The sequence below is a fragment of the Magnolia sinica genome, chromosome 8 (genome assembly GCF_029962835.1).
Source record: "Magnolia sinica isolate HGM2019 chromosome 8, MsV1, whole genome shotgun sequence".
In the NCBI taxonomy this organism is placed as follows: domain Eukaryota; kingdom Viridiplantae; phylum Streptophyta; class Magnoliopsida; order Magnoliales; family Magnoliaceae; genus Magnolia; species Magnolia sinica.
The window spans coordinates 31110126-31180873 of NC_080580.1; the positions used below are offsets into that span (position 1 = coordinate 31110126).

Genomic DNA, 70748 nt, shown 5'->3' on the forward strand with positions numbered 1-70748 from the left:
TAGGATTAGGTGTAGGTTTAGGTTTAGGGATTTGAGAATACATTAGGTTTTAGCTTTAAGCTTAGGTTATATGTTATATAGGTTTAGGTTTAGGTTTAAGTTTAGGTTATATGATATAGGTTTAGGGAATTGAGAATAGGTTAAGGTTTAGGTTCAAGAAATCGGGTTCGGGTTCGGGATTGGGTTTAGGTTATGGTTTTCAAGTTTAGGTTTAGGTTTAGGTTAGGCAGTTGAGATTAGGATTAGGTGTAGGTTTAGGTTTAGGGATTTGAGAATACATTTAGGTTCTAGGTTTAGGTTTATGTTACAAGTTGCAGGTTTAGGTTTAGGTTTAGGTTTAAGCTTAGGTTTAGGTTATAATCTATGGGTTTAGGGAATTGAGAATAGGTTGAGGTTTAGGTTTTGGAAATCGGGTTCGGTTTCGGGATCGGGTTTCGGTTTTGGTTTTCAAGTTTAGGTGTAGGTTTAGGTTAGGGAGTTGAGATTAGGATTAGGTGTAGGTTTAGGTTTAGGGATTTGTGTATGCATTTAGGTTTTAGGTTTAGGTTTATGTTACAGTTTACAGGTTTAGGTTTAGGTTAAGATTTAGGTTTAGGCTTAGGTTTAGGGTATAAGCTATATGTTTAGGGAATTGAGAATAGGTTAAGGTTTAGGTGTAGGAAATCGGGTACGGGTTCGAGATCGGGTTTAGGTTTTGGTTTTCAAGTTAAGGTTTTGGTTAGGTAGTTGAGATTAGGATTAGGTGTAGGTTAAAGTTTAGGGATTTGAGAATACATTTAGGTTCTAGGTTTAGGTTAAGGTTTTGGTTTAGGCTTAGGTTTAGGTTATAAGCTATAGGTTTCGGGAATTGTGAATAGGTTAAGGTTTAGGCTTAGGTTTAGGCTTAGGTTTAGGTTATACGCTATAGGTTTAGGGAATTGAGAATAGGTTAAGGTTTAGGTTTTGGAAATCGGGTTCGGGTTCGGGATCGGGTTTAGGTTTTGGTTTTCAAGTTTAGGTTTAGGTTTAGGTTTAGGTTGGGAGTTGAGATTAGGATTATGTGTAGGTTTAGGTTTAGGGATTTGAGAATACATTTAGGTTTTAGGTTTATGTTTAGGTTATAGGTTATAGGTTTAGGTATAGGTTTAGGTTAAGGTATATGTTTAGGTTTTGATTTGTTATAAGCAATTGGTTTAGGGAATTGAGAATTGGTTAAGGCTTAGGTTTAGGAAATCGGGTTCGGGTTCGGGTTTAGGTTTTGGTTTTCAAGTTTATGTTTAGGTTTAGGTTAGGGAGTTGAGATTAGGATTAGGTGTAGGTTTAGGTTTAGGGATTTGAGAATACATTTAAGTTTGAGGTTTAGGTTTAGGTTATAGGTTATAGGTTTAGGTTTAGGTTTAGGTTAAGGTATTGGTTTAGGTTTTGGATTAGGTTATATGTTATATAGGTTTAGGTGTTGGTTTTGGTTTAGGTTATATGTTATATAGGTTTAGGGAATGGAGAATAGGTTAAGGTTTAGGTTTAGGAAATTGAGTTCAGGTTCGGGATTGGGTTTATGTTTTGATTTTTAAGTTAAGGTTTAGGTTTAGGTTTTGGAGTTGAGATTAGGATTAGGTGTAGGTTTAGGTTTTGGGATTTCTGAATACAATTACGTTTTAGGCTTAGGTTTAGGTTATAGGTTACAGGTTTAGGTTTAGGTTTATGTTTAGGTTTAGGTTAAGGTTTAGGTTTAAGTTATAAGCTATAAGTTTAGGGAATTGAGAATAGGTTATGGTTTAGGTTTAGGAAATCGGGTTCGGGAATTGAGAATAGGCTAAGGTTTAGGTTTAGGAAATCGGGTTCGGGTTCGGGATCGGGTTTAGTTTTGTTTTTCAAGTTTAGGTTTAGGTTTAGGTTTGGGAGTTGAGATTATGATTAGGTGTAGGTTTAGGTTTAGGTTATAGGTTATAAGTTTAGGTTATGGTATAGGTTTAGGTTTCGGTTTAGGTTTAGGTTAAGGTATAGGTTTAGATTTCAGTTTATGTTATAAGCAATAGGTTTAGGGAATTGAGAATAGGTTAAGGTTTAGGTTTAGGTTAGGGAGTTGAGATTAGGATTAGTGTAAGTTTAGGTTTAGGGATTTGAGAATACATTTAGGTTTTGGGTTTAGGTTTAGGTTATAGGTTATAGGTTTAGGTTTAGGTTTAGGTTTAGTTTTTGGTTAAGGTTTAGGTTTAGGTTATAAGCTATAGGTTTAGGGAATTGAGAATAGGTTAAGGTTTGGTTTAGGAAACCGGGTTCGGGTTCAGGATCGGGTTTAGGTTTGGGGTTTCGAGTTTAGGTTAGGTAGTTGAGATTAGGATTAGGTGTAGGTTTAGGTTTAGGGATTTGAGATTATGATTAGGTGTAGGTTTAGGTTTAGGTTATAGGTTATAAGTTTAGGTTATGGTATAGGTTTAGGTTTCGGTTTAGGTTATAAGCAATAAGTTTAGGGAATTGAGAATAGGTTAAGGTTTAGGTTTTTGAAATCATGTTCAGGTTCGGGATCGGGTTTAGGTTTTGGTTTTCAAGTATAGGTTTAGGTTTAGGTTAGGGAGTTGAGGTTAGGATTAGGTGTAGGTTTAGGTTTAGGTATTTAAGAATACGATTAGGTTTTAGGTTTAGGTTTAGGTTATAGGTTACAGGTTTAGGCTTAGGTTTAGGTTATAAGCTATAGGTTTAGGGAATTGAGAATAGGTTAAGGTTTAGGTTTAGGAAATCGAGTTCGAGTTCGGGATCAGGTTTAGGTTTTAGTTTTCAAGTTTAGGTTTAGTTTTAGGTTAGGTAGTTGAGATTAGGATTAGGTGTAGGTTTAGGTTTAGGGATTTGAGAATACATTAAGTTTTAGCTTTAGGCTTATGTTATATGTTATATAGGTTTAGGTTTAGGTTTAGGTTTAGGTTATAAGATATATGTCATGCCCCAAACTCGGAAACCGGGCTCACAAGATTCCCGATCGCCGAATCTGGACCCGACAGCCTCCGTAGAACCCCATTCTCGGCTCTCAGCGCCCATTCGCCAGGTTCCGATCCTGGGATGCTACAAGGAGGATTTTCAACATCAGTTTGATTCGTTATAAGGATAACCAAAAGCGTAACTCACAAACAACAACCAAAAACTCCATCACATTTCCACTATAATAAAAAACTTTACAAGTACAATGAGCATAAGGAAAATACAATGAAGATGAACAAAACTCTAAAAATGATCTGCCACGCGCCTAAGCCTCAGCGCTGCTGCGATCCCACGTCACCTGCACGCAACAGTCATGCATAAGCTTATAGAAAGCTTAGAGGGTGGTGAAAGTGTATGCTCAAGGTGGTAATGCAGTCATGCAGTATCAGAGTAATGCGGGACATGCTGATGAATGCCAAGAATCCCATTAGCCGTACCAAGGCCATGCGGTGCAAAGAATGATGTCGGCCATACCAAGGCCATGCAATGCGAAATGCAGCTCAAGCATACAAATCCTCATCTAAGTCCACATATCAAAACAGCTCAAAATCTGAAATATCACCGGGGTCTAGTACACTCCAAGCCAGATTGCCGCCCCATCGCTCGCAATAAGGTGAGTGAAAAAGACCTCACTATCCGCCTGCTAATATCGGGCTCAGCTCGTCAATAGCAAACCCATTCCTCGAGCTGGTCAGACTCAGCCTAGCATTGCCCCCTACTTTCGGGCGGGTAAGGCTGTACCCCCTTCCAACCGACCATGACACAGTGGAAAGCGCAACCGTCTGGTAATCGGCACTCAGCGCTCATGCATCCACTTGGTCTAGGCGTTGGAGCAACCTCCTGGTACCATAAGGGTTTAGGGACTTTCACCCAGGGATATCTATCGCACCCCATGTAGAACAGTATTTCCGGTATCCAATCCTGCCAACCACGATACGTCTGTGGAGGACACGGCCCTGATGTCGCTAGGGCGTACAAGAACCATATCACGCAATGCGAATGCATGAATCACACTATCCAGTCATACAACAATCCTGTGCGTATCATGCGCTCATGTAGGGTAACACCCCCTGTACGGGAGCCCCTAAACAATCTGCCCAAGGCATATGCTATGATCAGTCATTTCTCATATCAAGCATACGTATGATGCATATGATCATGAATCATGGAATTAAACATGTTATATGGGATGGATGATATTCATAATGAAGACGGGCCTAGACGGCCTACACATTACACATATGGGCCTAACAATGGGCCCTTGAGAAAGGCATAATGCGGACATTAAACCAACACTATACTTACAATGTGGACGTCAAACCAACATTGCTCCTAAGGCATAGCCCTGACGTAAACATCATTACATAAATCATGTCGGGACTGCACATTGCAATGAACCTTAGGTATATCTCATTGGGCCTTCAATACATCAAATGGGCTATATCATATGGGCCTCATGTTCATCAAGTGAGCCACATCAATGGGCCACACCAATGGGCCTTATGTGCATTGCAATGGGCCATAACCCGTGGGCCTTAGAATGCATTAAATGGGCCTAATCTCATGGGCCTTATGAGTATCAAATGGGCCGGGGCCCCATATGTGCATCAAATGGGCCTCAACCCATAGGTCCTAATACATTTTAACGGGCCCTAACCCATGGGCCCCTAACACATCAAATGGACCTCGACCCATGGGCCCATAACATATCAAATGGGCCTCGACCCATGGGCCAAAAATAACTGAGATGGGCCTCCCACTACCATTATATTACATATATAATCTCATATACAATATATATATATAGTATATAAAATATTATATATAATATAATATTATATATATATATCTATATATATAAACACATATAAATACACACACGTGCGCACCCACACACATGTGCACAGATCACACCCACCGTCCCTGGACAGTGGGGATACAACGCATTCAAAGTGGGCTTCACCACAGCCCACCGTCCGTCTGACGATGGCTATAAAACACATTAAATCACTGTGGGCTCCATGTGGGGCCCACCACAATGTTTGTATACCATCCAACCCGTTGATAAGGTCACATGGGCCTAGATGAAGGGTGAAAACAAATTTCACCCTGATCCAAAACTTCTGTGGGCCCAAAAAAAGGTTTCAAAGGTAGAGGTTCAATCCCACTGATTCCTACGGTGTGGGCCGCCTGAGTCTTGGATCAGGCTGAATTTTGGAGGGTGATCCACTGACGTTAGGGCCCCACGGCTACAGCCGTGCTTGGCTATACGTCGGCCAAGCCGTCCGCCCGCTGGAGTGCGCAGGCAGCGCTGCTGCGTTACTGACATAGCAGCAGCGGCTGCTGTGTTGCTGTTTTATTTTATTTTTTGATTTTCTATATTCTCGCAGTTTTCACAGGTGGGGTCCATATTTTGACAATCCACATCGTCCAATGGCATTTCATGGCTCAGCACGAGTAAAACAAGTCCAATATCGGACATATTTTGGCGTATAGGAAATTAGGGAAGGTTTCAATGGTGAAAACCACCATTTGGTAGGGTATGGCCCGCCCGAAGGTCTGATTGATCCCATCTTTCGGCCCAATGCCTAAAAGAGGCTTGGGAAAGGAATGGTTGGTGTGGATTGAAGACATACATCAAGGTGGGGCCTACATGGGAGGGCCACCCCAAAGCTTAGTTAGAAGCTGATATTTGCGTTTCTTCCCAGCAAACGTCCAGCGTCCCTGGACGCTGGACTTGGCACATACGTTAGGGGTGGGCCCTGCTTAGGTGGGCCACCAAGTGATGGATGGCATGGGCACTACACATATAAGGTGGGCCCCACTTATAAATGGTTTGAATAAAATACCTACCTCATGGTGGGGTCCATTCAAGTGGGCCACATGACCTCATTATCATCACAAAAATAAAATAAAATAAAATAAAAGAGAGAGGGATAGAGAGTGGGACCCGCGTGATGGAGGGACCCCGACACTATGGGCCCTCCCTTGCACTAAATCATACATCAAGTGGGTCCCATTTCATGTGGGCCCATTAAAATTAAATCCAACGGTGGAGATCCCTTCTCCACTAAATTAAATGGTCTAGATGACCCTAAATATGCAAGAAAATAAACATCATGATGGGGTCCATGGAGGATGGCCCCATCATGGAATGATCATGATGATCCAAATGGGCCATCGGCCACATCTTAGGGTCCAAAGTGAGATCCAAACCATTGATCGGTTGGCCTCACTTGGCCCACCAAAAAAAAGATTAAAACTACCCTATCAAAGCACCCACCGCTTGATCTTCTTGCTCCCTTGGCTTCCTTAGCTCCTTGTGCTCCTCTTTGATGGAGGAAGATGAAAAATGGATGGTTGAGATGAGAGATCTAAGGATGGAAAGGTGGGCCTCACAAATACATTTTTCTCTCCATGGGAGGGCTTGGAGAGGTTCATACGTAGGGGATTTTTGTTGCTTGGAAAAGTTGAAAATGAGAGAGAGACTTGTAAGGGAGAGAGAGAGGGAGTGATGGGTGATGGAGTGATGGATGGGAGAGAGAGAGGGATGGGTGTAAGAGTTCTTTTTGACATTTTTGGCTAATGGTGTAAGAGAAGTTATGGGTTGTAAGAAACTTTTTGACTTTTGGGGCTTGCTTGGGAAAGGGTGAAAGGTGATGTGTACTTGACATGATGGGATTGATGAGATTGATTGATTGATGTGACACCTTGTAAAGATTCTCTCGGGATTCGCACGCGCGGCGTTTCCTCGCGCCGAATGTTGGCCCACAACTCCCAACCAGGGTATCGCCTCGGCACGCAAGTCGCGGCAACGGAACCGCGGTGACGACGTGGTCGCTAAGGTACAAGCCCTGGGTTGAGTCAACTCGGGTTGACGGCACGAGAATTCAGGTCACGTGCAAATACCGGATAAGGGTCGAAGGTTGCCGAAATTCGACCGGGAAGACCGCTGAAGCTTATGGAACGGTACGGTCTAGGATACGGGGCTTACAATATAGGTTTAGGGAATTGAGAATATGTTAAGGCTTAGGTTCAAGAAATCGGGTTCGGGTTCGGGATTGGGTTTAGGTTTTGGTTTTCAAGTTTAGGTTTAGGTTTAGATTAGGGAGTTGAGATTAGGATTAGGTGTAGGTTTAGGTTTAGGAATTTGAGAATACATTTAGGTTCTAGGTTTAGGTTTATGTTACAAGTTACAGGTTTAGGTTTAGGTTTAGGTTTAGGTTAAGGTTTAGGTTTAGGCTTAGGTTTAGGTTATAAGCTATAGGTTTCAGGAATTGAGAATAGGTTAAGGTTTAGGTTTAGGTTTAGGCTTAGGTTTAGGTTATAAGCTATAGGTTTAGGGAATTGAAAATAGGTTAAGGTTTAGGTTTAAGAAATCGGGTTCGGGTTCGGGATCGGGTTTAGGTTTTGGTTTTCAAGTTTAGGTTTAGGTTTAGGTTAGGGAGTTGAGATTAGGATTAGGTGTAGGTTTAGGTTTAGGGATTTAAGAATACGATTAGGTTTTAGGTTTAGGTTTAGGTTATAGGTTACAGGTTTAGGCTTAGGTTTAGGTTAAGGTTTAGGTTTAGGCTTAGGTTTAGGTTATAAGCTATAGGTTTAGGGAATTGAGAATAGGTTAAGGTTTAGGTTTTGGAAATCGGGTTCGGGTTCGGGATCGGGTTTAGGTTTTGGCTTTCAAGTTTAGGTTTAGTTTTAGGTTAGGTAGTTGAGATTAGGATTAGGTGTATGTTTAGGTTTAGGGATTTGAGAATACATTAGGTTTTAGCTTTAGGCTTAGGTTATATGTTATATAGGTTTAGGTTTAGGTTTAGGTTTAGGTTATAAGATATAGGTTTAGGGAATTGAGAATAGGTTAAGGCTTAGGTTCAAGAAATCGGGTTCGGGTTCGGGATTGGGTTTAGGTTTTGGTTTTCAAGTTTAGTTTTAGGTTTAGGTTAGGGAGTTGAGATTAGGATTAGGTGTAGGTTTAGGTTTAGGAATTTGAGAATACATTTAGGTTCTAGGTTTAGGTTTATGTTACAAGTTACAGTTTAGGTTTAGGTTTAGGTTAAGGTTTAGGTTTAGGCTTAGGTTTAGGTTATAAGCTATAGGTTTCAGGAATTGAGAATAGGTTAAGGTTTAGGTTTACTTTTAGGCTTAGGTTTAAGTTATAAGCTATAGGTTTAGGGAATTGAGAATAGGTTAAGGCTTAGGTTTAGAAAATCGGGTTCGGGTTTGGGATCGGGTTTAGGTTTGGGTTTTCAAGTTTAGGTTTAGGTTTAGGTTAGGGAGTTGAGATTAGGATTAGGTGTAGGTTTTGGTTTAGGGATTTGTGAATACCTTAGGTTTTAGGTTTAGGTTTAGGTTATATGTTATATGGGTTTAGGTTTAGGTTTAGGTTTAGGTTATAAGCTATAGGTTTAGGGAATTGAGAATAGGTTAAGGTTTAGGTTTAGGAAATCGGGTTCGGGTTCGAGATCGGGTTTAGGTTTGGGTTTTCAAGTTTAAGTTTAGGTTTGGGTTAGGGAGTTGAGATTAAGATTAGGTGTAAGTTTATGTTTAGGGAATTGAGAATACATTAAGGTTTAGGTTTAGGAAATCGGGTTCGGGTTCGGGATCAGGTTTAAGCTTCAGTTTTCAAGTTTAGGTTTAGGTTTAGCATAGGGAGTTGAGATTAACTTTAGGTGTAGGTTTAGGTTTAGAAATTCGAGAATACATTTAGGTTTTAGGTTTATGTTTAGGTTATTGGTTATAGGTTTAGGTTAAGGTATATGTTTATGTTTCGGTTTAGGTAATAAGTTATAGGTTTAGGGAATTGAGAATAGGTTAAGGTTTAGGTTTAGGAAATCAGGTTCGAGTTCCGGATCGGGTTTAGGTTTTGGTTTTCAAGTTTAGGTTTAAGTTTAGGTTAGGGAGTTGAGATTAGGATTAGGTGTAGGTTTAGGTTTAGGGATTTGAGAATACATTTATGTTTTAGGTTTAAGTTTATGTTACAGGTTACAGGTTTAGGTTTAGGTTTAGGTTAAGGTTTAGGTTTAGGCTTAGCTTTAGGTTATAAGCTATAGGTTTAGGGAATTGAGAATAGGTTAAGGTTTAGGTTTAGGAAATTGGGTTCGGGTTCGGGATCGGGTTTAGGTTTTGGTTTTCAAGTTTAGGTTTAGGTTTAGGTTAGGGAGTTGAGATTAGGATTAGGTATAGGTTTAGGTTTAGGGATTTTAGAATACATTTAAGTTTTAGGTTTAGGTTTGGGTTATAGGTTATAGGTTTAAGTTTAGGTTTAGGTTAAGGTATAGGTTTAGGTTTCGGTTTAGGTTATGTGTTATATAGGTTTAGGTTTAGGTTATATGTTATATAGGTTTAAGTTTAAGTTTAGGTTTTGGTTATAAGATATAGGTTTTGGGAATTGAGAATAGCTTAAGGTTTAGGTTTAGGAAATCGAGTTCGGGTTTGAGATCGGGTTTAGGTTTGGGTTTTCAAATTTAAGTTTAGGTTTAGGTTAGGGAGTTGAGATTAGGATTAGGTGTAGGTTTAGGTTTAGGGAATTGAGAATACATTAAGGTTTAGGTTTAGGAAATCGGGTTCGGGTTCGGGATCGGGTTTAGGTTTCAGTTTTCAAGTTTAGGTTTAGGTTTAGGTTAGGGAGTTGAGATTAGGATTAGGTGTAGGTTTAGGTTTAAGGATTTGAGAATACATTTAGTTTTTATATTTATGTTTAGGTTATAGGTTAAAGGTTTAGGTTAAGGTATAGGTTTATGTTTCGGTTTAGGTTATAAGCAGTAGGTTTCAGGAATTGAGAATAGGTTAAGATTTAGGTTTAGGAAATCAGGTTTGGGTTCGGGATCGGGTTTCGGTTTTGGTTTTCAAGTTTAGGTTTAGGTTTAAGTTAGGGAGTTGAGATTAGGATTAGGTGTAGGTTTAGGTTTAGGGATTTAAGAATACAATTAGGCTTTAGGTTTAGGTTTAGGTTATAGGTTACAGGTTTAGGTTTAGGTTTAGGTTTAGGTTTAGGTTAAGGTTTAGGTTTAGGTTATAAGCTATAGGTTTACGGAATTGAGAATAGGTTAAGGTTTCATTTTAGGAAATCGGGTTCAGGTTCGGGATCGGGTTTAGGTTTTGGTTTTCAAGTTTATGTTTAGGTTTAGGTTAGGTAGTTGAGATTAGGATTATGTGTAGGTTTAGGTTTAGGGATTTGAGAATACATTAGGTTTTAGGTTTAGGCTTAGGTTATAGGTTATAAGTTTAGGTATAGGTTTAGGTTATGGTATAGGTTTAGGTTTCGGTTTAGGTTATAAGCATTAAGTTTATGTAATTGAGAATAGGTTAAGGTTTAGGTTTATGAAATCGGATTTCGGGTTCGGGATCGGGTTTTGGTTTTGGTTTCCAAGTTTAGGTTTAGGTTTAGGTTAGGGAGTTGAGATTAGGATTAGGTGTAGGTTTAGGTTTAGGGATTTAAGAATACGATTAGGTTTTAGGTTTAGGTTTATGTTACAGGTTATAGGTTTAAGTTTAGGTTAAGGTTTAGGTTTAGGCTTAGGTTTAGGTTATAAGCTATAGGTTTAGGGAATTGAGAATAGGTTAAGGTTTAGGTTTAGGAAATCGGGTTCAAGTTCGGGATCAGGTTTAGGTTTTAGTTTTCAAGTTTAGGTTTAGTTTTAGGTTAGGTAGTTGAGATTAGGATTAGGTGTAGGTTTAGGTTTAGGGATTTGAGAATACATTAGGTTTTAGCTTTAGGCTTATGTTATATGTTATATAGGTTTAGGTTTAGGTTATAAGATATAGGTTTAGGGAATTGAGAATAGGTTAAGGCTTAGGTTCAAGAAATCGGGTTCGGGTTCATGATTGGGTTTAGGTTTTGGTTTTCAAGTTTAGGTTTAGGTTTAGGTTAGGGAGTTGAGATTAGGATTAGGTGTAGGTTTAGGTTTAGGAATTTGAGAATACATTTAGGTTCTAGGTTTAGGTTTATGTTACAAGTTACAGGTTTAGGTTTAGGTTTAGGTTTAGGTTAAGGTTTAGGTTTAGGTTAAGGTTTAGGTTTAGGCTTAGGTTTAGGTTATAAGCTATAGGTTTCAGGTTTAGGAAATCGGGTTCGGGTTCGGGATCGGGTTTAGGTTTGAGTTTTCAAGTTTAGGTTTAAGTTTAGGTTAGGGAGTTAAGATTAGATTAGGTGTAAGTTTAGGTTTTGGCATTTGAGAATACATTTAGGTTTTAGGTTTAGGTTTAGGTTATAGGTTATAGGTTTAGGTTTAGGTTTAGGTTATAAGCTATAGGTTTAGGGAATTGAGAATAGTTTGGTTTAGGTTAGGAAATTGGGTTCGGAGGTTTTCAAGTTTAGGTTTAGGGTTTAGGTTTAGGGTAGGTAGTTGAGATTAGGATTAGGTGTAGGTTTAGGTTTAGGGATTTTAGAATACATTTAAGTTTTAGGTTTGGGTTTGGGTTATAGGTTATAGGTTTAAGTTTAGGTTTAGGTTAAGGTATAGGTTTTGGTTTCGGTTTAGGTTATATGTTATATAGGTTTAGGTTTAGGTTATATGTTATAGCTTTAGGGAATTGAGAATAGGTTAAGGTTTAGGTTTAGGAAATGGGGTTCAGGTTCGAGATCGGGTTTAGGTTTGGGTTTTCGGGTTTAGGTTAGGGAGTTGAGATTAGGATTAGGTGTAGGTATAGGTTTAGGGATTTCGGGATCGGGTTTAGGTTTTGGTTTTCAAGTTTAGGTTTAGGTTTAGGTTAGGTAGTTGAGATTAGGATTAGGTAGGTTTAGGTTTAGGGATTTTAGAATACATTTAAGTTTTAGGTTTAGGTTTAGGTTTTTAGGTTATATTTAGGTTCGGTTTTGGTTTTGAAGTTTAGGTTTAGGTTTAGGTTAGGTTGAGTTATAGGTTTAGGGATAAGGTTTATAGGTTTAGGTTTAGGTTTAGGTTTAGTTTAGTTTAGGTTTCGGTTTTAGGTATAGGTTTACATTTCGGTTTAGGTTATATGTTTAGGTTTAGGTTTAGGTTATAGGTTTAGGTTTAGAGTTTAGGTTTAGGTTTATGTTATAGGTTTTTAGGTTTAATTTAGGTGCGGTTTAGTTAAGGTTTAGGTAGTTTTAGATTATAGGTTTTGGGGGTGAGAATAGGTTAAGCGGGTTTAGGGAAAGGTTCGGTTTAGGTTATAAGCGAGTCGGGTTTAGGTTTGGGTTTTCAAATTTAAGTTTAGGTTTAGGTTAGGGAGTTGAGGTTTAGGAGGTTTAGGTTTAGTAGGTTTAGGTTTACATTTAAGGTTATTTAGGTTACGGTTTAGGTTAAGGTTTAGGTTTAGGTTTAGGTTTAATTGAGAATACATAGGTTTAGGTTAGGGTTCGGGATTAGCTATCGGGTTTAGGTTTAAGTTTTGGTTTTCTTTTTTAGGGAGTTGAGATTAGGATTAGGTGTAGGTTTAGGTTTACAAGTTTAGGTTTAGGTTTAGGTTAGGGAGTTGAGATTAGGATTAGGTGTAGGTTTAGGTTTAAGGATTTGAGAATACATTTAGTTTTTATATTTATGTTTAGGTTATAGGTTAAAGGTTTAGGTTAAGGTATAGGTTTATGTTTCGGTTTAGGTTATAAGCAGTAGGTTTCAGGAATTGAGAATAGGTTAAGATTTAGGTTTAGGAAATCAGGTTTGGGTTCGGGATCGGGTTTCGGTTTTGGTTTTCAAGTTTAGGTTTAGGTTTAAGTTAGGGAGTTGAGATTAGGATTAGGTGTAGGTTTAGGTTTAGGGATTTAAGAATACAATTAGGCTTTAGGTTTAGGTTTAGGTTATAGGTTACAGGTTTAGGTTTAGGTTTAGGTTTAGGTTTAGGTTAAGGTTTAGGTTTAGGTTATAAGCTATAGGTTTACGGAATTGAGAATAGGTTAAGGTTTCATTTTAGGAAATCGGGTTCAGGTTCGGGATCGGGTTTAGGTTTTGGTTTTCAAGTTTATGTTTAGGTTTAGGTTAGGTAGTTGAGATTAGGATTATGTGTAGGTTTAGGTTTAGGGATTTGAGAATACATTAGGTTTTAGGTTTAGGCTTAGGTTATAGGTTATAAGTTTAGGTATAGGTTTAGGTTATGGTATAGGTTTAGGTTTCGGTTTAGGTTATAAGCATTAAGTTTAGGGAATTGAGAATAGGTTAAGGTTTAGGTTTATGAAATCAGGTTCAGGTTCGGGATCAGGTTTAGGTTTTGGTTTTCAAGTATAGGTTTAGTTTTACATTAGGGAGTTGAGATTAAGATTAGGTGTAGGTTTAGGTTTAGGGATTTAAGAATACGATTAGGTTTTAGGTTTTGGTTTAGGTTATAGGTTACAGGATTAGGCTTAGGTTTAGGTTAAGGTTTAGGTTTAGGCTTAGGTTTAGGTTATAAGCTATAGGTTTAGGGAATTGAGAATAGGTTAAGGTTTAGGTTTAGGAAATCGGGTTCAAGTTCGGGATCAGGTTTAGGTTTTAGTTTTCAAGTTTAGGTTTAGTTTTAGGTTAGGTAGTTGAGATTAGAAATAGGTGTAGGTTTAGGTTTAGGGATTTGAGAATACATTAGGTTTTAGCTTTAGGCTTATGTTATATGTTATATAGGTTTAGGTTTAGGTTATAAGATATAGGTTTAGGGAATTGAGAATAGGTTAAGGCTTAGGCTCAAGAAATCGGGTTCGGGTTCGGGATTGGGTTTAGGTTTTGGTTTTCAAGTTTAGGTTTAGGTTTAGGTCAGGGAGTTGAGATTAGGATTAGGTGTAGGTTTAGGTTTAGGAATTTGAGAATACATTTAGGTTCTAGGTTTAGGTTTAGGTTTAGGTTTAGGTTTAGGTTAAGGTTTAGGTTTAGGTTAAGGTTTAGGTTTAGGCTTAGGTTTAGGTTATAAGCTATAGGTTTCAGGAATTGAGAATAGGTTAAGGTTTAGGTTTAGGTTTAGGCTTAAGCTATAGGTTTAGGGAATTGGGTATAGGTTAAGGTTTAGGTTTAGGAAATCGGGTTCGGGTTCGGGATCGGGTTTAGGTTTGGGTTTTCAAGTTTAGGTTTAGGTTTAGGTTAGGGAGTTGAGATTAGGATTAGGTGTTGGTTTTGGTTTAGGGATTTGAGAATACCTTAGGTTTTAGGTTTAGGTTTATGTTATATGTTATATAGGTTTAGGTTTAGGTTTAGGTTTAGGTTATAAGCTATAGGTATAGGGAATTGAGAATAGGTTAAGGTTTAGGTTTAGGAAATCGGCTTCGGGTTCGAGATCGGGTTTAGGTTTGGGTTTTCAAGTTTAAGTTTAGGTTTAGGTTAGGGAATTGTGTATAGTTTAAGGTTTAGGTTTAGGAAATCGGGTTCGGGTTCGGGATCAGGTTTAGGCTTCAGTTTTCAAGTTTAGGTTTAGGTTTAGCATAGGGAGTTGAGATTAAGATTAGGTGTAGGTTTTGGTTTAGGAATTCGAGAACACATTTAGGTTTTAGGTTTATATTTAGGTTATAGGTTATAGGTTTAGGTTAAGGTATATGTTTATGTTTCGGTTTAGGTTATAAGCTATAGGTTTAGGGAATTGAGAATAGGTTAAGGTTTAGGTTTTGGAAATCAGGTTCGGGTTCCGGATCGGGTTTAGGTTTTGGTTTTCAAGTTTAGGTTAGGGAGTTGAGATTAGGATTAGGTGTAGGTTTAGGTTTAGGGATTTGAGAATACATTTAGGTTTTAGGTTTAGGTTTATGTTACAGGTTACAAGTTTAGGTTTAGGTTTAGGTTAAGGTTTAGGTTTAGGCTTAACTTTAGGTTATAAGCTATAGGTTTAGGGAATTGAGAATAGGTTAAGGTTTAGGTTTAGGAAATTGGGTTCGGGTTCGGGATCGGGTTTACGTTTTGGTTTTCAAGTTTAGGTTTAGGTTTAGGTTCGGGAGTTGAGATTAGGATTAGGTGTAGGTTTAGGTTTAGGGATTTTAGAATACATTTAAGTTTTAGGTTTGGGTTTGGGTTATAGGTTATAGGTTTAAGTTTAGGTTTAGGTTAAGGTATAGGTTTTGGTTTCGGTTTAGGTTATATGTTATATAGGTTTAGGTTTTGGTTTACGTTTAGGTTATATGTTATATAGGTTTAGGTTTAGGTGTAGGTTTTGGTTACAAGATATAGGTTTAGGGAATTGAGAATAGCTTAAGGTTTAGGTTTAGGAAATCGAGATCGGGTTTAGGTTTGGGTTTTCAAATTTAAATTTAGGTTTAGGTTAGGGAGTTGAGATTAGGATTAGGTGTAGGTTTAGGTTTAGGGAATTGAGAATACACTAAGGTTTAGGTTTAGGAAATCGGGTTTGGGTTCGGGATCGTGTTTAGGTTTATGTTTTCAAGTTTAGGTTTAGGTTTAGGTTAGGGAGTTGAGATTAGGATTAGGTGTAGGTTTAGGTTTAGGGAATTGAGAATACATTTAGTTTTTAGGTTTATATTTAGGTTATAGGTTAAAGGTTTAGGTTAAGGTATAGGTTTATGTTTTGGTTTTGGTTATAAGCAGTAGGTTTCAAGAATTGAGAATAGGTTAAGATTTAGGTTTAGGAAATCGGGTTCGAGTTTGGGATCGGGTTTAGGTTTTGGTTTTCAAGTTAGGTTTAGGTTTAGGTTCGGGAGTTGAGATTAGGATTAGGTGTAGTTTTAAGTTTATGGATTTGAGAATACATTTAGGTTTTTGGTTCAGGTTTATGTTACAGGTTACAGGTTTAGGTTTAGGTTTAGGTTTAGGTTAAGGTTTAGGTTTAGGCTTAGCTTTAGGTTATAAGCTATAGGTTTAGGGAATTGAGAATAGGTTAAGGTTTAGGTTTAGGTTTAGGTTAAGGTTTAGGTTTAGGCTTAGGTTTAGGTTATAAGCTATAGGTTTAGGGAATTGAGATTAGGTTAAGGTTTAGGTCTAGGAAATCGGGTTCGAGTTCGGGATCGGGTTTAGGTTTTGGTTTTCATGTTTAGGATTAGGTTTAGGTTAGGTAGTTGGGATTAGGATTAGGTGTAGGTTTAGGTTTAGGGATTTGAGAATACATTTAGGCTTTAGGTTTAGGTTTATGTTACAGGTTATAGGTTTAGGTTTAGGTTTAGGTTTAGGTTTAGGTTTAGGCTTAGGTTTAGGTTATAAGCTATAGGTTTAGGGAATTGAGAATAGGTTATGGTTTAAGTTTAGGAAATCGGGTTCGGGTTCGGGATCGGGTTTAGGTTTTGGTTTTCAAGTTTAGGTTGTAAGTGCTATAGTTTATATCTCTGTCTGTTGTCAAATTTGTGGTGCCAAAATCACTGTTATATATAACTTGCATTAGTATAGCTCTCTCCAGGATCAACATTCATAAACAAGCTAAGCTCACAACAAGCAAAGCTCACGAGTACAAGGATCAATCTTGAATACAAGAACTGCTCATAAAACAAGACTCAAGCTGCAAGACTTCAAGAAGAGTACAAGGCAGTTTGTAAAGAACTCAAGACACTTTCAAGATTGAGCTCATCAAGAGTTCAACTACATCAAGACTTCAAGGCTCATACTTCAAGGTCATTAGTTCCTAATGTTTCAATGTCCTTACTTCATGGTTGAGGTTTGACTGACCTTAGGTTGACCTTAGAAGTAGGTCATTTTCGATACATAAATCGAATGTTTATTTTACATAACTTTGGTCTGTTCTTCGACTAGTCTTAGGCCTTCTTCGACTAGTCCTAGAGTTGCTTCGACCAGTCAAAGAAATTCCTCGAACAGTCGTGAGTTTGTTACAAATTTCAGATAAAATCTGTTAGGCTTCGACTAGTCCAGGAATCTGTTCAACCGATCGAAGGAATAGTGTCATTGCATCTTGACGATCGAAAATCTTCGACTTAAAATCCAGCGTTGTTTTTCAGTTCGACCAGTCGATGATGACCTACGACTAGTCGAATGAGACCTTCGACCAGTCGAACGGTCAAAGCTTATCCCGCCGGATCTTTCAAATATCTGTTATTGCTTGACTAGTCGAAGAGCTCCTAGACCAAAAGACGCGATCCGCTCACCTATAAATAGTGCATGAATCTTAGAAGAAATCATCAAATTAATTAATCCATTAAAGCCAATCTTCGTCAAACTTCCGAGAGATAATTCATGCTCCATCTAAGCTATGTGTGCTTTTTTAATATTCTCTTTCCATAGCTTTATTTAATTGATTTTGTTTCTGCTATTCCAATCTAATTTGATAAGAGGAATTGTTATTTCCTTCTTTGGAATCAAAATCAATTAAGGCAAGCTCTATTTGGTTTAATTTAAAATCTATTAGAATTAGAACCATTGTAATTGAGTACTGGACATTGAACTTGGATATTCAATCATCTACTCTGATTTGGTTCTACCGGGCTGCTACAACGAAGGAGATAATCGTATTTTACATTTAATTGTAAATTCCTTTCTGTTTGGTTTCTTTCAAGATTTACGGAAAAATCTTATTGTATTGGTTATCTGAGGAGAGCCAGGAAAACTCAGAAGTGGGGTTTTTTAATTGTGTAAGCCCACAGACAAAGACATAATTGTAAAGGTTTTGGGTGAACCTGGGAAAACCTATTTTGTTAGTGAACGCTAATATCCCCTGTGTGAGGATATTAGGAGTGGAGTAGCATTCTGTGTGGCTGTTGTTTAACAGTTGGTGAACACACAAGTGAACAACTATAATCCCTTGTGTTGTGGTTGAATGATTTATACTTCTGATCTTTAATTATTCTTTTGTGGGATGTATGTATGGTGGTGAATGTTGTAATCATTTAATTCAAGCATTGTAAGAATTTTGTTATAGTTTAGAATTTATTTTTTGCTATTCCTTTATCAGCTTGATATTCAATTTCCTTTAAAAGTTGTTCCAGCAAGGTTGCCCTACCATTTTTATGGTGTATGGCTATCCCTAGAACAATACATTTGTGATTACAATTTATTTCAATTCAGTTTGTATTTATTTCCGTATTCCTCTTCGGTTTGAGATTTGATACAAAGATCTTTCTAGAAATAAGGTTGTCCTACCATAAACTATGGTTTTTGGTGTAAGGTTGTCCTTAGAACAACATTTGTATCAACCTCTCAATATCTGAATTTTGAGGCTATTTTACTTTCTTGCGTTGTGATTTATTTTGGCTATCAACTTCTTTTTAATTCCGCTGTTATAAGTTTTATTTGGCATTGTCCTATTCACCCCCCACCCCCCCTCTCTAGGACATATAGCTAGGCCTTTCATAGGTTTAGGTTTAAGTTTGGGAGTTGAGATTAGAATTAGGTGTAGGTTTAGGTTTAGAGATTTTAGAATACATTTAAGTTTTAGGTTTAGGTTTAGGTTATAGGTTATAGGTTTAGGTTTAGGTTTAGGTTAAGGTATAGGTTTAGGTTATATGTTATATAGGTTTAGGTTTAGGTTTAGGTTTAGGTTATATGTTATATAGGTTTAGGTTTAGGTTATAAGCTATACGTTTTGGGAATTGAGAATAGGTTAAGGTTTATGTTTAGGAAACCAGGTTCGGGTTCAAGATCGGGTTTAAGTTTGGGTTTTCAAGTTTAAGTTTAGGTTTATGTTCGGGAGTTGAGATTAAGATTAGGTGTAGGTTTAGGCTTAGGGAATTGAGAATAAATTAAGGTTTAGGTTTAGGAAATTAGGTTCGGGTTCGGGATCGGGTTTAGGTTTCAGTTTTCAAGTTTAGGTTTAGGTTCAAGTTAGGGAGTTGAGATTATGATTAGGTGTAGGTTTAGGTTTAGGGATTTGATAATACATTTAGGTTTTAGGTTTTTGTTTAGGTTGCAGGTTATAGGTTTAGGTTAAGGTATAGGTTTATGTTTCGATTTAGGTTTTAAGCAGTAGGTTTCGGGAATTGAGAATAGGTTAAGATTTAGGTTTAGGAAATCGGGTTCGGTTCGGGATCGGGTTTAGGTTTTGGTTTTCAAGTTTAGGTTTAGGTTAGGGAGTTGAGATTAGGATTAGGTGTATGTTTAGGTTTAAGGATTTGAGAATACATTTAGGTTTTAGGTTTACGTTTAGGTTATTGGTTTTAGGTTAAGGTATAGGTTTAGGTTAAGGTATAGGTTTAGGTTTCGGTTTAGGTTATAAGAAATAGGTTTAGGGAATTGAGAATAGGTTAAGGTTTAAGTTTGGGAAATTAGGTTCAGGTTCGGGATTGGGTTTAGGTTTTGGTTTTTAAGTTTAGGTTTAGGTTTAGGTTAGGGAGTTGAGATTAGGATTAGGTGTAGGTTTAGGTTTTGGGATTTTAGAATACCATTAGGTTTAGATTTAGGTTTAGGTTTTAGGTTACAGGTTTAGGTTTATGTTTAGGTTTAGGTTAAGGTTTAGGTATAGGTTATAAGCTATAGATTTAGGGAATTGAGAATAGGCTAAGGTTTAGGTTTAGGAATTCGGGTTCGAGAATTGAGAATAGGCTAAGGTTTAGGTTTACGAAATCGGGTTCGGGTTCGGGATCGGGTTTAGGTTTTGGTTTTCAAGTTTAGGTTTAGGTTTCGGTTAGGGAGTTGAGAGTATGATTAGGAGTAGGTTTATGTTTAGGGATTTGAGAATACATTTAGGTTTTAGGTTTAGGTTTATGTTATAGGTTATAAGTTTAGGTATAGGTTTATGTTAAGGTATAGGTTTAGGTTTCGGTTTAGGTTATAAGCAATAAGCTTAGGGAATTGAGAATAGGTTAAGGTTTAAGTTTAGAAAATCGACCTCAGGTTTGGTATCGGGTTTCGGTTTTGGTTTTCAAGTTTAGGTTTAGGTTTAGGTTAGGGAGTTGAGATTAAGATTAGGTGTAGGTTTAGGTTTAGGGATTTAAGAATACAATTAGGTTTTAGGTTTAGGTTTAGGTTATAGGTTACAGGTTTAGGTTTAGGTTTAGGTTTAGGTTTAGGTTAAGGTTTAGGTTTAGGTTATAAGCTATAGGTTTAGGGAATTGAGAAGAGGTTAAGGTTTAGGTTTAGGAAATCGGGTTCAAGTTCGGGATCGGGTTTAGGTTTTGGTTTTCAAGTTTAGGTTTAGGTTTAGGTTAGGTAGTTGAGATTAGGATTAGGTGTAGGTTTAGTTTTAGGGATTTGAGAATACATTAGGTTTTAGGTTTAGGCTTAGGTTATATGTTATATAGGTTTAGGTTTAAGTTTAGGTTTAGGTTTAGGTTATAAGAAATATGTTTAGGAAATTGAGAATAGGTTAAGGTTTAAGTTTAAGAAATCAGGTTCGGGTTCGGGATTGGGTTTAGGTTTGGTTTTCAAGTTTAGGTTTAGGTTTAGGTTAGGGAGTTGAGATTAGGATTAGGTGTATGTTTAGGTTTAGGGATTTGAGAATACATTTAGGTTTTAGGTTTAGGTTTATGTTATAGGTTACAGGTTTAGGTTTAGGTTTAGGTTTAGGTTAAGGTTTAGGTTTAGGCTTAGGTTTAGGTTATAAGCTATAGGTTTAGGGAATTGAGAATAGGTTAAGGTTTAGGTTTAGGCTTAGGTTTAGGTTATAAGCTATAGGTTTAGGGAATTGAGAATTGGTTAAGGTTTAGGTTTAGGAAATCGGGTTCGGGTTTGCGATCGGGTTTAGGTTTTGGTTTTCAAGTTTATGTTTAGGTTTAGGTTAGGGAGTTGAGATTAGGATTAGGTGTAGGTTTAGGTTTAGGGATTTGAGAGTACATTTAGGTTTTAGGTTTAGGTTATAGGTTATATAAGTTTAGGTTTATGTGTAGGATAAGGTTTAGGTTTAGGCTTAGGTTTAGGTTATAAGCTATAGGTTTAGGGAATTGAGAATAGGTTAAGGTTTAGGTTTAAGAAATCGGGTTCGCGTTCGGGGGTTTAGGTTTTGGTTCTCAAGTTTAGGTTTAGGTTTAGGTTAGGTAGTTGAGATTAGGATTAGGTGTAGGTTTAGGTTTAGGGATTTGAGAGTACATTAGGTTTTAGGTTTAGGCTTAGGTTATAGGTTATAAGTTTAGGTATAGGTTTAGGTTAAGGTATAGATTTAGGTTTCGGTTTAGGTTATAAGCAATAAGTTTAGGGAATTGAGAATAGGCTAAGGGTTAGGTTTAGGAAATCGCGTTCAAGTTCGGGATCGAGTTTTGTGTTTTGTTTTCAAGTTTAGGTTTAGGTTTAGGTTAAGGAGTTGAGAATAGGATTAGGTGTAGGTTTAGGTTTAGGGATTTAAGAATACAATTAGGTTTTAGGTTTAGGTTTAAGTTGTAGGTTACAGGTTTAGGTTTAGGCTTAGGTTAAGGTTTAGGTTTAGGTTTTGTTTATAAGCTATAGGTTTAGGGAATTGAGAATAGGTTAAGGTTTAGGTTTAGGAAATTGGGTTCGAGTTCGGGATCGGGTTTAGGTTTTGGTTTTTAAGTTTAGGTTTAGGTTTAGGTTAGGGAGTTGAGATAAGGATTAGGTGTAGGTTTAGGTTGAGGGATTTGAGAATACATTAGGTTTTAGGTTTAGGCTTAGGTTATATGTTATATAGGTTTAGGTTTAGATTTAGGTTTAGGTTTAGGTTATAAGATATAGGTTTAGGAAATTGAGAATAGGTTAAGGTTTAGGTTTAAAAATCGGGTTCGGGTTCGGGATTGGGTTTAGGTTTTGGTTTTCAAGTTTAGGTTTATGTTTAGGTTAGAGAGTTGAGATTAGAATTAGGTGTAGGTTTAGGTTTAGGGATTTGAGAATACATTTAGGTTTTAGGTTTAGGTTTAAGTTATAGGTTATAGGTTACAGGTTTAGGTTTAGGTTTAGGTTTAGGTTAAGGTTTAGATTTAAGCTTAGGTTTAGGTTATAAGCTATAGGTTTCGGGAATTGAGAATAGGTTAAGGTTTACGTTTAGGTTTAGGCTTAGGTTTAGGTTATAAGCTATAGGTTTAGGGAATTGAGAATAGGTTAAGGTTTAGGTTTTGAAAATCGGGTTCAGGTTCGGGATCGGGTTTGGGTTTTGGTTTTCATGTTTAGGTTTAGGTTTAGGTTAGGGAGTTGAGATTAGGAATAGGTGTAGGTTTAGGTTTAGGGATTTGAGTATATATTTAGGTTTTAGGTTTAGGTTTATGTTACAGTTTATAGGTTTTAGTTTAGGTTTAGGTTTAGGTTAAGGCTTCAGTTTAGTTTATAAGCTATAGGTTTAGGGAATTGACAATAGGTTAAGGTTTAGGTTTTGGAAATCGGATTCGGGTTCGAGATCGGGTTTAGGTTTTGGTTTTCGAGTTTTGGTTTAGGTTTAGGTTAGGGAGTTGAGATTAGGATTAGGTGTAGGTTTAGGTTTAGGGATTTGAGAATACAATTAGGTTTTAGGTTTAGGTTTAGGTTATAGGTTATAGGTTATAGGTTTCGGTTTAGGTTATGGTATAGGTTTAGGTTTTGGTTTATTATAAGTAATTGGTTTAGGAATTGAGAATAGGTTACGGCTTAGGTTTAGGGAATTGAGAATAGGTTAAGGCTTAGGTTCAAGAAATCGGGTTTGGGTTCGGGATTGGGTTTAGGTTTTGGTTTTCAAGTTTAGGTTTAGGTTTAGGTTAGGGAGTTGAGATTAGGATTAGGTGTAGGTTTAGGTTTAGGGATTTGAGAATACAATTAGGTTTTAGGTTTAGGTTTAGGTTATAGGTTATAGGTTATAGGTTTCGGTTTAGGTTTAGGTTATGGTATAGGTTTAGGTTTTGATTTATTATAAGTAATTGGTTTAGGGAATTGAGAATAGGTTAAGGCTTAGGTTTAGGGAATTGAGAATAGGTTAAGGCTTAGGTTCAAGAAATCGGGTTCGGGTTCATGATTGGGTTTAGGTTTTGGTTTTCAAGTTTAGGTTTAGGTTTAGGTTAGGGAGTTGAGATTAGGATTAGGTGTAGGTTTAGGTTTAGGAATTTGAGAATACATTTAGGTTCTAAGTTTAGGTTTATGTTACAAGTTACAGGTTTAGGTTTAGGTTTAGGTTTAGGTTAAGGTTTAGGTTTAGGTTTAGGTTTAGGTTATATGCTATAGGTTTCAGGAATTGAGAATAGGTTAAGGTTTAGGTTTAGGTTTAGGCTTAGGTTTAGGTTATAAGCTATAGGTTTAGGGAATTGAGAATAGGTTAAGGTTTAGGTTTAGGAAATTGGGTTCGGGTTCGGGATCGGGTTTTGGTTTTGGTTTCCAAGTTTAGGTTTAGGTTTAGGTTAGGGAGTTGAGATTAGGATTAGGTGTAGGTTTAGGTTTAGGGATTTAAGAATACGATTAGGTTTTAGGTTTAGGTTTATGTTACAGGTTATAGGTTTAAGTTTAGGTTAAGGTTTAGGTTTAGGCTTAGGTTTAGGTTATAAGCTATAGGTTTAGGGAATTGAGAATAGGTTAAGGTTTAGGTTTAGGAAATCGGGTTCGGGTTCAGGATCGGTTTTAGGTTTTGGTTTTCAAGTTTAGGTTTAGTTTTAGGTTAGGTAGTTGAGATTAGGATTAGGTGTATGTTTAGGTTTAGGGATTTGAGAATACATTAGGTTTTAGCTTTAGGCATAGGTTATATGTTATATAGGTTTAGGTTTAGGTTATAAGATATAGGTTTAGGGAATTGAGAATAGGTTAAGGCTTAGGCTCAAGAAATCGGGTTCGGGTTCGGGATTGGGTTTAGGTTTTGGTTTTCAAGTTTAGGTTTAGTTTAGGGAGTTGAGATTATGATTAGGTGTAGGTTTAGGTTTAGGGATTTAAGAATACATTAGGTTTTAGGTTATTGGTTATAGGTTAAGTTTTTAGGTCATAGGTTTTGGTTTAGGTTAAGGTTATAGGTTTAGGTAAAGGTTTAGGTTTAGGTTTAGGTTAAGGTTTAGGCTTAGATTATAAGCTATATAGGTTTATGGAATTGTGTATAGGTTATGGTTTAGGTTTAGGAAATCGGGTTTGGGTTCGGGATTGGGTTTAGGTAGGGGTTTTCAAGTTTAGGTTTCGGTTTAGGTTAGGGAGTTGAGATTAGGATTAGGTGTTGGTTTTGGTTTAGGGATTTGAGAATACCTTAGGTTTTAGGTTTAGGTTTATGTTATATGTTATATAGGTTTAGGTTTAGGTTTAGGTTTAGGTTATAAGCTATAGGTATAGGGAATTGAGAATAGGTTAAGGTTTAGGTTTAGGAAATCGGCTTCGGGTTCGAGATCGGGTTTAGGTTTGGGTTTTCAAGTTTAAGTTTAGGTTTAGGTTAGGGAGTTGAGATTAGGATTTGGTGTAAGTTTAGGTTTAGGGAATTGAGAATACATTAAGGTTTAGGTTTAGGAAATCGGGTTCGGGTTCAGGATCAGGTTTAGGCTTCAGTTTTCAAGTTTAGGTTTAGGTTTAGCATAGGGAGTTGAGATTAAGATTAGGTGTAGGTTTTGGTTTAGGAATTCGAGAACACATTTAGGTTTTAGGTTTATGTTTAGGTTATAGGTTATAGGTTTAGGTTAAGGTACATGTTTATGTTTCGGTTTAGGTTATAAGCTATAGGTTTAGGGAATTGAGAATAGGTTAAGGTTTAGGAAATCAGGTTCGGGTTCCGGATCGGGTTTAGGTTTTGGTTTTCAAGTTTAGGTTTATGTTTAGGTTAGGGAGTTGAGATTAGGATTAGGTGTAGGTTTAGGTTTACGGATTTGAGAATACATTTAGGTTTTAGGTTTAGGTTTATGTTACAGGTTACAAGTTTAGGTTTAGGTTTAGGTTTAGGCTTAGCTTTAGGTTATAAGCTATAGGTTTAGGGAATTGAGAATAGGTTAAGGTTTAGGTTTAGGAAATTGGGTTCGGGTTCGGGATCGGGTTAAGTTTTTGGTTTTCAAGTTTAGGTTTAGGTTTTGGTTCGGGAGTTGAGATTAGGATTAGGTGTAGGTTTAGGTTTATGGATTTTAGAATACATTTAAGTTTTAGGTTTGGGTTTGGGTTATAGGTTATAGGTTTAAGTTTAGGTTTAGGTTAAGGTATGGGTTTAGGTTTTGGTTTAGGTTATATGTTATATAGGTTTAGGTTTTGGTTTAGGTTTAGGTTATATGCTATATAGGTTTAGGTTTAGGTGTAGTTTTTGGTTACAAGATATAGGTTTTGGGAATTGAGAATAGCTTAAGGTTTAGGTTTAGGAAATCGAGTTCGGGTTTAGGTTTGGGTTTTCAAATTTAAATTTAGGTTTAGGTTAGGGAGTTGAGATTAGGATTAGGTGTAGGTTTAGGTTTAGGGAATTGAGAATACACTAAGGTTTAGGTTTAGGAAATCGGGTTTGGGTTCGGGATCGTGTTTAGGTTTATGTTTTCAAGTTTAGGTTTAGGTTTAGGTTAGGGAGTTGAGATTAGGATTAGGTGTAGGTTTAGGTTTAAGGATTTGAGAATACATTTAGTTTTTAGGTTTATGTTTCGGTTATAGGTTAAAGGTTTGGGTTAATGTATAGGTTTATGTTTCGGTTTAGGTTATAAGTAGTAGGTTTCAAGAATTGAGAATAGGTTAAGATTTAGGTTTAGGAAATCGGGTTCGGGTTCGGGATCTGGTTTAGGTTTTGGTTTTCAAGTTTAGGTTTAGGTTTAGGTTCGGGAGTTGAGATTAAGATTAGGTGTAGTTTTACGTTTATGGATTTGAGAATACATTTAGGTTTTAGGTTTAGGTTTATGTTACAGGTTACAGGTTTAGGTTTAGGTTTAGGTTTAGGTTAAGGTTTAGGTTTAGGCTTAGCTTTAGGTTATAAGCTATAGGTTTAGGGAATTGAGAATAGGTTAAGGTTTAGGTTTAGGTTAAGGTTTAGGTTTAGGCTTAGGTTTAGGTTATAAGCTATATGTTTAGGGAATTGAGAATAGGTTAAGATTTAGGTTTAGGAAATCGGGTTCGGGTTCGGGGGTTTAGGTTTTGGTTCTCAAGTTTAGGTTTAGGTTTAGGTTAGGTAGTTGAGATTAGGATTAGGTGTAGGTTTAGGTTTAGGGATTTGAGAGTACATTAGGTTTTAGGTTTAGGCTTAGGTTATAGGTTATAAGTTTAGGTATAGGTTTAGGTTAAGGTATAGATTTAGGTTTCGGTTTAGGTTATAAGCAATAAGTTTAGGGAATTGAGAATAGGCTAAGGGTTAGGTTTAGGAAATCGCGTTCAAGTTCGGGATCGAGTTTTGTGTTTTGTTTTCAAGTTTAGGTTTAGGTTTGGGTTAAGGAGTTGAGAATAGGATTAGGTGTAGGTTTAGGTTTAGGGATTTAAGAATACAATTAGGTTTTAGGTTTAGGTTTAAGTTGTAGGTTACAGGTTTAGGTTTAGGCTTAGGTTAAGGTTTAGGTTTAGGTTTTGTTTATAAGCTATAGGTTTCAGGAATTGAGAATAAGTTATGGTTTAGGTTTAGGAAATCGGGATCGGGTTTAGGTTTTGGTTTTCAAGTTTCGGTTTAGGTTTAGGTTAGTTAGTTGAGATTAGGATTAGGTGTAGGTTTAGGTTTAGGGATTTGAGAATACATTAGGTTTTAGGTTTAGGCTTAGGTTATATGTTATATAGGTTTAGGTTTAGATTTAGGTTTAGGTTTAGGTTATAAGATATAGGTTTAGGAAATTGAGAATAGGTTAAGGTTTAGGTTTAAAAATCGGGTTCGGGTTCGGGATTGGGTTTAGGTTTTGGTTTTCAAGTTTAGGTTTATGTTTAGGTTAGGGAGTTGAGATTAGGATTATGTATAGGTTTAGGTTTAGGGATTTGAGAATATATTTAGGTTCTAAGTTTAGGTTTATGTTACAAGTTACAGGTTTAGGTTTACGTTTAGGTTTAGGTTAAGGTTTAGGTTTAGGCTTAGGTTTAGGTTATAAGCTATAGGTTTCGGGAATTGAGAATAGGTTAAGGTTTACGTTTAGGTTTAGGCTTAGGTTTAGGTTATAAGCTATAGGTTTAGGGAATTGAGAATAGGTTAAGGTTTAGGTTTTGAAAATCGGGTTCAGGTTCGGGATCGGGTTTGGGTTTTGGTTTTCATGTTTAGGTTTAGGTTTAGGTTAGGGAGTTGAGATTAGGAATAGGTGTAGGTTTAGGTTTAGGGATTTGAGTATATATTTAGGTTTTAGGTTTAGGTTTATGTTACAGTTTAGGTTAAGGTTTAGGTTATAAGCTATAGGTTTAGGGAATTGACAATAGGTTAAGGTTTAGGTTTTGGAAATCGGATTCGGGTTCGAGATCGGGTTTAGGTTTTGGTTTTCGAGTTTTGGTTTAGGTTTAGGTTAGGGAGTTGAGATTAGGATTAGGTGTAGGTTTAGGTTTAGGGATTTGAGAATACAATTAGGTTTTAGGTTTAGGTTTAGGTTATAGGTTATAGGTTTAGGTTTAGGTTTAGGTTAAGGTATATGTTTAGGTTTCGGTTTAGGTTATAAGCAATAGGTTTAGGGATTTGAGAATAGGTTGAGGTTTAGGTTTAGGAAATCGGGTTCAGGTTTGGGATCTGGTTTAGGTTTTGGTTTTGAAGTTTATGTTTAGGTTTAGGTTAGGGAGTTGAGATTAGGATTAGGTGTAGGTTTAGGTTTGGGGATTTGAGAATACATTTAGGTTTTAGGTTTAGGTTTAGGGTATAGGTTATAGGTTTAGGTTTAGGTTTAGGTTTAGGTATTGGTTTAGGTTTCGGTTTAGGTTATATGTTATATAGGTTTAGGTTTTGGTTTAGATTTAGGTTATATGTTATATAGGTTTAGGTTTAGGTTTAGGTTATAAGCTATAGGTTTAGGGAATTGAGAATAGGTTAAAGTTTAGGTTTAGGAAATCGGGTTCGGGTTCGAGATCGGGTTTAGGTTTGGGTTTTCAAGTTTAAGTTTAGGTTTAGGTTAGGGAGTTGAGATTAGGAATTGGTGTAGGTTTAGGCTTAGGGAATTGAGAATACATTAAGGTTTAGGTTTAGGGAATTGCGTTTGGGCCGGGTTTAGGTTTTCGTTTTCAAGTTTAGGTTTAGGTTTAGGTCGAGTTGATATTAAGATTATGTGTAGGTTTAGGTTTAGGGATTTGAGAATACATTTAGGATTTAGGTTTATGTTTAGGTTATAGGTTATAGGTTTAGGTTAAGGTATAGGTTTATGTTTCGGTTTAGGTTATAAGCAGTTGGTTTCGGGAATTGAGAATAGGTTAAGATTTAAGTTTAGGAAATTGGGTTCGGGTTCGGGATCGGGTTTAGGTTTTGGTTTTCAAGTATAGGTTTAGGTTTTGGTTAGGGAGTTAAGATTACGATTAGGTATGGGTTTAGGTTTAGAGATTTGAGAATACATTTAGGTTTTAGGTTTATGTTTAAGTTATTGGTTATAAGTTTAGGTGTAGGTTTAGGTTAAGGTATAGGTTTAGGTTTCGGTTTAGGTTATAAGAATTAGGTTTAGGGAATTGAGAAGAGGTTAAGGTTTAGGTTTAGGAAATCGGGTTCAGGTTCGGGATTGGGTTTAGGTATTGGTTTTTTAGTTAAGGTTTAGGTTTAGGTTATGGCGTTGAGATTAGGATTAGGTGTAGGTTTAGGTTTTGGGATTTCTGAATACAATTAGGTTTTAAGTTTAGGTTTAGGTTATAGGTTGCAGGTTTAGGTTTATGTTTAGGTTTAGGTTAAGGTTTAGGTTTAGGTTATAAGCTATAAGTTTAGAGAATTGAGAATAGGTTAAGGTTTAGGTTTAGGAAATCGGGTTCGGGTTTAGGTTTAGGTTTAAGGAATTGAGAATACGTTAAGGTTTAGGTTTAGGTTATGGAGTTGAGATTAGGATTAGGTGTAGGTTTAGGTTTTGGGATTTCGAATACAATTTAGGTTTTAAGTTTAGGTTTGGTTATAGGGTTAATAGGTAATGTTTAGGTTTAGGTTAAGGTTTAGGTTTAGGTTATAAGCTATAAGGTTTAGGTTTAGGTTATAGTTAAGGTTTAGGTTTAGAAGGTTAAGGTTGTGGTTTAGGAAATCGGGTTCGGGGTATTAAGAATAGGCTAAGGTTTAGGTTTAGGGAGTTGAAATTAGGTTAGGATAGGTTTAGGTTTTGGTTTTCAAGTTTAAGGTTTTGATTAGGGAGTTGAGATTATGATTAGGAGTAGGTTTACGTTTAGGGATTTGAGGTACATTTAGGTTTTAGGTTTAGGTTTATGTTATAAGTTATAAGTTTAGGTATAGGTTAAGTATAGGTTTAGGTTTAGTTTAGGTTATAAGTAATAAGTTTAGGGAATAGATAATAGGTTAAGGTTTAGGTTTAGGAAATCGGGTTCGGAGTTCGGGATCTGGTTTCGGTTTTGGTTTTCAAGTTTAGGTTTAGGTTTAGGTTTAGGATAGAATTGAGATTAGGATGTAGGTTTAGGTTTAGGGATTTAAGAATACAATTAGGTTTTAGTTTAGGTTTAGGTTTAGGTATAGGTTTAGGTATAGGTTTTATGAGTTTTTAGGTTATATGTTATATATGTTTAGGTTTTGGTTTAGGTTTTAGGTTATATGTTATATAGGTTTAGGTTTAGGTTTAGGTTTAGGTTTAGGTTTTAAGCTATAGGTTAAAGGAATTAAGAGTAGGTTAAAGTTTAGGTTTAGGAAATCGGGTTCGGTTCGAGATCAGGGTTTAGGTTTGGGTTTTCAAGTTTAAGTTTAGGTTTAGGTTAGGGAGTTAAGATTAGGATTAGGTGTAGGTTTAGGCTTAGGGAATTGAGAATACATTAAGGTTTAGGTTTAGGAAATCGGGTACGGGTTCGGGTTCGGGATCGGGTATGGGTTTCAGTTTTCAAGTTTAGGTTTAGGTTTAGGTCAGGGAGTTGAGATTACGATTAGGTGTAGGTTTAGGTTTAGGGATTTGAGAATACATTTAGGTTTTAGATTTATGTTTAGGTTATAGGTATATGTTTAGGTTAACGTATAGGTTTATGTTTCGGTTTAGGTTATAAGATGTTATGAAATTGAGAATAGGTTAAGATTTAGGTTTAGGAAATCAGGTTCGGGTTCGGGATCGGGTTTAGGTTTTGTTTTTCAAGTTTAGGTTTAGGTTTAGGTTAGAGAGTTGAGATTAGGTATAGGTGTAGGTTTAGTTTTAGGTTTAGGGATTTGAGAATACATTTAGGTTTTAGGTTTAGGTTTCTGTTACCGATTACAGGTTTAGGTTTAGGTTTAGGTTTAGGTTAAGGTTTAGGATTAGGCTTAGCTTTAGATTATAAGTTATAGGTTTAAGGAATTGAGAATAGGTTATGGTTTAGGTTTAGGTTAAGGTTTTCGTTTAGGCTTAGGTTTAGGTTACAAGCTATAGGTTTAGGGAATTGAGAATAGGTTAAGGTTTAGGTTTAGGAAATCGTGTTCGGGTTCGGGATCGGGTTTAGGTTTTGGTTTTCAAGTTTAGGTTTAGGTTTTGGTTAGGGAGTTGAGATTACGATTAGGTGTAGGTTTAGGTTTAGGTTATGGCGTTGAGATTAGGATTAGGTGTAGGTTTAGGTTTTGGGATTTCTGAATACAATTAGGTTTTAAGTTTAGGTTTAGGTTATAGGTTGCAGGTTTAGGTTTATGTTTAGGTTTAGGTTAAGGTTTAGGTTTAGGTTATAAGCTATAAGTTTAGGGAATTGAGAATAGGTTAAGGTTTAGGTTTAGGAAATCGGGTTCGGAAATTGAGAATAGACTAAGGTTTAGGTTTAGGAAATCGGGTTCGGGTTCGAGATAAGGTTTAGGTTTTGGTTTTCAAGTTTAGGTTTAGGTTTAGGTTAGGGAGTTGAGATTATGATTAGGAGTAGGTTTACGTTTAGGGATTTGTGTGAGACTTGACCCGAGTTCACATGTTTGCATGTGTGTGTGTGTGTGTGAGTATGCATCTCGTGTATTTTGGTCCCGCGGTCCTACAGGTCAAATTTCGGGTTTAGGTTTAGGAAATCGGGTTCGGGTTCGAGATTGGGTTTAGATTTTGGTTTTCAAGTTTAGGTTTAGGTTTAGGTTAGGGAGTTGAGATTAGGATTAGGTGTAGGTTTAGGTTTAGGGATTTGAGAATACATTTAAGTTTTAGGTTTAGGTTTAGGTTATAGGTTATTGGTTTAGGTTAAGGTTTAGGTTTAAGTTTAGGTTATAAGCTATAGGTTTAGGGAATTTAGAATAGTTTAAAGTTTAAGTTTAGGAAATCTGGAGTGGGTTAAGGTATGAGTTATCAAGTTTAGGTTTAGGTTTAGGTTAGGTACATGATATTAGGATTATCTGTACGTTTAGGTTTAGGTATTTGGGAATACATTGGGTTTTAGGTTTAGGCTTAGGTTATAGGTTGTAAGTTTAGGTATAGGTTTAGGTTATGGTATAGGTTTAGGTTTCGGTTTAGGTTATAAGCAGTAGGTTTAGGGAATTGAGAATAGGTTAAGGTTTAGGTTTAAGAAATCGGGTTCGGGTTCGGGATCGGGTTTAGGTTTTGGTTTTCAAGTTTAGGTTTAGGTTTAGGTTAGGGAGTTGAGATTAGGATTAGGTGTAGGTTTAGGTTTAGGGATTTAAGAATACAATTAGGTTTTAGGTTTAGGTTTAGGTTATAGGTTACAGGTTTAGGTTTAGGTTTAGGTTTAGGTTTAGGTTAAGGTTTAGGTTTAGGTTATAAGCTATAGGTTTAAGGAATTGAGAATAGGTTATGGTTTAGGTTTATGAAATCGGGTTAAGGTTTGGGATCGGGTTTAGGTTTTAGTTTTCAAGTTTAGGTTTAGGAGTTGAGATTAGGATTATGTGTAGGTTTAGGTTTAGGGATTTGAGAATACATTTAGGTTCTTTAAGTTTAGGTTTATGTTACAAATTCTTACTGAGGTTTAGGTTTAGTTTAGGTTTAGGTTAAGGTTTAGGTTTAGGCTTAGGTTTAGGTTATAGCTTTGGTTTCGGGAATCGAGAATAGGTTAATGTTTAGGTTTAGGTTTAGGCTTAGGTTTAGGTTATAGTTAGGTTTAGGGATTTGAGAATAGTTTAAGGTTTAGGTTTTGGAAATCGGGTTCGAGAGTTCGGGATCGGGTTTAGGTTTTGGTTTTCATGTTTAAGTTTAGGTTTAGGTTGGAGTTGAGATTAGGAATAGGTGTAGGTTTAGGTTTAGGAATTTGAGTATATATTTAGGTTTTAGGTTTACGTTTATGTTACAGTTTACAGGTTTAAGTTTAGGTTTAGGTTTAGGTTAAGGTTTAGGTTTAGGCTTCGGTTTAGTTTATAAGCTATAGGTTTAGCGAATTGACAATAGGTTGAGGTTTAGGTTTTGGAAATCGGGTTCGGGTTTAGGTTTTGGTTTTTGAGTTTTGGTTTAGGTTTAGGTTAGGGAGTTGAGATTAGGATTAGGTGTAGGTTTAGGTTTAGGGAATTGGGAATACATTAAGGTTTAGGTTTAGGAAATTGGGTTTGGGTTCGGGATCAGGTTTACATTTGGGTTTTCAAGTTTAGGTTTAGGTTTTGGTTTATTATAAGTAATTGGTTTAGGGAATTTGAGAAATAGGTTAAGGCTTAGGTTTAGGAAATTGGGTTCGGTTAGGATCGGGTTTAGGTTTTGGTTTTCAAGTTTATGTTTAGGTTTAGGTTAGGGAGTTGAGATTAGGATTAAGTGTAGGTTTAGGTTTGGGGATTTGAGAATACATTTAGGTTTTAGGTTTAGGTTTAGGTTATAGGTTATAGGTTTAGGTTTAGGTTTAGGTTTATGTATAGGTTTAGGTTTTGGTTTAGTTTATATGGTATATAGGTTTAGGTTTAGGTTTAGGTTTAGGTTAAGGTTTAGGTTTAGGTTTAGGTTTAGTTTAGGTTTAGGTTATAAGCTATAGGTTTAGGGAATTGAAGAGTAGGTTAAAGTTTAGGTTTAGGAAATCGGGTTCGGATTCGAGATCAGTTTAGGTATGGGTTTTCAAGTTTAAGTTTAGGTTTAGGTTAGGGAGTTAAGATTAGGATTATGTGTTGGTCCATTAGAGAATACATTAAGGTTTAGGTTTAGGAAATCGCACACAGGTTGGGTTCGGATTTGGGTTTTGAGTTTAGGTTTAGGTTTAGGTTTAGTGTGAGATGCATGCATGTGTGCATGTGTGTGTGAGTAGTATGCATTCCGTCCATCTTGATCCCGCGGTCCTACCGGTCGAGTCCCGGCGAGCGACCCGTGACCCTTGGATAGTGTTTGCGGTCATCCGTGAGCTTAGTTCGCTTAGACCCGACTCGGATCGAGTTGAGACCTATACCATTGTGACCATCGTCGTTGCGATTCCAACGTTGCGTCTTGCGCACCGATCTTCGACGCGTCTTGTGCATTCATCCGACAGAGCGTTTCATCATGTGGCCCACTTTTTGTACAAAAGCATATGGACCACTCTCGTGGCACAAGTTCCCATGCACACCACCCACACACACTACCCCATGGAATAAACACTACCCATCCTAAACACTACCCACACCTAACCTACCCTAGCAAGCATTGTTTGTATCACCATAGGTTATGATTTCTTTCTCTAACCAAGGTGGGAGTAATGATGACTCCCCTACAACCTTTCCTTTCTCTCTCTCCTCCTTCATTCTCTCATTTTCCTCTTCCATGGAAGAATTTCCAGCCCTCCCTCTCCCAATTTCCAGCAACTTTCCCTTCCTTTCTTCCTCCATCTAGCCATCACAAACTCATCTTGACCATTGAACCTTTAAGCTTGGAGCTTGGAGTACCTAGTGTTGGTGGTAGCTTGAAGATTCAAGGTGGGTGATTATAATTGTTGATCTTATTTTCTACCCTTTGATCTTTTTTTCTTTCTAGATGGATCATATGGGACCCACCAATCCATGGTGGGGATCCCATTTGATCCCATGGATGTGGCCCTTTGGCCCATCCTACATGCATGTCATGATCCATGATGGGGCCATTCTCCATGGACCCCATCATGATGTATTTTATAATCCACTCCATCTTAAGGTCATCTAGCACATAAGGAGCATGTTGGGATGGCATCCCAACCATCCATAACAATTATATATCATGCATGTAGTGATTTTATGTTGCATGTAAAATCAATGTAGTTGTATGGGTATGATTCACTCTTGGGAGGGCCCACTAGTGGCGGGGCCCTACCCCCATGGCCGGATTACTCTCTTTCCTTCTTTTCTTTCTCTGATGTATGGATGATAGTGTGTGTGTGGCCCATTTATAGTGGGCCTTGGATGTCCCAAAATAAATAAAAATAAAAATCCAGCAAGGTGGGATGCTCTTATCACCTAACTCCATGATCATCGGACACCTTAATCAAATGCATGCAAGTGTCCTAGTTCTAGTATGTGATCTGGACTTATGTGGGGCCCACTGAGGAAGGCTACACACCCTTTTATGGCTGGGATTATTGAGATATTGGCTGATGTGTCCAGCGATGTATTGCTGTCCTAACACTTGGACTGTTGCATGGATTGTCATGTTCAATCTTTGGCATGGATTTTTGGATCATGATTGTCATTATTTTCTTTATAAGTATGGAGTGTAATGAGAAGGTGTGGACCCCACCATGAGGTGTGATGGGTCATACCTCAGATGGTCCATGATATGGTACCCAAAAAGGAGGCCCATAGGGGTGGGCGGTCCACCTTGTTGGGCTGTCCAACCCACATGTATGGAGGGAAAACATACACTTCAGCTTGGTTTCTCTGAAGGATGGGCCACTTTTATGGACCCCACCTTACTTTATTTTATGAAGAAAATACTAAACCTCCATTTTTCTCTTGGATGAAGGTTGGGCCCACCTTATTGGGTAAACAATGCATGGACAGCAACATCCCTTCCTGGACAGATTGAAATTCTTAATTTAATTAAAATATTTATGAGTATTCAAAAATTATAAAATTTTACAGAGAGGTGGTTCACTTATCTTAGGACCCACCTACAAAATTTTGGGGCCAATGGACACCTGTACACACCATGGTGGTGGCTGGACTGGCCCATTACAATACGGTGTCCAGATCAGTCCGATTTTTAGGACAGATTGATTTCTTTAAATAAATTAAAACATTTATATATGTCTAAAAATTCTGAAATTTTATGGAGATATGTTCCACCCATTCTAGGACCCACTTACCAAATTTCAGGGCCAACGGACCTCTGTGTACACCGTGGCAAGGGCCGGACTGGCCCACCACGTTGGGACGTCCAGGTCAGTCCGATTTTCTGGACAGTCTATTTTATTTAAATAAATTAAAATATTTCTAAGTGTCCAAAAATCTTAAAATTTTGTGGGGGTGTAGGTCACCTATGGAAGTATCACTCTGTAAAATTTCAGATCCAAAATACATTTGAGTTGCCCGTGGTGTGGCTGGAAGTGGTCTGCTAGGCAGGGACACCCAGGCTGGGGCATCTAGCCTGTCGTTGGCCCACCTCGATGTGTTGAATGTCCCACCACCCATCCATGTAGGGTCCTTAGGGGATGGATCATACTTGCCCCCTTTTTATTCAATTAGAACACATTAGGTGGATTTTTGGGCCATATACCCCAGGCCCATAGGACTGCCTACACATGGGACATCCCTGCCTTAGGCTACTGCTGGGCTTGCATTCTAACAATCTGGCCCATTTCATATATGTATTGTATATCCTCTCTCATCTGGTGGGGCCCACAGTGATGTGTGAGCCATCCAAAATTAATTATACTAAGAAATACTTCTAATGCTGAACTCCAACCAACCCAGAAATTTGGGTGGGCTGGAATTTGGCATTGAGCCCAATAATCGTTGCCTATAGATGTTCTTTTGGGGCAATATGGCCCACTAGATTTGAGGATGATTTATGTCAGTATCTTATCATCTTAATTTTATTTTTGGGCTTAATTAGTGTATGATTAAAGGCCCATCCCAAATAGGATTCTTCTTGGGCTAGTCTCTTAGTTAAGTAAGGGCCTTATAGCCTTGGTTGGTGGAACTTTTGATAGGCCCATTGAACCCTTGGGTCCTATATTTACCATGTCATTGTGATGGGCCTTATGGGCCAAATACTCAAGTAGTTGGGCCCTTGTTTGCCCACTATAATAAATCCATACTTGGGCCGAGATGTGAGGCCCAACTTACATGTGTTAAAAATTTAAGAATTTCCCATATGTTGGGATAATGGGCTGCCCATTAGGCCTACTACAATGAATGAACCTATGACCCTTATGGTTGGGCCCTAACCTTGCTTAAGGGCCCACCAGGTTGCCTTTGTTTTTGGGCTTAGTGTATGGCCCACTAGGCCATGGGTTGATTGTGCCTTGGACCTTTCTTTACATATATAGTAGGCTACCTTTTGGGACCCAGTTGAGGTTGGATGTCCTCCTTGGTGGCCCTAAGGTAGGCCCATAGAGGCCCTTATAGGTGGTTAAAGGCCCACCTTGGGCCTGGCTAGACTGTTCCTCCTTAGGATTTTGACTCTCTTAGTTTGTGGGTCATCCCAAAGTACTGGGCTCCCACTAGGGCTTCTCTTCTTCTTAGAATACCATCGATGTGCCTAGATCTTGACCCTCCTTGGGAGACAGATGATTTCATATTCCTCAGGTAGCACACTTACATCGTTGCAACCCATATGCATCATCTGTATGAATTGATTGCATTGTATAGTGGTCATTCAGGGATGAAGTTTCTTCCCTTTTGCACATTGAGTGCAGAAACTTGTGCATGATTTGTGTGTGCGACTCATGCATTGGCATCGCATTTCGTGAGGATACCGCCCTTGCTTCATCAGGGCCTTGCCTCCACAGGGACATTTGTGGATGGCCGCATGTGTGGACACCGGAAATATTACTTGAGCATACCGGGTGCGTAGGATGCCCATGGGTGAGATTCCCAAAACTTCCATGGTACCAAGGATCTGCTCCAACGCCGTGACCGGTGGAATACATGAGCGCACGAGGGCCTTATACCGTTGGCCGCGACTCCCACGTCGTGTAGTCGGTTGGATAGGGGTGTGGCCTTACCCGCCCGGTGTGAGGAGGCATTGCTGGGCTGAGTCTGACCGGCTCGTAAATGGGTCCGCTACCTTCAGAGCCTTGTTGGTGATTAGTTGTCCACGCGGGTAGTGAGGTCTCTTATGCTCGTTTGTCATGCGGGATCTGCAGAGCGGCAGTCATTGTAATGGACACCGGTGATTTCCTTATGATTGAAAATGTACTTGACTTATGGTTTGGATATGAGCACTGACATCACTTACATCGCATTAGCATTGGCTGTACAAGCCCCCCTTTCATACATTGCCTTGGTATGGCACTCATTACTTATTGCATCGCATTCATGGTAAGCCTTGGTAAGACTAGTGATATGTTCATTGATTATGCTTCTCTCCTTATACCTCCTACTATTCTTCCTGCACCATTGTCACACACTTACACCACCCTCTAAGCTTCTATAAGCTTATGCACGATTGATACGTGCAGGAGACTCTAGTTAGAAGCAGAGCATGGAGTAGAGTTGAGCAAAGTGAGGACTCCAGTGTTGCTTGATTTCTCTCTCTTTTCCTTTTATTCTCATGTATGTCCTTTTGACCTTTTGGATGATTGTAAAAGCTTCAAATTTTTAGTGGATTTTGTGATGTGTGCCTTTGTTATTCTCGATGTACTTGCCGTGATCTTGGGTATGCTCGCATTGGAAGTGATTATATTGTTATGAAAATCCTCCTCGTAGGATCCCTCCTTATAGCATCCCAGGGAGCCGAGAATGGGGTACTACGGAGGTCGTTGACGCAACTAGCCATCGGTTCCTTGTGAGTCCGGGATATCCGAGTTTGGGGCGTGACAGAGTTGGTATCGAGCATAGCAAGTAATTTCTGGAAAGACTAAGGATGACATCGCAAGTCTGCTATGTCAAGAACATGGGACAAGTAGTGTCCCGAGATCCTTCCTTTCTCTCCATATGAGCCTGTAATTGTCTTGATTCCTTGAGTCGTCATTATTTTGTAGACGATGCCGCGTGGACGTGGCTCCCGTGGGTCGTGGCACCCGTGGTCGTGGTGCACGTGGACGAGGTGCCCGAGTTACCCATTCTACTCGAGCACATCCCGCTCCTGTCGTAGAGGATCCGATTCCCGAGGTCCCGATTTAGCCTGTTCCTCCAGTTGAGCCCGTAGCGCCCATACCTCCAGTGTCGGTTCCCCCACCTATTCCCCTTACTCACTGGCTCTGTTAGATCGATTCGAGGCTCTCTCCTCGGCCGCCCCCCGTGCCTCCGCCCCGAGGCGAGTGCCGCCCTGCCTTCCGACAGACCCATAGGAGCCGAGCATTTCAGATTGATGCAGGCTTGTTGCCACCGCATCGTGCACCGTACCACTGAGAGTTTCTCGGCCCGACTTACCGCATGCTAGTGCGATAGCTCGAGAGTTCCGACAAACATGATCCCCCGAGGTTTAGTGGTGACCCCGACCCTTCTGCCGAGGCTTGGTGCACCGAGGTTGCGAGGATTTTTGACACTATTCGGTGTCCTGGGGTCAGAGAGTATCCCTTGCGACATATCTTCTTCAGGGTGAGGCCCGTCACTGGTGGTCATCCGTATCTAGGATGGTCGGGCCTCACTTCTTTTGGACATGGGAGGAGTTCGTGGTCCGTTTCGACTAAAATTCTTCCCCGGATCCACCAGGCGATCGAGTTTGAGACCCTAGTGCAGGTGATATGACCGTATCTCAAGAGGCCCGTTTCTTAGCCTTATCTAGATTTGCTCCTCATCTCACCAACGAGCGATGAGAAGATGAGGGCTCGTCTTTTTGTGGTTTTACGTCCCACCCTTCGCAATCGTGTGGTAGGGCATTGTTTGAAGACGTTCGACCAGGTTCATCCGGCACTGGTTTATGAGGAGGATCGGGCTATGACCCAGAGGTGAGCAGAGTTTCGGTGGAGACCGGAAGAGGAGGGCACCACTGGCTCCAGGTCACAGAGGAGGAGGGGTCGGATTTCAGGCTGCGGTTCGGTTCGGCTAGATAGCTTCTTCATCATCATCGCACCGCCACCGCTTCATCTTCCGGCCCCTTTTCTGGTGTATGCTTAGTTGTGGACATGCCGGGCATCGGAGGCGTGAGTGTCCTCTCCCCATTCAGCAGCAGCGACGCAGTTGCCTCCTCCTCGTCCTCCTCAACAACAGCATCGCCTCCACCCGCCGCTCCTGGGCTCCTCCTCGAGCAGAGGCAGCGGCGATTCTCCTCCCGGCGGCGGCACAGAAGAACAAAGACAAGACAAAGACAGAAGCAGAGGCCGACAGCAAGTGCAACACCGCAAAGCAGAGGGGATATCCGCATGTCCGGTCCCCCGGTCAGGTCCAAGATGTATCGCAGGCCCAAAAGGTACGAGCGCACTCAGACTCGCCTTCCGGTTGCTTCCCCTACCACCGTGGGCTCGCGCCTTCTATTCTCGCACAAAGGCGTGCCAGACTCAGACAACATCCATCTATCGAGGTATTCGAGGGTATTCTTCTTGTTTCTTCTGCATTGCTCATGTTTTATTTGATTAAGTGCCTCCCATTCTTTTATGGATGAGCGGTTTTGTCGATTGACCGGTATTCCATCTGAGTCCATGTCTGAGCCTTGGCAGTTTGACTCCCATGGGGAAGTCTATTATGTTGACCCGTCATTGTCCTTCTTGCCGGTGTTAGTAGGCGAGATATTCCTTCCTGCGCGATCTGTCGTGATGCCGATGTCGTTTTGATGTGTATTCTCGGTATGGGGCTTGCAGAGTATGGTGCCGTCTTAGATTGTGCCGCGAGGAAGGTTACGTTTCACATTCCGTGCTTGCACAGTGTTCCGATTCAGTTGCCGAGCCCAGAAGAAGAGCCATTATCTAGTTTCTTAGGCTCGGTCATTGAGGATTCCTGTGGCAGAGAGTATTGAGCTGCTGCCAGTTGTTTGTGAGTACCCTCGGATGTGTTTCAGGAGATACGGAGTTTACCACCACGTCAGCAGATTGAGTTCCAGATTGATTTGGTGCCCGGTACAACACCTATCTCGAAGGTCCCCTACCGGATGACACCATTGGAGTTGAGGGAACTGCAGAAGCAGTTGGATGAGCATCAAGAGTTGGGTTTTATTCGTCCCAACAGTTCGCCTTGCGGAGCCCCGGTATTGTTCGTGAAGAAGAAGGATGGCTCTTTACAGTTCTGTGTGGATTATCGCGAGTTCAAAAGATTCACTATCAAGAACCGATACCCGCTTCCTCGTATCGATGATCTGTTCGACCAGTTGCAGGGTCCACAGTATTTTTCCAAGATAGACTTGCGCTTTGGTTACCATCAGATTCGGGTCCGAGAGGAGGACATTCTGCAGACGGCTTTCCGGATGCGCTATGGTCACTTCGAGTTCCTGGTCATGTCATTTGGACTGACCAATGTGCCTTCCGTATTTATGTAGCTGATGAATGAGGTTTTTCGGCCATTCCTCGATCAGTTCGTGATGGTATTCATTGATGATATTCTTGTATATTCGAGGACCCAAGGGGACCATGCTGAGTACCTGCGGATTGTGCTTGAGACCCTCCATGCCCACCAGTTGTATGCGAAGCTGGAGAAGTGTGAGTTTTGGTAGGAGGAGATGAAGTTCCTCAGTCATGTGGTGACGAGGGAGGGTGTTGCTGTGGACCCCTCGAAGGTTAATGCAGTGTATCAGTGGGGTCAACCCACGAACGCGTTTGAGATTCACAGCTTCCTTGGTCTAGCAGGATATTACTGACGGTTTATCGAGGGTTTCTCCCATATTGCAGCACTGCTGACCCGGTTGACAAGGAAGGGCATCGAGTTCGTATGGAGTGATGCCTGCGAAAAGGCATTTATGAAGTTGAAGGACTGCCTTACATCCGTTCCTATTCTCACTCTTCCCGATGGGAGTGAGGGTTTTGTTGTTTTTACCGCGATGCCTCGAGTTGGCTTGGGTCTTTGTTGATCGATGCATGGCATGGGAAGCCGGTGGCGTATGCCTCATGCAGCTTAAGGTCCATGAGTGAACTACCCCACTCATGATTTGGAGCTCGCAGCAGTGCACCGAAGGTGTGGAGGCATTATCTATATGGGGTCGGGTTCAGCTCTTTACGGATCATAAGAGCTTGAAGTATCTATTTTCACGGTCCGAGTTGAACTTGCGACAGAGGCGATGGATGGAGTTCTTTGAAAGATTATGATTTTGACCTTGAGTACCACCATGCAAGGCAAATGTGGTGGCGGACGCGCCACAGGCCCACACCACGAGGCCCGGTGGCACAGATATGATGGTGCGTGAGTGGCGGATGCTCGAGGATGTAGCAGAGTATGACTTTGAGTTTTATCTGCAGTCTTCCATTGTTCGACTTTGAGCTTGTCGATTCAACCCTCTTTAGTGGCTAGGGTGATCGAGGCTCACAGGTAGATGAGTCAATGCAGAGTTATCGGGTAGAGACAACATCTAAGAATCAGGAGATCGCGCGATTGGTTCCGATGGTGGATTACGCTTTAGAGGCGGTTGTGTGTCCCAGATGTGCCAGAGTTGCGTCATGATTTGATGACCCAAGGCACACCGATCGAGACTTACTATCCACCACCCCACGAAGATGTATCGTGATATGAGGAAGCAGTATTTTCGGCAGGGGATGGAGGGCAGATTGCTAGTTTTGTGGCGAGTGTGACACATGCCAACGTGTCAAGGCCGATCACGAGAGACCCCTGGTCCCTTGCAGCCGCTGAGCGTTCCAGTGGAAGTGGGAGCATGTATCGATGGACTTCATCGCAGTTTGCTGAGGACTCAGTGCGAGCACGATACCATCTGGGTTATCGCCGATCGTCTGAGGAAGTCGGCTCATTTCATTCGAGTGCGGCTTCCTGGTCTATGGACCGGTTAGCGAGGATATTCATTGAGGAGATAGTGAGGCCGCGCATCCCGCTGTTTGATCGTTTGCATCGAGACTCTCATTTACGTCTCGATTTTGGAGGAGTTTTCAACAGGTGTATTGGGGTCACTTTGCATCTCAAAGACCCGCTTATCATCCGCATGACAGATGGCGCGGGCAGACCGAAAGGTCAACCAGATCCTTGAGGATATGCTCGAGGGGCTTGTGTGATCGACTTTGCGGGCGGTTGGGATGAGCATATGCGCCTCCGAGTTCGCATACAATAACAATTATCTATCCGGCGACTATCGGCATGGCTCCTTTTGAAGCACTTTATGGCAGACCGTGCAGATCTCCTAGTTGTTGGACCGAGGTTGGAGAGCGTCGTCTCTTAGGTCCCGAGCTTGTGCTGCAGGCGTCAGAGGTGATTGATGTTATCAGGCGGAGGATGCGCACAGGTTAGAACCGGTAGAAGAGTTATGCTGATCGTCGGCGTCGACCCCTCGAGTTCGCAATCGGGGACATGGTGTATCTCAAGGTCTCGCCTATGAAGGGCGTGGTTCGCTTTGGTGTGAAGGGCAAGCTTGCCCCGAGATTCATCGGACCTTTTGAGATTACCGAGCACGTGGGCGCTGTGGCCTATAGGCTTGCCTTACCTCCTGAGTTGTCTGCAATCCACGACGTGTTTCATGTTTCTATGTTGCAGAGATGTGGGTCGGACACTATTCCTGTGATTGATTGGCGGCCACTTGAGGTCGTGAGGATGCTTCTTATATTGAGCGGCCGATTCGTATCCTTGATCGGAAGGAGCAGTCCTCGGGACCAAGGTCATTCCCTTAGTGAAGGTGCAATGGGGTCATCATTCGAGGCGAGGCGTCTTGGGAACGCGAGGCCGAGATTAGAGAACGTTATCCCCATTTGTTTGATGATTGATTGATATATGATTGTTTGTATTGCCTTCCTTATATGATGATTGCTATATGATGGTGGTGTTTTGTCTTTTATTTTGTCTTCGATTGTTCAATTTCGAGGACGAAATTTGGTTGTTGGTGAGGAGGGTTGTGAGACCCGACCAGAGTTCGCATGTGTGCATGTGTGTGTGTGAGTATGCATTTCGTCCATCTTGATCCCGCGGTCATACCGGTCGAATCCCGGCGACCCGTGACCCTTGGATAGTGTTTGCGGTCATCCGTGAGCCCAGTCATGAAGACCCGACTCGGATCGAGTTGAGACCTATACCATTGTGACCGCATCGTCGTTGCGATTCCAACGACGCGTCTTGTGCATTCATCGGACTTATAGATCAAAAGTTGTGAGTATTTCATCATGTGGCCCACTTTTTGTACAAAAGCATATGGACCACTCTCAGGCACAAGTTCCCATGCACACCACCCACACACACTACAATTCCCATGGAATAAACACTACCCATCCTAAACACTACCCACACCTAACCTACCCTAGCAAGCATTGTTTGTATCACCATAGGTTATGATTTCTTTCTCTAACCAAGGAGGGAGAGTAATGATGACTCCCCTACAACCTTTCCTTTCTCTCTCTCCTCCTTCATTCTCTCATTTTCCTCTTCCATGGAAGAATTTCCAACCATCCCTCTCCCAATTTCCAGCAACTTTCCCTTCCCTTCTTCCTCCATCTAGCCATCACAAACTCATCTTGACCATTGAACCTTTAAGCTTGGAGCTTGGAGTACCTAGTGTTGGTGGTAGCTTGAAGATTCAAGGTGGGTGATTATAATTGTTGATCTTATTTTCTACCCTTTGATCTTTTTTTCTTTCTAGATGGATCATATGGGACCCACCAATCCATGGTGGGGATCCCATTTGATCCCATGGATGTGGCCCTTTGGCCCATCCTACATGCATGTCATGATCCATGATGGGGCCATTCTCCATGGACCCCATCATGATGTATTTATAATCCACTCCATCTTAAGGTCATCTAGACCCTAAGGATCATGTTGGGATGGCATCCCAACCATCCATAACAATTATATATCATGCATGTAGTGATTTTATGTTGCATGTAAAATCAATGTAGTTGTATGGGTATGATTCACTCTTGGGAGGGCCCACTAGTGGCGGGGCCCTACCCCCATGGCGGATTACTCTCTTTCCTTCTTTTCTTTCTCTGATGTATGGATGATAGTGTGTGTGTGGCCCATTTATAGTGGGCCTTGGATGTCCCAAAATAAATAAAAATAAAAATCCAGCAAGGTGGGATGCTCTTATCACCTAACTCCATGATCATCGGACACCTTAATCAAATGCATGCAAGTGTCCTAGTTCTAGTATGTGATCTGGACTTATGTGGGGCCCACTGAGGAAGGCTACACACCCTTTTTATGGCTGGGATTATTGAGATATAGGCTGATGTGTCCAGCCATGTATTGCTGTCCAAAAACTTGGACTGTTGCATGGATTGTCATGTTCAATCTTTGGCATGGATTTTGGATCATGATTGTCATTATTTTCTTGATAAGTATGGAGTGTAAAGAGAAGGTGTGGACACAACCATGAGGTGTGATCGGTCATACCTCAGATGGTCCATGATATGGTACCCAAAAGGAGGCCCATAGGGGTGGGCGGTCCACCTTGTTGGGCTGTCCAACCCACATGTATGGAGGAAAACATACACTTCAGCTTGGTTTCTCTGAAGGATGGGCCACTTTTATGGACCCCACCTTACTTTATTTTATGAAGAAAATACTAAACCTCCATTTTTCCCCTCTTGGATGAAGGTTGGGCCCACCTTATTGGGTAAACAATGCATGGACAGCAACATCCCTTCCTGGACAGATTGAAATTCCTAATTTAATTAAAATATTTATGAGTATCCAAAAATCATAAAATTTTACAGAGAGGTGGTTCACTTATGGTAGGACCCACCTACAAAATTTTGGGGCCAATGGACACCTGTACACACCATGGTGGTGGCTGGACTGGCCCATTACAATACGGTGTCCAGATCAGTCCGATTTTTAGGACAGATTGATTTCTTTAAATAAATTAAAATATTTATATATGTCTAAAAATTCTGAAATTTTGTGGAGATATGTTCCACCCATTCTAGGACCCACTTACCAAATTTCAGGGCCAATGGACCTCTGTGTACACCGTGGCAAGGGCCGGACTGGCCCACCACGTTGGGACGTCCAGGTCAGTCCGATTTTCTGGACAGTCTATTTTATTTAAATAAATTAAAATATTTCTAAGTGTCCAAAAATCTTGAAATTTTGTGGGGGTGTAGGTCACCTATGGAAGTATCACTCTGTAAAATTTCAGATCCAAAATACATTTGAGTTGCCCGTGGTGTGGCTGGAAGTGGTCTGCTAGGCAGGGACACCCAGGCTGGGGCATCTAGCTGCTTCGTGGGCCCACGTCGATGTGTTGAATGTCCCACCTCCCATCATTGTAGGGTACTTATGGGATTGATCATACTTGCCCCCTTTTTATTCAATTAGAACACATTATGTGGTATTTTGGGCCATATAACCCATTCCCATAGGACTGCCTACACATGGGACATCCTTGCCTTAGGCTGCTGGGCTTGCATTCTAACGATCTGGCCCATTTCATATATGTATTGTCTATCATCTCTCATCTGGTGGGGCCCACAGTGATGTGTGTGAGCCATCCAAAATTAATTATACTAAGAAATACTTCTAATGCTGAACTCCAACCAACCCAGAAAGTTGGGTGGGCTGGAATTTGGCATTGAGCACAAAAATTGTTGCCTATAGATGTTCGATGGGGCAATATGGCCCACTAGATTTGAGGAGGATTTATGACAGTATCTTATCAACTTAATTTTATTTTTGGGCTTAATTAGTGTATGATTAAAGGCCCATCCCAAATAGGATTCTTCTTGGGCTAGTCTCTTAGTTAAGTAAGGGCCTTATAGCCTTGGTTGGTGGAACTTTTGATAGGCCCATTGAACCCTTGGGTCCTATATTTACCATGTCATTGTGATGGGCCTTATGGGCCAAATACACAAGTAGTTGGGCCCTTGTTTGCCCACTATAATAAATCCATACTTGGGCGAGATGTGAGGCCCAACTTACATGTGTTAAAAATTTAAGAATTTCCCATATGTTGGGATAATGGGCTGCCCATTAGGCCTACTACAATGAATGAACCTATGACCCTTATGGTTGGGCCCTAACCTTGCTTAAGGGCCCACCAGGTTGCCTTTGTTTTTGGGCTTAGTGTATGGCCCACTAGGCCATGGGTTGATTGTGCCTTGGACCTTTCTTTACATATATAGTAGGCTACCTTTTGGGACCCAGTTGAGGTTGGATGTCCTCCTTGGTGGCCCTAAGGTAGGCCCATAGAGGCCCTTATAGGTGGTTAAAGGCCCACCTTGGGCATGGCTAGGACTGTTCCTCCTTAGGATTTTGACTCTCTTAGTTTGTGGGTCATCCCAAAGTACTGGGCTCCCACTAGAGGACTTCTCTTCTTCTTAGAATACCATCGATGTGCCTAGATCTTGACCCTCCTTGGGACAGATGATTTCATATTCCTCAGGTAGCACACTTACATCGTTGCAACCCATATGCATCATCTGTATGAATTGATTGCATTGTATAGTGGTCATTCGGGGATGAAGTTTCTTCCCTTTTGCACATTGAGTGCATGAAACTTGTGCATGATTTGTGTGTGCGACTCATGCATTGGCATCGCATTTCATGAGGATACCGCCCTTGCTTCATCGGGGCCTTGCCTCCATAGGGACATTTGTGGATGGCCGCATGTGTGGACACCGGAAATATTACTTGAGCATACCGGGTGCGTAGGATGCCCATGGGTGAGATTCCCAAAACTTCCATGGTACCAAGGATCTGCTCCAGCCGTGACCGGGTGGAATACATGAGCGCACGAGGGCCTTATACCGTTAGGCGCGACTCCCACCGTCGTGTAGTCGGTTGGATAGGGGTGTGGCCTTACACCCGGGTGTGAGGAGGCATTGCTAGGCCGAGTCTGACCGGCTCGTAAATGGGTCCGCTACCTTCAGCCTTGTTGGTGATTAGTTGTCCACGGGCGGGTAGTGAGGTCTCTTATGCTCGTTTGGCTGTGCAGATCTGTAGCAGTCATCCAACAATGTAATGGACCCGGTGATTTCCTTATGATTGAAAATGTACTTGACTTATGGTTTGGATATGAGCACTGACATCACTTACATCGCATTAGCATTGGCTGTACAAGCCCCCCTTTCATACATTGCCTGGGTATGGCACTCATTACGTATTGCATCGCATTCATGGTAAGCCTTGGTAAGACTAGTGATATGTTCATTGATTATGCTTCTCTCCTTATACCTCCTACTATTCTTACTATGCACCATTGTCACACACTTACACCACCCTCTAAGCTTCTATAAGCTTATGCACGATTGATACGTGCAGGAGACTCTAGTTAGGCGCCGTAGCAGCAGAGCATGGAGTAGAGTTGAGCAGTGAGGACTCCAGTGTTATTGATTTCTCTCTCTTTTCCTTTTATTTTCATGTATGTCCTTTTGGACCTTTTGGATGATTGTAAAAGTTCAAATTTTTAGTGGATTTTGTGATGTGTGCCTTTGTTATTCTCAGATGTACTTGCTGTGATCTTGGGTATGCTCGCATTGGAAGTGATTATATTGTTATGAAAATCCTCCTTATAGGATCCCGGATCGGAACCTGGCTACGAGCCGAGAATGGGGTACTACGGAGGTGTCGGAGAACAAGCCATCGGGTTCCTTGTGAGTCAGGTTACCGAGTCCAGGTTAGGAAGTTGAGATTACGATTAGGTGTAGGTTTAGGTTTAGGGATTTGAGAATACATTTAGGTTTTAGGTTTATGTTTAGGTTATAGGTATAGGTTTAGGTTTAGGTTAAGGTATAGGTTTGGTTTAGGTTATAAGCAATAGGTTTAGGGAATTGAGAATAGGTTAAGGTTTAGGTTTAGGAAATCGGGTTCGGGTTTAGGATCGGGTTTAGGTTTTGTTTTCAAGTTTGGGTTTAGGTTTTGGTTAGAGAGTTGAGATTAGGAATAGGTGTAGGTTTAGTTTTAGGTTTAGGGATTTGATAATACTTTTAGGTTTTAGGTTTAGGTTTTATTTATACCACGAGGTTTAGGTTTAGGTTTAGGTTTAGGTTAAGGTTTAGGTTTAGGCTTAGCTTTAGGATTATAAGTATAGGTTTTAGGATTTGAGAATAGGTTAAGGTTTAGGTATAGGTTTAGGTTTTGGTTTAGGCTTAGGTTTTGGTTATAAGCAATAGGTTTAGGGAATTGAGAATAGGTTAAGGTTTATGTTTAAGAAATCGGGTTCGGGTTCGGGATCGGGTTTAGGTTTGGGTTTTCAAGTTTAAGTTTAGGTTTAGGTTAGGGAGTTGAGATTAGGATTATGTATAGGTTTAAGTTAAAGGATTTGAGAATACATTTAGGTTTTAGGTTTATGTTTAAGTTATATGTTATAGGTTTAGGTTTAGGTTTCGGTTACGGTATAGGTTTAGGTTTCAATTTAGGTTATAAGCATTAGGTTTAGGGAATTGAGAATAGGTTAAGGTTTAGGTTTAGGAAATCGGGTTCGGGTTCGGGATTGGGTTTAGGTTTTTTGAGAATACGTTAAGGTTTAGGTTTAGGTTAGGGAGTTGAGATTAGGATTAGGTGTAGGTTTAGGTTTAGGTTTAGGTTATGGAGTTGAGATTAGGATTAGGTGTCGGTTTAGGTTTTGGGATTTCAGAATACAATTAGGTTTTAGGTTTAGGTTGAGGTTATAGGTTACAGGTTTAGGTTTATGTTTAGGTTTAGGTTAAGTTTTATGTTTAGAATATAAGCTATAAGTTTTGGGAATTGAGAATAGGTTAAGATTTAGGTTTAGGAAATTGGGTTTGGGTTCGGGATCGGGTTAAGGTTTAGGTTTAGGAAATCGGGTTCTGGTTCGGGATAAGGTTTAGGTTTTGGTTTTCAAGTTTAGGTTTAGGTTTAGGTTAGGGAGTTGAGATTAGGATTATGAGTAGGTTTACGTTTAGGGATTTGTGTGAGTACATTTAGGTTTTAGGTTTAGGTTTATGTTATAAGTTATAAGTTTAGGTATAGGTTTAGGTTAAGGTATAGGTTTAGGTTTCAGTTTAGGTTATAAGCAATAAGTTTAGGGAATTGATAATAGGTTAAGGTTTAGGTTTAGGAAATCGGGTTCAGGTTCGGGATCGGGTTTCGGTTTTGGTTTTCAAGTTTAGGTTTAGGTTTAGGGTAGGGAATTGAGATTAGGATTAGGTGTAGGTTTAGGTTTAGGGATTAAGAATACAATTAGGTTTTAGGTTTAGGTTTAGGTTATAGGTTACAGGTTTAGGTTTAGGTTTAGGTTAAGGTTTAGGTTTTAAGCTAAAGGTTTAGGGAATTGAGAATAGGTTAAGGTTTCGGTTTAGGAAATCTGGTTCGGGTTCGGGATCGGGTTTAGGTTTTGGTTTTCAAGTTTAGGTTTAGGTTTAGGTTAGGTAGTTGAGATTAGGATTATGTGTAGGTTTAGGTTTAGGGATTTGAGAATACATTGGGTTTTAGGTTTAGGCTTAGGTTATAGGTTGTAAGTTTAGGTATAGGTTTAGGTTATGGTATAGGTTTAGGTTTCGGTTTAGGTTATAAGCAATAAGTATAGGGAATTGAGAATAGGTTAAGGTTTAGGTTTAAGAAATCGGGTTCAGGTTCGGGATCGGGTTTAGGTTTTGGTTTTCAAGTTTAGGTTTAGGTTTAGGTTAGGGAGTTGAGATTAGGATTAGGTGTAGGTTTAGGTTTAGAGATTTAAGAATACGATTAGGTTTTAGATTTAGGTTTAGGTTATAGGTTACAGGTTTAGGTTTAGGTTTAGGTTAAGGTTTAGGTTGAGGCTTAGGTTTAGGTTATAAGCTATAGGTTTAGGGAATTGAGAATAGGTTAAGGTTTAGGTTTAGGAAATCGGGTTCGGGTTCGAGATCGGGTTTAGGTTTTGGTTTTCAAGTTTAGGTTTATGTTTAGGTTAGGGAGTTGAGATTAGGATTATGTGTAGGTTTAGGTTTAGGGATTTGAGAATACATTTAGGTTCTAAGTTTAGGTTTATGTTACAAGTTACAGGTTTAGGTTTAGGTTTAGGTTTAGGTTAAGGTTTAGGTTTAGGCTTAGGTTTAGGTTATAAGCTATAGGTTTCGGGAATTGAGAATAGGTTAATGTTTAGGTTTAGGTTTAGGCTTAGGTTTAGGTTATAAGCTATAGGTTTAGGGAATTGAGAATAGGTTAAGGTTTAGGTTTTGGAAATCGGGTTCAGGTTCGGGATCGGGTTTAGGTTTTGGTTTTCAAGTTTAGGTTTAGGTTTAGGTTAGGGAGTTGAGATTAGGAATAGGTGTAGGTTTAGGTTTAGGAATTTGAGTATATATTTAGGTTTTAGGTTTACGTTTATGTTACAGTTTACAGGTTTAAGTTTAGGTTTAGGTTTAGGTTAAGGTTTAGGTTTAGGCTTCGGTTTAGTTTATAAGCTATAGGTTTAGCGAATTGACAATAGGTTGAGGTTTAGGTTTTGGAAATCGGGTTCGGGTTTAGGTTTTGGTTTTTGAGTTTTGGTTTAGGTTTAGGTTAGGGAGTTGAGATTAGGATTAGGTGTAGGTTTAGGTTTAGGGAATTGAGAATACAATTTGGTTTTAGGTTTAGGTTTAGGTTATAGGTTGTAGGTTTAGGTTTAGGTTTAGGTTAAGGTATAGGTTTAGGTTTTGGTTTATTATAAGTAATTGGTTTAGGGAATTGAGAATTGGTTAAGGCTTAGGTTTAGGAAATTGGGTTCAGTTTCGGGATCGGGTTTAGGTTTTGGTTTTCAAGTTTATGTTTAGGTTTAGGTTAGGGAGTTGAGATTAGGATTAGGTGTAGGTTTAGGTTTGGGGATTTGAGAATACATTTAGGTTTTAGGTTTAGGTTTAGGTTATAGGTTATAGGTTTAGGTTTAGGTTTTGGTTTAGGTATAGGTTTAGCTTTCGGTTTAGGTTATATGTTATATAGGTTTAGGTTTTGGTTTAGGTTTAGGTTATATGTTATATAGGTTTAGGTTTAGGTTTAGGTTTAGGTTTAGGTTATAAGCTATAGGTTTAGGGAATTGAGAGTAGGTTAAAGTTTAGGTTTAGGAAATCGGGTTTGCGTTCGAGATCGGGTTTAGGTTTGGGTTTTCAAGTTTAAGTTTAGGTTTAGGTTAGGGAGTTAAGATTAGGATTAGGTGTAGGTTTAGGCTTAGGGAATTGAGAATACATTAAGGTTTAGGTTTAGGAAATCGGGTACGGGTTCGGGTTCGGGATCGGGTATGGGTTTCAGTTTTCAAGTTTAGGTTTAGGTTTAGGTCAGGGAGTTGAGATTACGATTAGGTGTAGGTTTAGGTTTAGGGATTTGAGAATACATTTAGGTTTTAGATTTATGTTTAGGTTATAGGTATATGTTTAGGTTAACGTATAGGTTTATGTTTCGGTTTAGGTTATAAGCAATAGGTTTCGGGAATTGAGAATAGGTTAAGATTTAGGTTTAGGAAATCAGGTTCGGGTTCGGGATCGGGTTTAGGTTTTGTTTTTCAAGTTTAGGTTTAGGTTTAGGTTAGAGAGTTGAGATTAGGTATAGGTGTAGGTTTAGTTTTAGGTTTAGGGATTTGAGAATACATTTAGGTTTTAGGTTTAGGTTTTGGTTTAGGTTTAGGTTTAGGTTTAGGTTAAGGTTTAGGTTTAGGCTTAGCTTTAGATTATAAGCTATAGGTTTAAGGAATTGAGAATAGGTTAAGGTTTAGGTTTAGGTTAAGGTTTTGGTTTAGGCTTAGGTTTAGGTTATAAGCTATAGGTTTAGGGAATTGAGAATAGGTTTAGGTTTAGGTTTAAGAAATCGGGTTCGGGTTTGGGATCGGGTTTAGGTTTTGGTTTTCAAGTTTAGGTTAGGTTTTGGTTAGGGAGTTGAGATTACGATTAGGTGTAGGTTTAGGTTTAGAGATATGAGAATACATTTAGGTTTTAGGTTTATGTTTAAGTTATAGGTTATAGGTTATGGTTTAGGTTTAGGTTAAGGTATAGGGTTAGGGTTCGAGATCGGGTTTAGGTTTGGGTTTTCGAATTTAAGTTTAGGTTTAGGTTTAGGTTAGGGAGTTAAGATTAGGATTAGGTGTAGGTTTAGGTTTAAGGAATTGAGAATACGTTAAGGTTTAGGTTTAGGTTAGGGAGTTTATATTAGGATTAGGTTTAGGTTTAGGTTTAGGTTAGGGAGTTGAGATTAGGATTAGGTGTAGGTTTAGGTTTAGAGATTTGAGAGTACAATTAGGTTTTAGGTTTAGGTTTAGGTTATAGGTTATAGGTTTAGGTTTAGTTTTAGGTTTAGGTTAAGGTTTAGGTTTAGGTTATAAGCTATAAGTTTAGGGAAATGTAAATAGGTTAAGGTTTAGGTTTAAGAAATTGGGTTTGGGATTTGAGAATAGGTTTAGGTTATAGGTTTAGGAAATCGGGTTCGGGTTCGAGATAAGGTTTAGGTTTTGGTTTTCAAGTTTAGGTTTAGGTTTAGGTTAGGGAGTTGAGATTATGATTAGGAGTAGGTTTACGTTTAGGGATTTGTGTGAGACTTGACCCGAGTTCACATGTTTGTAGGTTTAGGTTTAGGTTAAGGTATAGGTTTAGGTTTCGGTTTAGGTTATAAGATATAGGTTTAGGGAATTGAGAATAGGTTAAGGTTTAGGTTTAGGAAATCGGGTTCATGTTCGGGATCGGGTTTAGGTTTTGGTTTTCAAGTTTAGGTTTATGTTTAGGTTAGGGAGTTGAGATTAGGATTAGGTGTAGGTTTAGGTTTAGAGATTTGAGAATACATTTAGGTTTTAGGTTTAGGTTTAGGTTATAGGTTACGGGTTTAGGTTTAGGTTTAGGTTAAGGTTTAGGTTTAGGCTTCGGTTTAAGTTATAAGATATAGGTTTAGGGAATTGAGAATAGGTTCGTTCGGGATCGGGTTTAGGTTTTGGTTTTCAAGTTTAGGTTTAGGTTTAGGTAGGGAATTGAGATTAGGATTATGTGTAGGTTTAGGTTTAGGGATTTGAGAATACATTGGGTTTTAGGTTTATGTTTAGGTTATAGGTTATAGGTTTAGGTTTAGGTTTAGGTTAAGGTATAGGTTTAGGTTATAAGCAATAGGTTTAGGGAATTGCGAATAGGTTGAGATTTAGGTTTAGGAAATCGGGTTCGGTTTCGGGATTGGGTTTAGGTTTTGGTTTTCGAGTTTAAGTTTAGGTTTAGGTTAGGGAGTTGAGATTAGGATAAGGTGTAGGTTTAGGTTAAGGGATTTGAGAATACATTTTGGTTTTGGTTTAGGTTAAGGTTATAGGTTTATGTTTAGGTTTAGGTTATGGTTTAGGCTTAGGTTTAGGTTTAAGTTTATGTTATAAGCTATATGTTTTGGGAATTGAGAATAGGTTAAGGTTTATGTTTAGGAAATCGGCTTCGGGTTTGGGATCGGGTTTAGTTTTGGGTGTCAAGTTTAGGTTGACGTTTAGGTTAGGGAGTTGAGATTAGGATTTGGTGTAGGTTTAGGTTTAGGGATTTGAGAATACATTTAGGTTTTAGGTTTAGGTTTAGGTTATAGGTTACAGGTTTAGGTTTAGGTTTAGGTTAAGGTTTAGGTTTAGGCTTAGGTTTAGGTTATAAGCTATAGGTTTAGGGAATTGAGAATAGGTTAAGGTTTAGGTTTAGGAAATCGGGTTCGGGTTCGGGATCGGGTTTAGGTTTTGGTTTTCAAGTTTAGGTTTAGGTTTAGGTTAGGGAGTTGAGATTAGGATTAGGTGTAGGTTTAGGTTTAGGGATTTGAGTATATATTTAGGTTTTAGGTTTAGGTTTATGTTACAGTTTATAGGTTTTAGTTTAGGTTTAGGTTTAGGTTAAGGCTTCAGTTTAGTTTATAAGCTATAGGTTTAGGGAATTGACAATAGGTTAAGGTTTAGGTTTTGGAAATCGGATTCGGGTTCGAGATCGGGTTTAGGTTTTGGTTTTCGAGTTTTGGTTTAGGTTTAGGTTAGGGAGTTGAGATTAGGATTAGGTGTAGGTTTAGGTTTAGGGATTTGAGAATACAATTAGGTTTTAGGTTTAGGTTTAGGTTATAGGTTTCGGTTTAGGTTTAGGTTATGGTATAGGTTTAGGTTTTGATTTATTATAAGTAATTGGTTTAGGGAATTGAGAATAGGTTAAGGCTTAGGTTTAGGAAATCGGGTTCGGTTTCGGAATCGTGTTTAGGTTTTGGTTTTCAAGTTTATATTTAGGTTTAGGTTAGGGAGTTGAGATTAGGATTAGGTGTAGGTTTAGGTTTGGGGATTTGAGAATACATTTAGGTTTTAGGTTTAGGTTATAGGTTTAGGTTTAGGTTTAGGTTTAGGTATTGGTTTAGGTTTCGGTTTAGGTTATATGTTATATAGGTTTAGGTTTTGGTTTAGATTTAGGTTATATGTTATATAGGTTTAGGTTTAGGTTTAGGTTATAAGCTATAGGTTTAGGGAATTGAGAATAGGTTAAAGTTTAGGTTTAGGAAATCGGGTTCGGGTTCGAGATCGGGTTTAGGTTTGGGTTTTCAAGTTTAAGTTTAGGTTTAGGTTAGGGAGTTGAGATTAGGAATTGGTGTAGGTTTAGGCTTAGGGAATTGAGAATACATTAAGGTTTAGGTTTAGGAAATCTTGTACGGGTTCGGGATCGGGTATGGGTTTCAGTTTTCAAGTTTGGGTTTAGGTTTAGGTCAGGGAGTTGAGATTACGATTAGGTGTAGGTTTAGGTTTAGGGATTTGAGAATACATTTAGGTTTTAGGTTTATGTTTATGTTATAGGTATAGGTTTAGGTTAAGGTATAGGTTTATGTTTCGGTTTAGGTTATAAGCAGTAGGTTTCGGGAATTGAGAATAGGTTAAGATTTAGGTTTAGGAAATCGGGTTCGGATTCGGGATTGGGTTTAGGTTTTGCTTTTCAAGTTTAGGTTTAGGTTTAGGTTAGGGAATTGAGATTAGGAATAGGTGTAGGTTTTGGTTTAGGTTTAGGGATTTGAGAATACATTTAGGTTTTAGGTTTAGGTTTTGTTACCGGTTACAGGTTTAGGTTTAGGTTAAGGTTTAGGTTTAGGCTTAGCTTTAGGTTATAAGCTATAGGTTTAGGGAATTGAGAATAGGTTAAGGTTTAAGTTTAGGTTAAGGTGTTGGTTTAGGCTTGGGTTTAGGTTATAGGCTATAGGTTTAGGGAATTGAGAATAGGTTAACGTGTAGGTTTAGGAAATCGGGTTCGGGTTCAGGATCGGGTTTAGGTTTTGGTTTTGGTTAGGGAGTTGAGATTAGGATTAGGTGTAGGTTTAGGTTTAGAGATTTGAGAATACATTTAGGTTTTAGGTTTATGTTTAAGTTATTGGTTGTAGGTTTGGGTGTAGGTTTAGGTTAAGGTATAGGTTTAGGTTATAAGCATTAGGTTTAGGGAATTGAGAATAGGTTAAGGTTTAGGTTTAGGAAATCGGGTTCAGGTTCGGGATTGGGTTTAGGTTTTGGTTTTTAAGTTAAGGTTTAGGTTTAGGTTATGGAGTTGAGATTAGGATTAGGTGTCGGTTTAGGTTTTGGGATTTCAGAATACAATTAGGTTTTAGGTTTAGGTTTAGGTTATAGGTTACAGGTTTAGGTTTATGTTTAGGTTTAGGTTAAGTTTTATGTTTAGAATATAAGCTATAAGTTTTGGGAATTGAGAATAGGTTAAGATTTAGGTTTAGGAAATTGGGTTCGGGAATTGAGAATAGGCTAAGGTTTAGGTTTAGGAAATCGAGTTCGGGTTCGGGATCGGGTTTAGGTTTTGGTTTTCAAGTTTAGGTTAGGGAGTTGAGATTATGATTAGGAGTAGGTTTAGGTTTAGGGATTTGAGAATACATTTAGGTTTTAGGTTTAGGTTTATGTTATAAGTTATAAGTTTAGGTATAGGTTTAGGTTAAGGTATAGGTTTAGGTTTCAGTTTAGGTTATAAGCAACAAGTTTAGGGAATTGATAATAGCTTAAGGTTTAGGTTTAGGAAATCAGGTTCAGGTTCGGGATCTGGTTTCGATTTTGGTTTTCAAGTTTAGGTTTAGGTTTAGGTTAGGGAGTTGAGATTAGGATTAGGTGTACGTTTAGGTTTAGGGATTTAAGAATACAATTAGGTTTTTAGTTTAGGTTTAGGTTATAGGTTACAGGTTTAGGTTTAGGTTTAGGTTAAGGTTTAGGTTTAGGTTATAAGCTATAAGTTTTGGGAATTAAGAATAGGTTAAGGTTCAGGTTTCGGAAATTGGGTTCGGGTTCGGGATCGGGTTTCGGTTTTGGTTTTCGAGTTTAGGTTAGGTAGTTGAGATTAGGATTAGGTGTAGGTTTAGGTTTAGGGATTTGAGAATACCTTCGGTTTTAGGTTTAGGCTTAGGTGATAGGTTATAAGTTTAGGTATAGGTTTAGGTTTTGGTATAGTTTTAGGTTTCAGTTTAGGTTATAAGCAATAAGTTTAGGGAATTGAGAATCGGTTAAGGTTTAGGTTTAGGAAATCGGGTTCAGGTTCGGGATCGGGTTTAGGTTTTGGTTTTCAAGTATAGGTTTAGGTTTAGTTTAGGGAGTTGAGATTAAGATTAGGTGTAGGTTTAGGTTTAGGGATTTATGAATACGATTAGGTTTTAAGTTTAGGTTTAGGTTATAGGTTACAGGTTTAGGTTTAGGTTTAGGTTAAGGTTTAAGTTTAGGCTTAGGTTTAGGTTATAAGCTATACGTTTAGGGAATTGAGAATAGGTTAAGGTTTAGGTTTAGGAAATCGGGTTCGGGTTCGGGTTCGGGTTTAGGTTTTGGTTTTCAAGTTTAGGTTTAGGTTTAAGTTAGGTAGTTGAGATTAGGATTAGGTGTAGGTTTAGGTTTAGGGATTTGAGAATACATTTAAGTTTTAGGTTTAGGTTTATGTTACAAGTTACAGGTTTAGGTTTAGGTTTAGGTTTAGGTTAAGGTTTAGGTTAAGGTTTAGGTTTAAGTTTAGGTTATAAGCTATAGGTTTAGGGAATTGAGAATAGGTTAAGGTTTAGGTTTAAGTTTAGGTTATAAGCTATAGGTTTAGGGAATTGAGAATAGGTTAAGGTTTAGGTTTTGGAAATCGGGTTCGGGTTCGGGATCGGGTTTAGGTTTTGGTTTTCAAGTTTAGGTTTAGGTTTAGGTTAGGGAGTTGAGATTAGGATTAGGTGTAGGTTTAGGTTTAGGAATTTGAGTATACATTTAGGTTTTAGGTTTAGGTTTAGGTTATAGGTTATAGGTTTAGGTTAAGGCTATAGGTTAAGGTTTAGGTTAAGGTTTGGGTTAGGTTTAGTTTATAAGCTATAGGTTTAGCGAATTGACAATAGGTTGAGGTTTAGGTTTTGGAAATCGGGTTCGGGTTTAGGTTTTGGTTTTCAAGTTTTGGTTTAGATTTAGGTTAGGGAGTTGAGATTAGGATTAGGTGTAGGTTTAGGTTTAGAGATTTGAGAATACATTTAGGTTTTAGGTATATGTTTATGTTATACGTTGTAGGTTTAGGTTTAGGTTATGGTATAAGTTTAGGTTTTGGTTTATTATAAGCAATTGGTTTAGGGAATTGAGAATAGGTTAAGGCTTAGGTTTAGGAAATCGTGTTCGGGTTTGGGATCGGGTTTAGGTTTTGGTTTTCAAGTTTATGTTTAGGTTTAGGTTAGGGAGTTGAGATTAGGATTAGGTGTAGGTTTAGGTTTAGGGATTTGAGAATACATTTAGGTTTTAGGTTTAGGTTTAGGTTATAGGTTATAGGTTTAGGTTTAGGTTTAGGTTTAGGTATAGGTACAGGTTAGGTTAAGGTATAGGTTTAGGTTTCGGTTTAGGTTATATGTTATATAGGTTTAGGTTTTGGTTTAGGTTTAGGTTATATGTTATATAGGTTTAGGGAATTGAGAATAGGTTAAAGTTTAGGTTTAGGAAATCGGGTTCGGGTTCGAGATCCGGTTTAGGTTTGGGTTTTCAAGTTTAAGTTTAGGTTTAGGTTAGGGAGTTGAAATTAGGATTAGGTGTAGGTTTAGGCTTAGTGAATTGAGAATACATTAAGGTTTAGGTTTAGGAAATCGGGTATGGGTTCGGGATCGGGTATAAGTTTCAGTTTTCAAGTTTAGGTTTAGGTTTCGGTTAGGTAGTTGAGATTAGGATTAGGTGTAGGTTTAGGTTTAGGGATTTGAGAATACATTTAGGTTTTAGGTTTATGTTTAGGTTATAGGTATAGGCTTAGGTTAAGGTATAGTTTTATGTTTCGGTTTAGGTTATAAGCAGTAGGTTTCGGGAATTGAGAATAGGTTAAGATTTAGGTTTAGGAAATCGGGTTCGGATTCGGGATCGGGTTTAGGTTTTGCTTTTCAAGTTTAGGTTTAGGTTTAGGTTAGAGAGTTGAGATTAGGTATAGGTGTAGGTTTAGGTTTAGGTTTAGGGATTTGAGAATACATTTAGGTTTTAGGTTTAGGTTTCTGTTACCGATTACAGGTTTAGGTTTAGGTTTAGGTTTAGGTTAAGGTTTAGGTTTAGGCTTAGCTTTAGATTATAAGCTATAGGTTTAAGGAATTGAGAATAGGTTAAGGTTTAGGTTTAGGTTAAGGTTTTGGTTTAGGCTTAGGTTTAGGTTATAAGCTATAGGTTTAGGGAATTGAGAATAGGTTTAGGTTTAGGTTTAAGAAATCGGGTTCGGGTTTGGGATCGGGTTTAGGTTTTGGTTTTCAAGTTTAGGTTAGGTTTTGGTTAGGGAGTTGAGATTACGATTAGGTGTAGGTTTAGGTTTAGAGATATGAGAATACATTTAGGTTTTAGGTTTATGTTTAAGTTATTGGTTATAGGTTTAGGTGTAGGTTTATGTTAAGGTGTAGGTTTAGGTTTCGGTTTAGGTTGTAAGCATTAGGTTTAGGGAATTGAGAATAGGTTAAGGTTTAGGTTTAGGAAATCGGGTTTAGGTTTGGGATTGGGTTTAGGTTTTGGATTTTTAGTTAAGGTTTAGGTTTAGGTTATGGAGTTGAGATTAGGATTAAGTGTAGGTTTAGGTTTTGGGATTTCTGAATACAATTAGGTTTTAGGTTTAGGTTTTGGTTATAGGTTACAGGTTTAGGTTTATGTTTAGGTTTAGGTTAAGGTTTAGGTTTAGGTTATAAGCTATAAGTTTAGGGAATTGAGAATAGGTTAAGGTTTAGGTTTAGGAAATCGGGTTCGGGAATTGAGAATAGGCTAAGGTTTAGGTTTAGGAAATCGGGTTCTGGTTCGGGATAAGGTTTAGGTTTTGGTTTTCAAGTTTAGGTTTAGGTTTAGGTTAGGGAGTTGAGATTATGATTAGGAGTAGGTTTACATTTAGGGATTTGAGAGTACATTTAGGTTTTAGGTTTAGGTTTATGTTATAAGTTATAAGTTTAGGTATAGGTTTAGGTTAAGGTATAGGTTTAGGTTTCAGTTTAGGTTATAAGCAGTTAGTTTAGGGAATTGATAATAGGTTAAGGTTTAGGTTTAGGAAATCGGGTTCAGGTTCGAGATCGGGTTTCGGTTTTGGTTTTCAAGTTTAGGTTTAGGTTTAGGGTAGGGAATTGAGATTAGGATTAGGTGTAGGTTTAGGTTTAGGGATTTAAGAATACATTTAGGTTATAGGTTTAGGTTTAGGTTTAGGTTAAGGTTAATGTTTAGGTTTAGGTTATAAGCTATAGGTTTAGGGAATTGAGAATAGGTTAAGGTTTAGGTTTAGGAAATCGGGTTCGGGTTCAGGATCGGGTTTAGGTTTGGGTTTTCAAGTTTAAGTTTAGGTTTAGGTTAGGGAGTTGAGATTAGGATTAGGTGTAGGTTTAGGTTTAGGGATTTGAGAATACATTAAGGTTTAGGTTTAGGAAATCGGGTTCGGGTTCGGGATCGGGTTTAGGTTTTGGTTTTCAAGTTTAGGTTTAGGTTTAGGTTAGGGAGTTGTGATTAGGATTAGGTGTAGGTTTAGGTTTAGGGATTTGAGAATACATTTAGGTTTTAGGTTTAGGTTTAGGTTAAGGTATAGGTTTAGGTTTAGGTTAAGGTATAGGTTTAGGTTTAGGTTATAAGATATAGGTTTAGGGAATTTAGAATAGGTTAAGGTTTAGGTTTAGGAATCGAGTGCGGGTTCGGGATCGAGTTTATGTTTGGGTTTTCAAGTTTACATATAGGTTTGGGTTAGGGAGTTGAGATTAGGATTAGGTGTAGGTTTAGGTTTAGGGATTTGAGAATACATTTAGGTTTTAGGTTTAGGTTTATGTTACAGGTTACAGGTTTAGGTTTAGGTTTAGGTTTAGGTTAAGGTTTAGGTTTAGGCTTAGCTTTAGGTTATAAGCTATAGGTTTAAGGAATTGAGAATAGGTTAAGGTTTAGGTTTAGGTTAAGGTTTTGGTTTTGGCTTCAGTTTAGGTTATAAGCTATAGGTTTAGGGAATTGAGAATAGGTTAAGGTTTAGGTTTAGGAAATCGTGTTCGGGTTCGGGATCGGGTTTAGGTTTTGGTTTTCAAGTTTAGGTTTAGGTTTTGGTTAGGGAGTTGAGATTACGATTAGGTGTAGGTTTAGGTTTAGAGATTTGAGAATACATTTAGGTTTTAGGTTTATGTTTAAGTTATTGGTTATAGGTTTCGGTGTAGGTTTAGGTTAAGGTATAGGTTTAGGTTTCAGTTTAGGTTATAAGCATTAGGTTTAGGGAATTGAGAATAGGTTAAGGTTTAGGTTTAGGAAATCGGGTTCAGGTTCGGGATTGGGTTTAGGTTTTGGTTTTTTAGTTAAGGTTTAGGTTTAGGTTATGGAGTTGAGATTAGGATGAGGTGTAGGTTTAGGTTTTGGGATTTCTGAATACAATTAGGTTTTAGGTTTAGGTTTAGGTTATAGGTTACAGGTTTAGGTTTATGTTTAGGTTTAGGTTAAGGTTTAGGTTTAGGTTATAAGCTATAAGTTTAGGGAATTGAGAATAGGTTAAGGTTTAGGTTTAGGAAATCGGGTTCGGGAATTGAGAATAGACTAAGGTTTAGGTTTAGGAAATCGGGTTCGGGTTCGAGATAAGGTTTAGGTTTTGGTTTTCAAGTTTAGGTTTAGGTTTAGGTTAGGGAGTTGAGATTATGATTAGGAGTAGGTTTACATTTAGGGATTTGAGAGTACATTTAGGTTTTAGGTTTAGGTTTATGTTATAAGTTATAAGTTTAGGTATAGGTTTAGGTTAAGGTATAGGTTTAGGTTTCAGTTTAGGTTATAAGCAACAAGTTTAGGGAATTGATAATAGCTTAAGGTTTAGGTTTAGGAAATCAGGTTCAGGTTCGGGATCTGGTTTCGATTTTGGTTTTCAAGTTTAGGTTTAGGTTTAGGTTAGGGAGTTGAGATTAGGATTAGGTGTAGGTTTAGGTTTAGGGATTGAAGAATACATTTAGGTTTTAGGTTTAGGTTTAGGTTATAAGTTACAGGTTTAGGTTTAGGTTTATGTTTTAAGCAATAGGTTTAGGGAATTGAGAATAGGTTAAGGTTTAGGTTTAGAAAATCGGGTTCGGTTTCAGGATCGGGTTTAGGTTTTGGTTTTCAAGTTTAGGTTTAGGTTTAGGTTAGGGAGTTGAATTAGGATTAGGTGTATGTTTAGGTTTGGGGATTTGAGAATACATTTAGGTTTTAGGTTTAGGAAATCGGGTTCGGGTTCGGGATCGGGTATGGGTTTCGGTTTTCAAGTTTAGGTTTAGGTTTCGGTTAGGGAGTTGAGATTAGGATTAGGTGTAGGTTTAGGTTTAGGGATTTGAGAATACATTTAGGATTTAGGTTTATGTTTAGGTTATAGGTTATAGGTTTAGGTTAAGGTATAGGTTTATGTTTAAGCAGTTGGTTTCGGGAATTGAGAATAGGTTAAGATTTAAGTTTAGGAAATTGGGTTCGGGTTCGGGATCGGGTTTAGGTTTTGCTTTTCAAGTTTAGGTTTAGGTTTAGGTTAGTGAGTTGAGATTAAGAATAGGTGTAGGTTTAGGTTTAGGTTTAGGGATTTGAGAATACATTTAGGTTTTAGGTTTAGGTTTTTGTTACCGGTTTCAGGTTTCAGTTTAGGTTTAGGTTTAGGTTAAGGTTTAGGTTTAGGCTTAGCTTTAGATTATAAGCTATAGGTTTAAGGAATTGAGAATAGGTTAAGGTTTAGGTTTAGGTTAAGGTTTTGGTTTTGGCTTCAGTTTAGGTTATAAGCTATAGGTTTAGGGAATTGAGAATAGGTTAAGGTTTAGGTTTAGGAAATCGGGTTCGGGTTCGGGATCGGGTTTAGGTTTTGGTTTTCAAGTATAGGTTTAGGTTTTGGTTAGGGAGTTAAGATTACGATTAGGTATGGGTTTAGGTTTAGAGATTTGAGAATACATTTAGGTTTTAGGTTTATGTTTAAGTTATTGGTTATAAGTTTAGGTGTAGGTTTAGGTTAAGGTATAGGTTTAGGTTTCGGTTTAGGTTATAAGAATTAGGTTTAGGGAATTGAGAAGAGGTTAAGGTTTAGGTTTAGGAAATCGGGTTCAGTTCGAGATCGGGTTGAGGAATTGAGAATACGTTAAGGTTTAGGTTTAGGTTATGGAGTTGAGATTAGGATTAGGTGTAGGTTTAGGTTTTGGGATTTGAGAATACATTTAGGTTTTAGGTTTAGGTTTAGGTTATAGGTTTAGGTTAAGGTTTAAGTTAAGGTTTTTGTTATGGTTTAGGTTTAGGTTATAAGCTATAAGTTTAGGGAATTGAGAATAGGTTAAGATTTAGGTTTAGGAAATTGGGTTCGGGAATTGAGAATAGGCTAAGGTTTAGGTTTAGGAAATCGAGTTCGGGTTCGGGATCGGGTTTAGGTTTTGGTTTTCAAGTTTAGGTTTTGGTTTAGGTTAGGGAGTTGAGATTATGATTAGGAGTAGGTTTAGGTTTAGGGATTTGAGAATACATTTAGGTTTTAGGTTTAGGTTTATGTTATAAGTTATAAGTTTAGGTATAGGTTTAGGTTAAGGTATAGGTTTAGGTTTCAGTTTAGGTTATAAGCAGTTAGTTTAGGGAATTGATAATAGGTTAAGGTTTAGGTTTAGGAAATCGGGTTCAGGTTCGAGATCGGGTTTCGGTTTTGGTTTTCAAGTTTAGGTTTAGGTTTAGGGTAGGGAATTGAGATTAGGATTAGGTGTAGGTTTAGGTTTAGGGATTTAAGAATACAATTAGGTTTTAGGTTTAGGTTTAGGTTATAGGTTACAAGTTTAGGTTTAGGTTTAGGTTTTGGTTTTAAGCTATAGGTTTAGGGAATTGAGAATAGGTTAAGGTTTCGGTTTAGGAAATCGGTTTCGTGTTCGGGATCGGGTTTAGGTTTTTGTTTTCAAGTTTAGGGTTAGGTTTAGGTTAGGTAGTTGAGATTAGGATTATGTGTAGGTTTAGGTTTAGGGATTTGAGATTACATTAGGTTTTAGGTTTAGGCTTAGGTTATAGGTTATAAGTTTAGGAATAGGTTTAGGTAATGGTATTGGTTTAGGTTTCGGTTTAGGTTATAAGAAATAAGTTTAGGGAATTGGGAATAGGTTAAGGTTTAGGTTTAAGAAATCGGGTTCAGGTGATCGGGTTTAGGTTTTCGTTTTCAAGTTTAGGTTTAGGTTTAGGTTAGGGACTTGAGATTAGGATTAGGTGTAGGTTTAGGTTTAGGGATTTAAAAATACGATTAGGTTTTAGATTTAGGTTTAGGTTATAGGTTACAAGTTTAGGTTTAGGTTTAGGTTAAGGTTTAGGTTTTGGGTTAGGTTTAGGTTATAAGCTATAGGTTTAGGGAATTGCAAATAGGTTAAGGTTTAGGTTTCCTAATCAGGTTCGGGTTCGGGATCGAGTTTAGGTTTTGGTTTTCAAGTTTAGGTTTATGTTTAGGTTAGAGAGTTGAGATTAGGATTATGTGTAGGATTAGGTTTAGGGATTTGAGAATACATTTGGTTTTAGCTTTAGGCTTAGGTTATATGTTATAGAGGTTTAGGTTTAGGTTTAGGTTTAGGTTATAAGATATAGGTGTAGGGAATTGAGAATAGGTTAAGATTTAGGTTCAAGAAATCGAGTTCGGGTTCGGGATTGGGTTTAGGTTTTTGTTTTCAAGTTTAGGTTTAGGTTTAGGTTAGGGAGTTGAGATTAGGATAAGGTGTAGGTTTAGGTTTAGGGATTTGAGAATGCATTTAGGTTCTAGGTTTAGGTTTATGTTACAAGTTACAGGTTTCGGTTTAGGTTTAGGTTTTGGTTAAGGTTTAGGTTTAGGCTTAGGTTTAGGGTATAACTATTGGTTTCAGGAATTGAGAATAGGTTAAGGTTTAGGTTTAGGTTTAGGTTATAAGCTATAGGTTTAGGGAATTGAGAATAGGTTAAGGTTTAGGTTTAGGAAATCGCGTTCGGGTTCGAGATCGGGTTTTGGTTTTGGTTTTCAAGTTTAGGTTTAGGTTTAGGTTAGGGGGTTGAGATTAGGATTAGTTGTTGGTTTAGGTTTAGGGATTTGAGAATACACTTAGGTTTTAGGTTTAGGTTTATGTTACAGGTTACAGATTTAGGTTTAGGTTTAGGTTTAGGTTAAGGTTTAGGTTTAGGCCTCGGTTTAGGTTATAAGCTATAGGTTTAGGGAATTGAGAATAGGTTAAGGTTTAGGTTTAGGGTTAGGAAATCGGGTTCGGGTTCGGGATCGGGTTTAGGTTTTGGTTTTCAAGTTTAGGCTTAGGTTTAGGTTAGGGAGTTGAGATTAGGAATAGGTGTAAGTTTAGGTTTAGGGATTTGAGAATACATTTAGGTTTTAGGTTTAGATTTATGTTACAAGTTACAAGTTTAGGTTTAGGTTTAGGTTTAGGTTAAGGTTTAGGTTTAGGCTTAGGTTTAGGTTATAAGCTATAGGTTTAGGGAATTGAGAATAGGTTAAGGTTTAGGTTTAGGTTAAGGATTAGGTTTTGGCTTAGGTTTAGATTATAAGCTATAGGTTTAGGGAATTGAGAATAGGTTAAGGTTTAGGCTTAGGAAATCGGGTTCGGGTTCGGGATCGGGTTTATGTTTTGGTTTTCAAGTTTAGGTTTAGGTTTAGGTTAGGGAGTTGAGATTCGGATTTGGTGTAGGTTTAGGTTTAGGGATTTGAGTATATATTTAGGTTTTAGGTTTATGTTTAGGTTATAGGTTATAGGTTTAGGTTTAGGTTTAGGTTAAGGTGTAGGTTTAGGTTTCGGTTTAGGTTATAAGCAATTGTTTAGGGAATTGAGAATAGGTTAAGGTTTAGGTTTAGGAAATCGGGTTCAAGTTCGGGATCGGGTTTAGGTTTTGGTTTTTAAGTTTATGTTTAGGTTTAGGTTAGGGAGTTGAGATTAGGATTAGGTGTAGGTTTAGGTTTAGGGATTTATGAATATAATTAGGTTTTAGGTTTAGGTTTAGGTTGTAGGTTACAGGTTTAGGTTTAGGTTTTGGTTATAAGCTATAGGTTTCGGTTAAGGTTTAGGTTTAGGTTTGGGTTATAGGTTATAGGTTTAGGTTATAGGTTTTGGAATTTGAGAATAGGTTTAGGTTAAAAGTATAGGTTTAAGTTAGGTTATAGGTTTAGGTTTAGGGAATTGAGTTATGGTTATAGGTTCAGGTTATAGGTTATAGGTTTAGGGCATGGTTTAGGTTATAGGTTTTGGAATTTGAGAATAGGTTTAGGGAATAAGTATAGGTTTAGGTTTAGGGTTAGGTTTAGGTTATAAGATATAGGTTTAGGGAATTGAGAATAGTTTAATGTTTAGGTTTAGGAAATCGGGTTTGGATTCGGGATCGGGTTTAGGTTTGGGTTTTCAAGTTTAGGTTTAGCTTTAGGTTAGGGAGTTGATTTTAGGATTAGGTGTAGATTTAGGTTTAGGGATTTGAGAATACATTTAGGTTTTAGATTTTTGTTTAGGTTATAGGTTATAGGTTTAGGTATAGGTTTAGGTTAAGGTATAGGTTTAGGTTTCGGTTTAGGTTATAAGCAATTGGTTTAGGGAATTGAGAATAGCTTACGGTTTAGGTTTAGGAAATCAGGTTTAGGTTTTGGTTTTCAAGTTTAGGTTTAGGTTTAGGTTAGGGAGTTGAGATTAGGATTATGTGTAGGTTTAGGTTTAGGGATTTAAGAATACAATTAGGTTTTAGGTTTAGGTTTTGGGTTTAGGTTTAGGTTTAGGTTATAGGTTTAGGATATAGGTTTAGGTTTAGGTTTACGTTTAGGTTAAGGTTATATGTTAAGGTTAAGGTTATAAGTATAGGTTATAGGTTTAGGTTTAGGTTTGGTTATAGGTTTTTGGATGAGGTTTAGGTTATAGTTATAGGTTTTCGGATTTGAGAATAGGTTTAGGTTAAGTATAGGTATAGGTTAGGTTATAGGTTAAGGTTTAGGGAATTGAGTTTAGGTTATTGGTTCAGGTTATAGGTTTAGGTTATAGGTTTTGGGATTTGAGAATAGGTTTAGGTTAGGTTAGGTTAAGATTTAGGGAATTGAGTTTAGGTTATAGGTTCAGGTTATAGGTTATAGGTTTTGGGTATGGTTTAGGTTATAGGTTTTGAGATTTGCGAATAGGTTTAGGGAATAAGTATTGGTTTAGGTTTAGGTTTAGGTTTAGGTTATAAGATATAGGTTTAGGGAATTGAGAATAGGTTAATGTTTAGGTTTAGGAAATCGGGTTTGGGTTCGGGATCAGGTTTAGGATTGGGTTTTCAAGTTTAGGTTTAGGTTTAGGTTAGGGAGTTGAGTTTAGGATTAGGGTTAGATTTAGGTTTAGGGATTTGAGAATACATTTAGGTTTTAGGTTTTTGTTTAGGTTATAGGTTATAGGTTTAGGTTTAGGTTTAGGTGAAGGTATAGGTTTAAGTTTCGATTTAGGTTATATGCAATTGGTTTAGGGAATTGAGAATAGGTTACGGTTTAGGTTTAGGAAATTGGGTTCAGGTTCAAAATTGGGTTTAGGTTTTGGTTTTCAAGTTTAGGTTTAGGTTTAGGTTAGGGAGTTGAGATTAGGATTAGGTTTTAGGTTTAGGTTTAGGTTATAGGTTACAGGTTTAGGTTTAGTTTTAGGTTTAGGTTATAGGTTTAAGTTATAGGTTTAGGTTTAGGTTTACGTTTAGGTTAAGGTTATATGTTAAGGTTAAGGTTATAAGTATAGGTTATAGGTTTAGGTTTAAGTTCGGTTATAGGTTTTTGGTTAAGGTTTATGTTATAGTTATATGTTTTGGGATTTGAGAATAGGTTTAGGTTAAGTATAGGTTTAGGTTAGGTTATAGGTTAAGGTTTAGGGAATTGAGTTTAGGTTATAGGTTTTGGGATTTCAGAATAGTTTTAGGTTAAAACTATAGGTTTAGGTTAGGTTATAAGTTAAGGTTTAGGGAATTGAGTTTAGGTTATAGGTTCAGGTTATAGGTTATAGGTTTAGGGTATAGTTTAGGTTATAGGTTTTGGGATTTGAGAATAGGTTTAGGGAATAAGTATAGGTTTAGGTTAGGTTGTAGGTTAAAGTTTAGGGAATTGAGTTTAGGTTATAGGTTTAGGTTATAGTTTATAGGTTTAGGTTGTAGTTATAGGTTTTGGGGATTTGAGAATAGGTTTAGGTTATAGGTTAAGGGTGTGGTCCCTGCAAATACAGATATAAATACGGCCTGCTCCAATTGGCCAGGCCCTTCCAATACTGTCCATAGGAAATGGACAGCTTCATAATAATCATAACAGCGGTTCCCATCTTTCAGGGACCCCGCTCAACATCCGGATAGCTTCGACGCACATCCGGGTCTGCTCCATCAATTTTGAATAAATACTTAAACATGACTTGTCTAAATGGCCAGGCCCTTCCAATGTTGTCCATAGGAAATGGACAGCTTCATCGTGGTCATAACAGCGGTTCCTACCTTCCAGGGACCCCCGCTCAACATTCGAATAGCTCCGACGCACATTCGGGTCTGCTCCATCAATTTCGAGTAAATACATAAATATGGTCTGTCCAAATGGTCAGGTCACTCCAATGTTGTCCGTAGAAAATGGACAGCGTCATCGTGGTCATAACAGCAGTTCCCACCTTCCAGGGACCCCCGCTCAACATCCGGATAGCTCCGACACACATCCGTGTCTGTTCCAACAACTTCGATCTAATACATTTAAAAATAACATAATTATATCTAAAAGCATTTGGATACCTGGGGAAGGCCTCCCATATTCATATTGTTGGTTACTCGTCCCTTTGTCTATAAGCCACAATCGACCAACACTTTCTATTAGTACCTGTACTCTGAAACCAACACAAATATAACTGGGAAACAATATAAGGAATAAGAAAAAATGAATTTACCTGTATACATCATTAAATGTTTCCCTATAAGGAGGTGATATTATATCTTTGATAACCACAACCTGTATGACAGAGAAAAATGCAACCGAATAGAAGATGCTAGTCACTAGGGAAGATGTTTTTTATGACATCAACTATTGCATGCACCTTTTTAAACAATAGGCATGCATTTACTGGAACAAAAATGCCACTGACCAACATAAGGAACACAGTTTGCATGCAGATTTTAAAAATTACTGATGGGGGTAGTTTTGTTAAGAAAGAGTCTGCCGATATATCAGATATTGTCCCATAATACTAGATTGAAATGCAGAAAGCTAATATTTCTTATGCAAAAGCCGTCAAAATCTTCCACCAAGAGAATCTTACAAGTTACAACTTTAGTTAGGGTGTTGCCAATCTTGTTAGCTTCACTGCTTGCTTAAGCAAAAGAAAGGTTTGGTCTAGAAGCTTTCTCTTGATTCTCATTCAAAGAAACATCAAGTATCCTAGGATGGGAAAGAATATTAGTCATGTGATTAATTGGAATATTGATTTTTCCCCTTTCTTTCCTTTTTATTGATTTGCATTGATGCTAGACAAAGGATGCTAGACAAAAACTGTAACTTGCAAAAAGAAGAAAATAAATAACTTAGTTTCCGAAAAATGCCTAAATGTTCGATGCTAATGGTTTTGAATTTGTTTTTATTTGAAAAGAACATCTCTAAAAAATAACTCCCAAGTCATGTGATTTTCTTTGTAAATTTTTCTCCTATTATAGTCAGCAATATACGTCTTTAACCAGAAAAGTTATCTAGGAACTCTGATTTTTACCATAGGGTGCACAGCTTCTAGAATGATCTAGTCTCTGAATCTGAATTAGGTGACATCATTTCTATTAAAGACCATTAGGTTGCACATATATAGTAACAAGCAGAGCCTAGGATTTCAACATTGTTTTATAAGCATACATTTCATCAAGATTTATATATATTTACATGGAAATCCATCTTAAAAGTCGTTTGGATCATTCAAATTTTAGGATTACGTGTGCAGTTAAAGATTTCAAAAACATACACTTAATGTTGAAATTCATACACATTTTATGAAAATCGATCATAAAACTCAAAATCAAGCTGCAAATAAAAGGAAATAGATATAGCCTTAAATTTCAGATTCCTGCCATGTTGGAACTCCCAATTCCCTGGCAAATATGGCCCTTTGGATCATTTCTTCACATGTACCTGCAGTAACATTCAAGTAATGTCCTTGATTTTACCTGTTTCAGCCTGAGCTTTAAAATCCTGTCCTATTTTGGCTTCCTGTCCTATAGAAAAAGGGGACTATAGATGTTGAGGGGGTGCTAGACCAGACCTTTCTGTCAGCAGTTTGGTCCAAATCCAAACAATGGTCTGTTCCAGTCCAACCATCACATGTTTAAACAAATAAAATGATAGGAACTGACTGCAACTACCTGCCTGTAGCACAGTTGGTAGTGTTTGCTCTATAAAATAAAAATAAAATGGTACTCGAACACCACAACCCATTTTGAATTTTACCAATAAACAGTAGAATTAAAGCAATAGTCCAACTGGCAATATGCCCAATCCAGATGTGCAGACCAGTTTGGGTCATATGTCACTGCAAAAACAAAACCCAAACCTCACAAATGGAGAGAAATGCCCAATCCAGATGTGCAGACCAGTTTGGGTCATATGTTAACAATTGTTTTGTTCAATCGATGGTTCTTTGCCATCCAAATAACACAAAAACTCACATCATGGCCCACCACAGGTTGAGAACTCTATTTTTGGTTGGTGGCCCAAGCATGGAAACATGAAATCCTCCATACATGGGTTATACCCTAATGACTTGAGCAATATTAAATCCAACGTTTCTCATGGTATAGTCCACCATACATTGAAGGTCCTTTCTCTTTTTTGTGTGTTGTTGGGTTATGTTAACGGGGTTGAAATTAGTATAATCTTGGTGAAGGCACATGCTATTCTGGGACAGGTTCCTTTGCACCATCTTGCTAACCCAATAGACAACAATCAGATTGTGTGTAGTTACACGGGTATATGTAGGTGTTAGAAAAAGAAAAATTGGAAAGGATTGTGTTGAAAATGATCGAGAGCTTAAAAACAATAGAGGACTTAAATGCAGCATGCAGCCATGTGGGCATATGTTGGTTGTAAAAGAAATGAAAATCTACTAAAGAGTATGTTCAGAATGATCATGAGCTTTTAATCAAATAACCAATAAGTCAGTTTTCTCTATATTGTTTAAGTTAAATTGGTTTTGTTTTGGTCAGCTTGCTAAGTTTCCTAACCATGGTTCATTGGTCTGCCATTATGAATGTGCCCTTGGCTGCATATTTTGTCTTCAATAGGTTTTTCTACTATTTTGGGTTAATGTGCTTTATGCGTACTTTGCATTGTGCTATAAGGGTAATATTTTTTTACCTGTAGCATCTTATTCATGAATTATATAGTTACCAATGTTCTATGAGCCCATAGTTTGGTGTTTTATAGCTGGATACTTGAAGCCTTTCCATCTTTGGACCATAGATGTCCACTACCCAACAGAGTTTTCAGCTTTAACTTTTAATATAATTCCAAAGACTGGTTCATCCAAAATTTTCTTCTTCTTTTTTGCCTCTTTTTTTTTTTTTATACAAGCTGTTGGACTAATTAATTTGTTATCGAGTAGTCTATAACTTATGTGAACTGCTATGTAGTGTGTTACTACTGTCAATAACATGAGCTGTAAACGGTGGCATCTGGTGCTTCTTGGGAGTTCTGGATATTAGATTCATGGTGTTCATAGAAACTAATGTGTTCCTTTTCTTCTTCTCTAGGGCTACTGCTAGGTTCAAGGGGCCAGGATTAAGGAGGATATTTGAAGGCAGAAATGAATCAAATGATAAGTAGCAAGTTGGTTAATACTTGCAAGCGAAAGCAAAAGCAACCTCGTTAACATAACCCGACAACACA

General features: G+C 38.4%; 1 long non-coding RNA gene across 1 annotated transcript; it reads left to right on the top strand.

Annotated features, from left to right (window-relative positions):
- The first annotated feature begins 23409 nt into the window (after positions 1-23409).
- LOC131253936 (uncharacterized) lies at positions 23410-51364 on the top strand. The gene is made up of 3 exons (XR_009175366.1): positions 23410-23496; positions 47657-47694; positions 51327-51364. It is a non-coding gene; the product is annotated as an uncharacterized LOC131253936 (long non-coding RNA).
- Positions 51365-70748: the final 19384 nt, after the last annotated feature.